This window comes from Juglans microcarpa x Juglans regia, chromosome 2D, assembly GCF_004785595.1.
Source record: "Juglans microcarpa x Juglans regia isolate MS1-56 chromosome 2D, Jm3101_v1.0, whole genome shotgun sequence".
NCBI classification, from domain to species: Eukaryota; Viridiplantae; Streptophyta; class Magnoliopsida; order Fagales; family Juglandaceae; genus Juglans; species Juglans microcarpa x Juglans regia.
In genome coordinates this window covers 32,078,903-32,150,991 of record NC_054596.1, presented here as the reverse complement: position 1 = coordinate 32,150,991, position 72,089 = coordinate 32,078,903, and the positions used below count along the sequence as shown (strand labels likewise).

General features: G+C 36.0%; 2 protein-coding genes across 2 annotated transcripts; one reads left to right on the top strand and one right to left on the bottom strand.

Annotated features, from left to right (window-relative positions):
• Positions 1–28,607: 28,607 nt before the first annotated feature.
• On the top strand, positions 28,608–46,251 carry LOC121248860 (oligouridylate-binding protein 1-like). Its single transcript, XM_041147460.1, has 12 exons — positions 28,608–28,948; positions 30,359–30,420; positions 30,765–30,867; positions 31,094–31,170; positions 31,242–31,303; positions 31,407–31,494; positions 32,514–32,589; positions 32,694–32,724; positions 33,451–33,570; positions 33,739–33,824; positions 44,959–45,132; positions 45,707–46,251. Exons 1-12 carry the CDS (start codon positions 28,862–28,864, stop codon positions 45,989–45,991), a joined length of 1,251 nt encoding a protein of 416 aa, XP_041003394.1. The 5' UTR covers positions 28,608–28,861; the 3' UTR covers positions 45,992–46,251.
• A 6,662-nt stretch (positions 46,252–52,913) lies between these two features.
• Positions 52,914–54,150, bottom strand: LOC121248861 (FCS-Like Zinc finger 13-like). The gene is made up of 2 exons (XM_041147462.1): positions 53,432–54,150; positions 52,914–53,326 (listed from the first exon to the last, which is right to left on the bottom strand). Exons 1-2 carry the CDS (start codon positions 54,004–54,006, stop codon positions 53,167–53,169), a joined length of 735 nt encoding a protein of 244 aa, XP_041003396.1. The 5' UTR covers positions 54,007–54,150; the 3' UTR covers positions 52,914–53,166.
• Between the last annotated feature and the right edge of the window lie 17,939 nt (positions 54,151–72,089).

Below are 72,089 nucleotides of genomic sequence, written 5' to 3'. Positions count from 1 at the left end.
TCCTAGTGCGACGACTTTAAAAACATGTATATATGGAGGATGTGATAATGAATATTATAAAAGGTTAGATGCCACATATAATGTCTTTATTAGCTTATTCATGATCAATAGTATACTATTCATTTATGAACCAACCGTGTTCAAAGATAGACATTTTTGTCCATCGATTTGTCTTGAGTATGGACAACCACTCTGGACTTAAAATTAGTACCATGCAAACTTCTAATCACTTCTCTATTATTATATATAAAAGTGGAGTCATATAATTTCGACGTGGTATTCTTCCCATAAAAGTAGACATTCTACCCATTAAATTTGAAGTATTATGTTTATAAAGCGGTAAACTTTTAAAAAATAATGTTTCATTATGAACCATTGTAACTTTTAAGTTTCATTTATTTTCTTACATAGAAAGATTTAAACTGATTCAAAATTCCACCCAAAAGCAGTAATTCAACATTTATATTATTTTGTATTTTAAGTGGAGTCATATGACTCTGATGTAACATTCTTCACATAAAAGTAGGTATTCTACTCATTAAACTTGAAGTGTTATATTTATAAAGCGGTAATCCTTTTAAAAGTAATGTTTTATTATGAATTGTTGTAATTTTTAAGTTTTTTTTTCCTTACATATAAAGATATAAACTGATTCAAGTCTCCACCCAAATACACTATTTCAACCTTTATATTGTTTCGTCAAATAAACCGTCCTATAAATCGTTTCGAATTTCTCCACTATAAAATCTGGTCTCTCTCTAAATCTCTTTTCCTCACACACAACATACACAACAGTTCATGCATTGTGCGGATTATAGTGGAAAATAATTATGTAGTTATTCCTAATGCAATATATTAATTTTGTATTTTGAAGTACAAAATATAAAATCTCAATAATCTGAGGGTGCAAAATGTATCTATCATTTTTTCCAACCAACCATCACCATACATTGGAGTTTTGAAAATAATGCTAAGTTTGAGTGTCGGGCTTGAGCCCAACAAGTGTGTTAAATGGCTTCTTATATTAAATGTATGCATTTGATCATTTTCTTAAAAATTCTATTGGAAGGTTTCCTATTAAATACCCACAAGCATGCCATTTAAATATTTTTCATATGTACTTTTGTTATTTGCAATTTTTGTTGTGTCAACGTACTAATGTTATAGGATTCCGATAAATAATCCTACTTTCTCTTTATTTACCATTAACTCATTATCCCATGATTGGATGATGTGAAGATTATAAGCATAAAGATGATTTATACAACTTTTTTTTTTACCCGAATTACTTATAAAATATAAAAAAATTACTTATAAAATATAAAAATAAAACTATATGTTAATGTGTTTTTTTATGTGTTATGTCTCTATATCCCCACGTTTATGATATAGAGTAATGCTAGGTATAAATTTAAAATAAACAAATTCCCGTGCAAGTCTTTTATAAAATTGTGGATCTTACTAATAAAGGAAAGTTTTTTTTTTAACATTTTTATGGTGAGATCCACTTTTCTAAAAATAGACTGTGCAAAATTTGTCTATTTGAGGCTTATTAAAATCATTTTTATATGATATATCTTAATACAATTTGAGTTTGCAAATAGAGGTTTTTTTTTACTGTTTACTGTATACCATTAACTTGTAAATGACCGTCCTTAAAAAAAAAAACTTGTAAATAACCGTAATATTTGCAGAAAAATGAAATTTGCTATAAAAAAGAATGGATCCAAAATTTCAAAAAAGGGCTAAGACTTCCAACGGTCCAAAAACTCCATACTTTTCAAAGGGCTATTTAAGTACTCTGCATTTCCTCGACACCTCTCATATGTGTTTCATCTTCTTCACCCACACATGGAGAGAGAGAGAGAGAGAGAGAGAGAGAGAGAGAGAGATTGGTTCGTGTACGTATTTCCTTCTTCTTGGTAATTGATTTCAAGCACCCATCTAGTACTCCTCTGCTCTTTGTCGTTTTCTTCTGATTCTTTTCCCGGATCTCTATCTTTCTTCCTGTTCGTACGTTTGTTTTCTTGCTTTCTTTGGTAGTGGAGAAAAAGGGGGAATGGCTGCTTTAGTTGTATTCAATGGTACATCTTTTTCTTTTGCACACCAATGCAATGCAGCAGTGCCATTTCTAATTTTCCTTTCTTCTCTCTCTCTCTCTGCGTTTAGGATCTTTACTTCTCTGTCATTGGCTTTCAGAAAAGTTATTTAGTGTGACATATAGTTCATGATTCACATTGCTGCATCTATCCTAACTATGCTAGACATCGTCTCCAAAAAGGTCAAATTCTATCTTTGCCATGTTTTATTCGAATTGGCCTGATTTGAGTAAAAATCTGTCAAATTCCATGTTTATTTCTGGTACATCCGGTTTTTGTTTCTAATAATAATTAAAAGTTCAAAGTACTTATCGAAGGAAAAAAAATTGAGTAGACATGTGATGGCATTCTAGGTGTCACTCCAAGCTGTTCGCCATTAAGGGTCTTTTGCATTTCATGTGAAGAACACGTTATATGAACGTACAGTCAGTTTTGGCATTTACAAAATTATCCTATAATATCATTCTTTCAGATTAGAGCATAATTGAACCATCAAAGAGATCCACACCTTTCTTACTGATTCAAAAACTCCATGTTTCTCGGTACAACACTTGAATGAAAGGCAGGTTCTTTTGATTTAGAGACCTTGAACGAAGCAATATTCGTGTTGGTATAGGAATCTTATTTGTTTGTCACAACGTTGGATTCTGGGTTTCATCTTCTTCTAGTTATAACTAACCCCTTTTGATTTAGAACATGAATCTGATGCTAAGCCTGTAAGACGAACTGGTCGGGAACATGTGCCGATAACCTCAAATTCTAATGCCAACCCTTTTGATGAGAAGGACGATGATGATGGAAGAGGAGGGTCTTCTTCATCGTCATCCTTGTATTGTAGTTCTGCAGTGGCAAGAGATACATAGAAATAATTTCCGTGGTTCGGGAGGATTGCAGAAACAGAGTGTCAAGAACAGGAGAATTATGCTATTAACAACTGCCTGAAGATTGCAGAGGACAACAGGGAAGATGCTAGAAGGAACCTTGAGAAGTTGCATCATCAGGGTGAGCAAATCACTTGGACCCACATGATGAATGTCGATACTGAAAAGGATTTGAGTGAGGTAAGCTTATTTATATTCTTGCTCAAGAGAACTTCATTCTTAAGTGTGAGACCCAGGAATGGTTTGTGATGTGGTGGTTAATGTAATTGAACCTTTTTGATGTCCTGCTCGTCTTTGACTTTAAATATCTAGGGTTGATTCTGCATTCTTGAAAATGGTAGAAATTTATAATTTGAGTACAACACTTGATAACCTTTTGCAATTCATTTCTTGGGAAAAGAACATATGAAGCTGGTTTGCATATCAAATGAACTAAATTTAGGGTAGCTAATGATTTCAAAGAACGTGGGTGTGAGAGGTTGTGCATGCGTGGATGGGTGTTGGTTGTGTGCGTTTGCGGGGGAGGGGCGTGTGTGCATTTGGTTGTGGGTGTGTGTGGGTGTGTGTGCGCGTGCGTTTGGTTGTGTATGTGAGGGTGGGTGTCTGGTTGTGTGCGTGTGTGGGCGAGCGGGCGGGCATGTGTGTTTGCTTGTGAGTGCGTATGGGTATGGGTGCATGTGTGTAATGGTATGAGTATGAGTGTGCATGCAAGTGCAGGAGTGCGTGTTCGTGGGTGGGTAAGTGTGCATATTTATTTGCATGTGCATGTAATTTTGTGCGTATTTGTAGTATTCGATGGAAATTGTATGTAGGAGGAATTCAACTTGGACATCTACAAGTTCTACAAGCATGCAAAGGTATGCATTATATTTCAGCATTGGTTTCCTCATTTTCTTTCTCTATTTTTCTTTATGAGTATTATTTATTTGCATTACAATAACTATGACAAGGAATATATTTTTTGCCTTTGTTCCATCATAAAAGAAGGTGCATGAATTTTATAGTAACAGTTGCGTCCAACATTATAATAGCTTCAATAAGGTATACTTTATTTATTAATGTTTATTTTTGAAATTATGTTTATTTTTAGTATAACGTACTCTCTACTTCAGTAACTTTTCATTTATTAGGAAATATTTATATTTATATTATTAACCTAAAAGTTATAAATTTTTCCTTAATTTTTCTCATCTTTTCATATTATCCGCCGTTGTCATCATCGTCATCTTCTTCCTTCTACTTCTTCTCCTTCTCCTTTAGCTTCTGCTCCTCCTCCTCCTTCCTCTTTCCCCCTGCTCCTCCCTCCTCCTACTCCTATTCCTACTCTTACTCCCTCCGACTCTTCTACGCATTTTCTTCATTTTTTTTTCTCATCCTTCCACCACCACATTCTCCTCCTCCTGCTACTCCAACTCCTTGATCGCCTTTCTTTGCATTCTCATCATCCTCTTCATTTTGCTTTGATTTTGGGTGGGTGAGTATGCGTGCCTTTTCACGTGTGTGCTTGGTTGTGTGCTTGTGTGTGATATTCGATTGAAATTGTATATAGGAGGAACTAAGCTTGGACATCAACAAGTTCTACAAGCATGCAAAGGTATTATGTCTTACTTTTTAGCAGTACTTCCTCATTTTCTATCTTTATTTATCTTTATGTGTTATTTATTCGGTTGAGGCTTTATCTTGGAGGAACTCCAATTTGTTGTAGTCAGGCTCTTGATATGCTTTTTTTAATACAAGTAATGCTCTACAAGGCAATTGGTTTTTTTTTTTTTTTTCTCCATTACAGACAATAATGACAAGGAATATATTTTGGCATTTGCTCCATCATATAAGAAGGTGCATAAATTTTGCTAGAGTAGTCGCATCCAATATTCTGATGGCTTTAATAAGGTATAATTTATTTTATCAATGTTATTTTTGAAATTATGTTCTTTTTTGGTATAACGTAGTCTACTTCAATAACTTTTCATTTACTAGGGAATATTTATATTTATGTTATTAATCTAAAAATTCTAATTTTCCTTCATTTTTCTCATCTTCTCCCATTCATTCTCCACCTTCATTGTCATCTTCTTCTTATTCTCCTCCTCATTCTCCAAGTCGGCCTACTCTTACTCTTACTCCTACACTTACTCCGACTCTCTTATCTCTTTTATTCGCCTTCTCCTACTCTTCATCTTCTTCTTGTCCTTCCTTTACTTCTTCTCCTACTACTTATGGCTCCTCTCCTCATCTTCCTTCAACTCTTAATCGTACTTCAACTCCTGCTCATACTCCTACTCTTACTCCAACTCTCTACGAATTATCTTCATCTTCTACGCATTCTCCAACTCCAAGGCAATTTCTTTTTTTTTTTTTTTCCTTTTGGTTTTTTCCATTACAGACAATAATGACAAGGAACATATTTTTTAGCCTTTGTTCCATTATATAAGAAGGTGTATGAATTTTGCTAGAGTAGTCGCGTCCAACATTCTAATGGTATAACGTAGCCTGCTTCAATAATTTTTCATTTACTATGAAATATTTATATTTATGTTATTAATGTAAAAGTTCTAATTTTCCTTCATTTTTCTTATCTTCTCCCATTCTCCACTGTCTTCAGTGTCATCTTCTTCTTCTCCTCCTCCTTCCTCTACTTCTTCAACTTCAGCTTCTCCTCATCATCCTCCTTTGACAGCGATGCCTACTCTTCTCCTACTACTTCTGGCTCGACCACCTCCTCTTCCTTCTCCTCCGTATCTTACTCCTACTTCTACTCCTGCTCATACTCATACTTCAATTCCCTACTCCGTTTCTATACTCTCTCCTTTTCTACGCCTTCTTCTCTCATCTTCGTCTAATTCATCATATTTTTCCTTATGCCTTCTTTACCTTTTTGTCTACTGGTATTCTTCACGTCTCTTTTAATTTATTTTCTCTTGATACTCGTAAGCTTTATTGTTCTTCTTCTCAACTTATTCTTGGATTTTTTTTTAGATGGATAGATTCAAAAATCTTGCTTTGGCTTTGGGTGCGTGTGGGTGTGGATGTGGTTGTGTGCGTGCACGTGCAAGGGTGTGTGTGCGTGCTTGTTTGCATGTACGTGTGGTTGTGTATGTGTGTATGTTATTCGAGTGAAATGTAGGAGGAACTCAGCTTGAACATCTACAAGTTTTACAAGCATGCAAAGGTAAATGTCTATTACTATTTAGCAGTGCTTCATCATTTTCTCTTTCAATTTATATTTATGTGTATTATTTACTCAGTTGTGACTATATCTTGGAGGAACTCCAATTAGTGCTCACCATCCTTTGTAGGGGTGTTTTTTCTTAACACATATATTGCAATGCAATTGCTTTTTTTTTTTTTTTTTTTTTGGTTTTTGCATTACAGATAGTATTTATGACAAGGAACATATTTTTTTACCTTTGTTCCATCATACAAGAAGTTTCGTGCATTAATTTTACTGTAGCTGTCGCGTTTAACATTTTGATTGCTTCAAAAAGGTATAATTTATTTACCAATGTTTACTTTTAAAATTATTTTCTTTTTTAGTATAACATACTCATTGCTTCAGTAATTTTTCCTTTACTAGGGACTATTTAAATTTATATTATTAACCTAAAAATTATAAATTTTCTCTTTTTATTTTTCTCATCTTCTCCAATTCACTGTCGTCGTCAACATCTTCATTTTCATCATCTCCTTCCTCCTCCTCCTCCTTCCTCATTCTCCTCCTACTTCGACTCTGACTCCGACTCCGACTCCAACTCCAACTCCGACTCCTACTATGACTCTGATTGCTAAGCTTACTCGAACTCCATTCTCCCTCCTCTAGGCTCTTCATATTCATCTCATCATTCCTCTACTGCTCCTCCTTCTCCTCCTCCTCCATCTACTCCTACTCCAACTCTTACTCAAACCCCTTTCTAACTCTTCTACGCATTGTCTACATCTTCTTCTCATCTTTCCACCACCTCCTTCCTCTTTCCTCTTTCCTCCTTCTCCCCTCCCTCATCTTCCTCCTACTCCTACTCCTACTACAACTCCGACTCCTACTCCTACTCCAACTTCGACTCCTGAGCCTACTCCAACTCCCTTCTCACTCTTCTACGTAGTCTCTTCATCTTCTTCACATTCTTCCACTAGCTCCTCCTCCTCCTCATTCTACTCTTGCTCCAACTCCATACTCTCAAGGGGTGAGAGTGCGTGTGGTTGTGTATGTGTGTGTGGTATTCGATAGAAACTATATGTAGGAGGAACTCTACTTGGACATCTACAAGCATACAAGCATGCAAATGTAATGTCTATTACTATTTAGCAATGCTTCATCATTTTTTCTCTCTATTTATCTTTATGTGTATTATTTACTCGCTTGAAACTGTATTTTGGAGGAACTACAATTAGTGGTCACAGGCTCTATAGGTGTTTTTTTAATACATGTACACTATTTTGCAAAGCAATTACTCCTTTTGTTTTTTAATTTTTATTTTTGCATTACAGACAATATCTATGACAATGAACATATTTTTTTACCTTTCTTTTATCATAAAAGAAACTTCATGCATGGATTTTACTGTAGCAATCGCATCCGACATTCTGATGTCTTCAATAAGGTATAATTTATTTATCAATGTTTATTTTTAAAATTATGTTCTTTTTTAGTATAACGTACTCATTGCTTCAGTAATTTTTCATTTACTTGGGACTATTTAAATTTGTTTTATTAACCTAAAACTTAGAAATCTTCTCCTATATCTTTCACATCCTTTTTGTTGTTGATGCCTTCATTTTCATCATCTTTTGCTTCTACTCATTTCTTTACTTCTTCTCCTTCCACTTTTGCTTCACTGCTTCACTGCCTCCTCCTCCCCTCCAACTCCACTCCGACTCTGGCTCCGACTACGACTTTGATTGTTACTCTTACTCTAATTCCCTTCTCCCTCCTCCTACTCCAATTGCATCTTCTCACTCTTCTACACATTCTCTCCATCTTCTTCCCATCCTTCCACCACCTCCTCCTTCTTCCTCCTTCCTCCTCCTCCCTCCCATTCCTTATACTCCAACTCCCTTCTCACTCTTCTATGCATTCTTTTCATATTCTTCTTATTCTTCTACCACCACCTCCACCTCCTCTAACTCCTCTTCCAACTCCTACTCCTGCTCCAACTCCCTACTCTCATTTTTTCACATTCTCCTCCTCATTTTGCTTTGGTTTTGGGTGTGGGTGTGGGTGTGTGAGTGGATGTGCATGTGCAGGGGGTAGGTGTTCGTGTTCGTGTAGATGGGTGAATGTGCGTCCTTGTTCGCATGTGCGCGTGGTTGTGAGTTTGTGTGTGGTATTTGATCGAAATTGTATGTAGGAGGAGCACAACTTGGACATCGACAAGTTCTACAAGCATGTAAAGGTAATGTCTATTACTATTTAGCAATGCTTCATCATTCTCTCTCTCTATTTATCTTGTGTATTATTTACTTAGTTGAAACTATATCTTAGAGGAACTCCAATTAGTGGTCATGAGGCTCTATAAGTGTTTTTTTAATACATGTATACTATTTAGCATTTTTTTTTGTTTGTTTTTAAATTGCAGACCATATTTATGGCAAGTAACATGAATTTGACTGTAGCAGTCGCGTCCAACATTCTGATGACTTCAATAAGGTATAATTTATTTATCAATTTTTACTTTTAAAATTATGTTCTTTTTTAGTATAACGTACTCAGTTTTAGTAATTTTTCATTTACTTGGAAGTATTTAAATTTATTTATTAACCTAAAAATTATAAATTTTCTCCATCATTTTTCTCATCTTCTCTCATTCTCCATCGTCGTCGACGTCTTCATTTTCATCATCTTCTTCTTCTACTCCGTCCTTTACTTCATCTCCTTCTGTTTTTGCTTCTGCTTCTCCGCCTCCTTTATTCTGACTCCAACTCCGACTCCGACTTTGACTACGACTTTGACTGCTACACTTACTCCAATTCCCTTCTCCCTCCTCTACGCTCTTCGTCTTAATCTCATCTTTCCTCTACCCCTCATCCTCCTCCTACACCAACTCCCTTCTCACTCTTCAACGCATTCTCTTCCTCTTTCCTCCTTCCTCATCCTCCTCCCTCCTCTTCCTCCTACTCCGACTCCTACACCTACTCAAACTCGCTTCTCACTATTCTATGCATTCTCTTCATATTCTTCTCATTCTTCCACAACCACCTCCTCCTACTCCTCCTCAAACTCCTATTCCTGCTCCTACTCCTTACTCTCATTTACTCTCTTCATTTTGCTTTGATTTTGGGTGCATGTGGGTGTAAGTGAGAGTGCATGTGCAGGGGTAGGTGTTTCGTGTTCGTGTTCATGTGCGTGTGGGTGGGTGGGTGAGTGTGCGTCCTTGTTTGCGTGTGCTTGTGGTTGTGTGCTTGTGTGTGGTATTTGATTGAAATTGTATGTAGGAGAAGCTCAGTTTGGACATCGACAAGTTCTACAAGTATGCAAATGTATTATTTAGCAATGCTTCATCATTTTGAAATTTTCTTTCTCTATTTATCTTTATGTATATTATTTACTCGATTGACACTATATCTTGGAGGAACTCCAATTAGTGGGGTCACCAGGCTAGGTGCTTTTTCCATACATGTACACTATTTTCCCAAGTAATTGTTTTTTTTTGTTTTTTTGTTTTTTTTGCATTACAGGCAATATCTATGACAATGAACATATTTTTTTGCCTCTGTTCAATCATATAAAAAGCTTGATGCATGAATTTTACTGTAGTAGCCACGTTCAAAATTCTGATAGCTTCAATAAGGTATAATTTATTTATTAATATTTACTTTTAAAATTATGTTCTTTTGTAATATAACATACTCAATGCTTCAGTAATTTTTCATTTATTAGGGACTATTTAAATTTATTTTATTAACCTAAAAATTATAAATTTTCTCTTTCATTTTTTTCATCTTCTCACATTCTTCGTCGTCGTCGTCGTTTTCATTTTCGTTATCTTCTTCTTCTACTCCTTCCTTTACTTCTTCTCCTTTCGCTTCTGCTTCTGCTTCTCTGCCTCCTCCTCCTTCATCCTCCACCTATTTCGACTGCAACTCCAACTTCAGCTCCAACTTTGGCTCTGACTCTCATCATTCATCTTCTCCTCCTCATCCTCTTCCTACTCCTATGCCTCCTCCGACTCCAACTCCTACTCCAACCCCTTCTAGCTCTTTTATGCATTCTCTCCATTTTCTTCTAATCCTTCCACCACTTCTTCCTCATTCCTCCTTCCTCATTCCTCCTTCCTCCTCCTCCTTACTCCTACTCCTTCTCCTACTATAACTTCGACTCCTACGTGTACTCCAACTCTCTTCTCACTCTTCTTCACATTCTCTTCATCTTTTTCTCACTCTTCCACTGGCTCCTCCTCCTCCTACTCCAACTGCTTACTCTCATTTCTTCGCATTCCTTTCCTCCTCTTCATTTTGCTTTGCTTTGGGTGCGCATGGTTTTAAGTGTGGTTGTGCGTGTATGTGCAAGGAGTGAGTGTGTGTGGGTCGGTGGGTCAATGGGTGAGTGTGCGCGCGTGTGGTTGTGTGTATGTGTGTACTGTATGTAGGAGGAACTCAGCTTGGACATATACAAGTTCTACAAGCATGCAGAGGTAATGTCTATTACTATTTAACTCTTCATCATTTTTTCTCTCCATTTATCTTTATGTGTATTATTTATTCGGTTGAAAGTGTATCTAAGAGGAACTCCAATTAGTGGTCACAAGGCTCTATAAGTGTTTTTTTAATACATGTACACTATTTTACAAAGTAGTTGCAATTTTTGTTTGTTTTTTGCTTTACAGACAATCTCTATGACAAGGAGCATGAATTTTACTGTAGTAGTCCTGTCTAACATTCTGATGGCTTCCATAAGGTATAATTTATCTATCAATGTTTACTTTTAACATTATGTTCTTTTTTAGGATAACGTACTTATTGCTTCAATAATTTTTCATTTACTTGAGACTATTTAAATTTATTTATTAACCAAAAAATTATAAATTTTCTCCGTCATTTTTCTCATCTTCTCTCATTCTCCACCGTCATAGACTTCTTCATTTTCAGCATCTTCTTCTTCTACTTATTCCTTTACTTCTTCTTCTTCCTTATCCTCCTCATATTCTAACTCCAACTCCGAGTCCGAGTCTGACTATGACTTTGACTGCTACGCATACTCCAATTCCTTTATGCCTCCTTTACGCTCTTCATCTTCATCTCATCCTTCCTTTAATCCTCATCCTACTCCTACTCCAACTCCCTTCTCACTCTTAAATGCATTCTCTTCATCTTCTTGTCATCATTCCATCAGCTTCTCCTCCTTCCTCTCTCCTCTCTCCTCCTCCTACTTAGACTCATACGCTTACTCTAACTCCCTTCTCACTCTTCTACGCATTCTCTTTATATTCTTCTCATTCTTCCACCATAGCTACCTCTACTCCTCCTCCTCTAACTCTTCCAACGCCTCCTATTCCTACTCCAACTCCTTACTCTTATTTTGCTTTATTTTTGGGTGCGTATGGGTGTGGGTGTAAGTACATGTGTAGGGGTAGGTGTTCGTGTTCGTGTGGGTGTGTGAGTGTGCGTCTTTGTTCACTTGTGCACGTGGTTGTGTGCTTGTGTGCGGTATTCAATTCAAATTGTATGTAGGAGGAGCTCAACTTAGACATGACAAGTTCTACAAGCATGCAAAGGTACTATTTAGCAATGCTCTATCATTTTCTCTCTCTATTTATCTTTATGTGTATTATTTACTCGATTGAAATTGTATCTTGGAGGAACTCCAATTAGTGGTCACTAGGCTCTATAGGTGTTTTTATAATACATCTACTCTATCTTGCAAAGCAATTCCTTTTTTTGTTTGTTTTTACATTACAGACAATATCTATAACAAGGAACATATTTTTTGACCTTTCTTCCATTATATAAGAATATTCGTGCTGGGATTTTACTGTAGTAGTCGCGTCCAACATTCTGATGGCTTCAATAAGGTATAATTTATTTATCAATGTTTATTTTTAAAATTATGTTCTTTTTTAATATAACGCACTCATTGCTTCAGTAATTTTTCATTTAGATGGGACTATTTAAATTTATTTTATTAACCTAAAAATTATAAATCTTCTCCTTCATTTTTCTCATATTCTCTCATTCCTCTTCGTCATCTTTTCTCATTCCTTCATTTTCATCATCTTCCGCTTGTACTCCTTTCTTTATTTCTTTTCCTTCCGCTTCTGCTTCTCTGCCTCCTCCTCTTACTCCTACTCCAACTCCAACTCCAACTCCGACTCCAACTATGACTTTGATTGCTATGCTTACTCTAATTCATTTCTCCCTCTTTTACACTCTTCATCTTCATCTCATCCTTCCTCTACTCCTAATCCTCCCTCCTTCTACTCCTACTCCAACTCCCTTCTTACTCTTCTACAAATTTTCTTCATCTTCTTTTCATCCTTCCACCACCTCCCTCCTCTTTCCTCATTCCTCTTTCCTCATTCCTCCTCCTCCTCCTACTCTGACTCTGACTCTTATGTGTAGTCAAACTCCCTTCTCAATCTTTTATGCATTCTCTTCATATTCTTCTCATTCTTCCACCATCACCTCCTCTTCCCCTAACTCCTACTCCTATTCTAACTCCCTTCTCTCATTTCTTTGCATTCTCCTCATTCTCTTCATTTTACTTTAGTTTTGGGTGCGTGTGGGTGTGGGTGTGTGATTGCATGTGCAGGGGTAGGTGTTTGTGTTCGTGTGCATGCGTGTGGCTGGGTGAATGTGCGTCCTTGTTCATGTGGTTGTGAGCTTGTGTGTGATATTCGATTGAAATTATATGTAGGAGGAGCTCAGCTTGGACATCGACAAGTTCTACAAGCATGCAAAGGTAATGTCTATTACTATTTAGCAATGCTTCATCATTTTCTCTTTCTATTTATCTTGTGTATTATTTACTCAGTTGAAACTATATCTTGGAGGAACTCCAATTAGTGGTCACCAGGCTCTATATGTGTTTTTTTAAATATATGTACACTATTTTGCAAAGTAGTTGTTGTTTTGTTTGTTTTTTGTATTACAGATAATATGACAAGTAACATGATTTTGACTATAGCAGTTGCGTCCAACATTCTGATAACTTCAATATGGTATAATTTATTTATCAATTTTTACTTTTAAAATTATCTTATGTTTTAGTATGACGTACTCATTGCTTTAGTAATTTTTCATTTACTTGAGACTATTTAAATTGATTTATTAACCAAAATTATAAATTTTTCCCTTCATTTTTCTCATATTTTCTCATTCTTCGTCACTATCGATGTCTTCATTTTAATCATCTTCTTCTTTCTACTCCTTCACTTCGTCGACATCTTCGTTTTCATCATCTTCCTTTACTTCTTCTCCTTCCGCTTCTGCTTCTCCGCCTCCTCCCACCTTCCTCATCCTCTTCCTATTTTGACTTCAACTCCAACTCCAACTCTGACTTCGACTCTGACTACGACTATACGACTTTGACTGCTATGCTTACTCCAACTTCCTTCTCCCTCTTCTACGCTTTTCATTTTCATCTCATCCTTCCTCCATTCCTCGTCCTCCTCGTACTCCTACTTTTACTCCATTCTCACCCTTCAACGCATTCTCTTCATCTATTTTTCATCCTTCCACCACCTCCTCCTCCTTCTTCCTCCACCCTTCTCTTCCTCTACTCCGACTTCGACTCCTATACCTACTTTAACTCCATTCTCACTCTTCAACACAATTCTCTTCATATTCTTCCACAACCCCGTCCTCTTACTCCTTCTCAATCTCCTCCTCCGTCTCCTATTCCTGCTCCTGCGCCCTACTCTCATTTCTTTGCACTCTCCTCCTCCTCTTCATTTTGCTTTGGTTTTGGGTGCGTGTGCGTGTGAGCGTGAGTACATGTGCAGGGGAAGGTGTTCATGTTCATGTGCGTGTGGGTTGGTGGGTGAGTGTGTGTCCTTGTTCGTGCGTGTGCGTGGTTGTGTGCTTTGTGTGTGGTATTTGATTAAAATTGTATATAAGAGGAGCTCAACTTGGACATTAATAAGTTCTACAAGCATGCAAAGGTTATGTCTATTACTATTTAGCAATGCTTCATCATTTTCTCTCTCTATTTATCTTTATGTGTGTATTATTTATTCGGTTGAAACTGTATCTTGGAGGAACTCCAATTAATGGTCATAGACTCTATAGGTGTTTTTTTAATGCATGTGCACTATTTTCCAAAGCAATTTCTTTTTTTTTGTTTGTTTTTTTGCATTACAGGCAATATCTATGACAATGAATATATTTTTTGACCTCTGTTCAATCACATAAAAAGCTTTGTGCATGAATTTTACTGTAGCAATCACGCTCAACATTCTGATGGCTTCAATAAGGTATAATTTATTTATCAATTTTTACTTTTAAAATTATGTTCTCTTTTAGTATAGTGTTCTCAATGCTTCAATAAATTTTCATTTACAAGGGACTATTTAAATTTATTTTATTAACCTAAAAATGATAATTTTTCTCTTTCATTTTTCTCATCTTCTCACATTCTCTGTCATCGTCGACATCCTCATTCTCGTCATTTTCTTCTTTTTATACTTCTTCCTTTACTTCTCCTCCTTTTGCTTCTGCTTCTCCGCCTCCTGCTTTCTCATCCTCTACCTACTCCGACTTCAACTCCAACTTCAACTCCGACATCGGCTCTAACTGCTACGCTTACTCCAACTCCCTTCTCCCTCCTCTACGCTCTTCATCTTCTTCTCATCCTTCTTTTCTCTTCCGCCTCTTTCTCCTACTCCTACTCCTACGCCTACTCCGACTCCGACTCCAACCCTTTCATACTTTTTTATGCATTATCTCCATCTTCTTCTCATCCTTCCACCACCTCCTCCTCATTCTTCCTTCCTCTTCCCTCCTTTCTCCTCCTCCCTCCCCTTCCTCCTACTCCGACTCCTACTCCTACTCCTACTCCGACTCCAATGCGTACTCCAAGTCCCTTCTCACTCTTCTATGCATTCTCTTCATCTTTTTCTAATTCTTCCACCAGCTCCTCCTCCTTCTGCTCCAACTCCTTACTCTAATTTCTTTGCATTCCCCTCATCCTCTTCATTTTGCTTAGTTTTGGGTGCATGTGATTTTTTGGGTGTGGTTGTGTATGCATATGCAAGGGGTGTGAGTGTGCGTGTGGGTCGATGGGTCAATATGGGTGAGTGTGTGCGCTTGTTTGCGTGTGCGTGTGGTTGTATGTGTGTGTGTGGTATTCGATTGAAACTATATATGTAGGAGGAAGTCGACTTGGACATCTACAAGTTCTACCAGCATGCAAAGGTGTATTTACTATTTAGCAATGCTTCATCATTTTCTCTCTCTATATATATTTATGTGTAAAATTTACTCTCTTGAAACTGTATCTTGGAGGAACTCCAATTAATGGTCACATGCTCTATAGGTGTTTGTTTTAATACATGTACACTATTTTGCAAAGCAGTTGCATTTTTTGTTTGTTTTTTGCATTACAGGCAATATTTATGACAATGAACATATTTTTTGACCTTTGTTCAATTGCATAAAATGCTTCGTGCATGAATTTTACTGTAGTAGTCACACTCAACATTCTGATGGCTTCAATAAGGTATAATTTATTTATCAATTTTTACTTTTAAAATTATGTTCTCTTTTAGTATAGTGTACTCAATGCTTCAATAAATTTTCATTTACAAGAGACTATTTAAATTTATTTTATTAACCTAAAAATGATAAATTTTCTCTTTCATTTTTCTCATCTTCTCACATTCTTCATCATTGTCGACATCCTCATTCTAGTCATTTTCTTCTTCTTATACTTCTTCCTTTACTTCTTCTCCTCTACTTCTATTTCTCCGCCTCCTGCTTCCTCATCCTCCACCTACTTCAACTTCAACTCCAACTTCAACTCCGACATCGGCTCTGACTGCTACGCTTACTCCAACTCCCTTCTCCCTCTCCCTCATCTACGCTCTTCATCTTCTTCTCATCCTTCATTTTCTCCTCCGCTACCTACTCCTACTCCTACTCCTACTCTTACGCCTACGCCTACTCTGACTCCGACTCCGACTCCAACTTCTACTCCTACTCTTACTCCAACCTTCTTGCACTTTTTTATGCATTCTCTCCATCTTCTTCTCATCCTTCCACCATCCTCTTCATTCTTCCTTTATCTTTCCTCCTTTCTCCTCCTCCCTCCCCTTCCTCCTACTCCTACTCCTACTCCTACTACAACCCCACTCCAATGCGTACTCCAACTCCCTTCTCACTCTTCTATGCATTCTCTTCATCTTTTTCTAATTCTTCCACCAGCTCCTCCTCTTTCTACTCCAACTCCTTACTCTAATTTCTTCGCATTCCCCTCATCCTCTTCATTTTGCTTTGCTTTGGGTGCACGTGATTTTTTGGGTGTGGTTGTGTATGCATATGCAAGGGGTGTGAGTGTGCGTGTGGGTCGACGGGTCAATGGGTGAGTGTGTGTGCTTGTTTGCGTGTGTGTGTGGTATTCGATTGAAACTATATATGTAGGAGGAAGTCGACTTGGACATCTACAAGTTCTACCAGCATGCAAAGGTAATCTCTATTACTATTTAGCAGTGCTTCATCATTTTCTCTCTCTATATATCTTTATGTGTATTATTTACTCTCTTGAAACTGTATCTTGGAGGAGCTCCAATTAGTGGTCACAGGCTCTATAGGTGTTTTTTTTAATACATGTACACTATTTTGAAAACCAACTGCATTTTTTGTTTATTTTTTGCATTGCAGATAATATCTATGACAATGAACATGAATTTTATTGTGATAGTCGTGTCCAATATTCGTTGGCTTCAATAAATTATAATTTATTTATCAATATTTACTTTTAAAATTATGTTCTTTTGTAGTATAATGTACTCGTTGCTTCAATAATTTTTCATTTACTTTGGACTATTTAAATATATTTATTAACCTAAAAACTATTAATTTTCTCCTTCATTTTTCTCATCTTCTCTCATTCGCCGCTGTCAATGACGTTGACGTTTTCATTTTCATCATCTTCTTCTTCTACTCCTTCCTTTACTTCTTCTCCTTTCGCTTCTGCTTCTGCTTCTCCACCCCCTCCTCCTTCCTTATCCTCCTCCTATTCCGACTCCAACTCCGATTCCGACTCCAACTTCGACTTTGACTGCTATGCTTACTGCAATTCCCTTTTCCTCTCTTTACACTCTTCATTTTCATCTCATCTTTCCTCTATTCCTCATCCTCCTCCTACTCCTACTTTTACTCCCTTCGCACTCTTCAACGCATTCTTTTCATCTTCTTCTCATCCTTCCACCACCTCCTCCTCCTTCCTCATTCTTCCTCCTCCACCCTCTTCCTCCAACTCTCTTCTCACTCTTCTATGCATTCTTTTCATATTCTTCTCATTCTTCCACCACCACCTCCTCCTACTCCTACTTTTACTCCATTCTCACTCTTCAACGCATTCTCTTCATCTTCTTCTCATCCTTCCACCACCTTCTCCTCCTTTCCTCATTCTTCCTCTTCCACCCTTTTCCTCTAACTCTCTTCTCACTCTTCTACGCATTATTTTCATATTCTTCTCATTCTTCCACCACCACCACCTCCTACTCCTCCTCCTATTTTTGCTCCAACTCCATACTGTCATTTCTTCGCATTCTCCTTCTCCTCTTCATTTTGCTTTAGTTTTGGGTGCGTGTTGGTGTGGGTGTGAGTGCATGTGCAGGGGTAGGTGTTTGTATTCGTGTGAGTGTGGGTGGGGGCGTAAGTGTGCGTCCTTCTTCACGTGTGCTCGTGGTTGTGTGCTTGTGTGTGGTATTCGATTGAAATTGTATGTAGGAGGAGCTCAGCTTAGACATCGACAAGTTTTACAAGCATGCAAAGGTAATGTTTATTACTATTTAGCAATGCTTCATTATTTTCTCTCTCTATTAATCTTTTTGTGTATTATTTACTCGGTTGAAACTGTATCTTTGAAGAACTCCAATTGGTGGTCACCAGGCTCTATAGGTGTTTTTTTTTAATAAATCTACACTATTTTGCAAAGCAATTACTTTTTTTGTTTAGTTTTTGCATCATAGGCAATATCTATGACTATGAACATATTTTTTTACCTTTGTTTAATCATAAAAGAAGCTTCGTGCATGAATTTTACTGTAGCAGTTGCGTCTTACGTTCTGATGGCTTCAATAAGGTATAATTTATTTATCCATGTTTACTTTTAAAATTATGGTCTTTTTTAGTATAATGTACTCATTGCTTCAATAATTTTTCATTTAATTGGGACTATTTAAATTTATTTTATTAACCTAAAAATTATAAATTTTCTTCATCATTTTTCTCATCTTCTCCCATTCTCCCTCGTCGTCGTCGTCTTCATTTTCATCATCTTCTTCTTCTACTCCATTTACTTTTTCTCCTTCTGCTTCTGCTCCTTTTTTCTCATCCCCTCCTCCTCCTCCAACTTTAAGTTCAACTCTAACTTCAGCTCTGAATGCTACGCTTACTGCAACTCCCTTCTCCCTCATCCTCCTCTACACTCTTCATCTTCTTGTCATCCTTCCTTTTCTCCTCCTCCTACTCCTACTCCAACTCCAACTCCCTTCTCCCTCATCCTCCTCTACACTCTTCATCTTCTTGTCATCCTTCCTCTTCTCCTCCTCCTTTTCCTACTCCAACCCCCTTCCCACTCTTCTACGCATTATCTTCATCTTCTTCCCATCCTTCCACCACTTCTTCCTCCTACTTTCTTCCTCTTTCCTCCTTTAGGCAGTTTACAACTGGACCTGCTCCTGCTTGTTGTCACTTACGAGAAAGGTAAGTCTTTGTCTTCGAACAGTTGAGGATTGGCCCGCACTTTGCCACTTGAGGGATAAAGCAGGCTTAGGCATTACACTCATACCTTTGGTACCCCATAGGGAAGGTAGGTTTGGAAAACGACTGGTCCACTCTTCGCCATGATAAGGGTCGGGGTAAGGTTTTCGGGCTGCCGAGGGGGCATGACCCGCTCTCCATCACGGGAGGGGTTGAGCGACCTTTGGCCTAGCTCTCTCCCCTTGACCCCACAGGAGGTACGTGCGCTGCTCTGGTAGTTTGAGACTAAACTCGCTCCCGCTCGTTGATATCGCAAGGAAGGCAAGTATTGGGTCACATTGGCGCTGAGCCCACTCTTCATTGCGGTCGAGGTTGAGGTAAGTTTTTCAGGCCACCGGGGGGCAAGACCTGCTCTCCATCGCTCTCCTTTTAGCCGAGCCCGAAAGGTACGCTGTTCGGACAGTTTGTAATTAGATCCACTCCTGCATATTGACACTTGCAAGGAAGGTAAGTCTTTGTCTTCGAACTGCTAAGGGCTAGCCCGCACTCTGCCGCGGGAAGGATGAAGCAGCCTTTGGCGTACTAATCCCTTTGGTACCCCACGGGGGATGTAACTTTTTTGTACAACGATGTGGTTGGTCTGCTTTTTGCTGCGATGGGAGTCGGGGTAAATTGTTCGGGCTGCCGTGGGGTAAGACCCACTCTCCATCTTGGGAAGGGTAGAGCGGCCTTCGGCCTGGCTCTCCCCTTGATCCTGCGGGAGGTACGTTGTTCGGGCAGTTTGAAACTGAACCCGCTCCCGCCCTTTGACGATCTAGGGAAGGTAGATATTGAATTGGCGATGCTTTTTGTCATTGCAAATTATGTTAATTGGAGATCGTCTTGTCGGTATTTTGTTGATAACGCGAAAGTTCGAAGTTGGTGTGTTGCACTGTGCTAAAAAATCATGCCTTATATTAAATAACAAGAATTTACAGTTTTGAAATAATGCATTACAAAATAAGGGGAAATAGAGTCTTCAGCCAGGGAGCTTTCACCCGTTCTGCCTATACCTCTAAGACCATGCACCTTCCTGCTCTCCCTCGAGCACGACAAAGCGAGTCATAGACTAAGGTCTACCAGGGCTTTCCAAGCAATGCATGACATACTCTCTCCTAGAGGTGTCGTCCGGGGTAACCCCATCATCCTTCTGCTTCAATTTTTAGACGTAGCATTCCCTTGCCAGGACTTGTTCGCCTCAGATTTCTCTTACTCCACGGGAGTCGAAAACTTTATCTTAAGGTGGTAGGTCAATGTGACCGGCTGTAAGCTTTTAAGGGTGGGTCTTTCGATGATGGTGTTGTAAGACGACGAGGTTCTCACCACTAGGAAGTCGACTATGATTGAGGTAGTGCATGGGGTGCTGCCCATGAGGATCGACAGCGCGATGGTTCCCACAAGATGAACCATATTCCTGGAGAAGCCTTTCAGTGGCATGGGGGCCGGATGTAGCCGGGCAACATCTATTCCCATCCTAGTGAAGGCTTCCCATAATAGGATGTCCGCAGAACTCTCGTTGTCAATGAGGATTCTCAAGGTGGTAAAGTTGGCAACCAACATGGTCACCACTTGCTCATCATCGTGGGGGTACAAGACCCCTTCTTCATCAGCCCAAAGAAGATGATCGAAGTTGATTCGACCCTTTGGTACTTAGATTGAATACACCTCATGGTACCTAGCCTGCCTAGCATATGCCTTTCTACTTGAGGAGGAAGTGCCACAGCCTGTGAATCCTCCTGCTATGGTTCGGATTCCCTTGAGTGGAGGTGCCCTAGTGGTGGTGAGCAGGAGCGATCTTGCTGCTACCCTCGTGCTAGTGGTTGTTGCCGAGGGCTTTCTTCCCTTCTTCGTTGGTCGACTCGGTCTGTGCTCCTTTCCCTCGATCATCCCCTCCTTTCCTGCTCTAGTCTTCGAGCAGAGGGATAACATTGCCTTGTCTGTTCCACATGCTCCCTCCTCCCTTGTTGGGAGAAGCAATATTATGTGTTGTGTGAGGTGGACCTGTGGTATGTGCAGTAGCGGTGGACAATGCCTCGGTTATCGTCTTCACGGGCAGCGGAGGTGTTGGCCACATGGATGGTAAACGCGGGCCAATCGAAGCGAGGTCCTCTGGTCCCCTCTTTAACTCCTTCCCTTCTCTTGTCGTGGGAGCACTTTTCCGGTTTCTCTTGGGCCATAACCTTGGCTAGGGCCTTTGCCTTCCTCTCTGCTCGCTCCAACTCATTTTTCCTTAGCTCCGTTAAGGCTCAAAGAGTGTCTTCGGTGTTAATGAAGTTGTCAGCTTGGTCCATAAACTCTCGCAGCGTCAAGAGAGACCTTTTCGCTAGCTTGACCAAGAACTGGGATCGTGGCTAGTCCCTCCCAGAAGTGCCGCCAGGGTTATCTTCTCGTCCTGGTCATCGGCGATCATGCACTCCCTATTGAACCGAGATAAGTATGTCTTCAGGCTTTCCTCCTCTCCTACTTGATGGTGAGGAGGTACGCTGCTAGGCGTCGTCTTCTTCGACTTGACATGAATGGGTTAAAAATAGTCGAGCCAGCTTGCCAAAACTGTCTACAGAACTGGGCGCCAAAGACTTGAACCATACTCTTGCTGGCCTCTTTAGGGTCAGTGGGAAAGCCCTACATGCCACCTCCCCTGGGAAACCATGCTCAAGGTAGTCCTCCTTCCATCGTATATCTCTCTAGTAGGGACCCTGAACTTTGGTGGTAAGGGCACTGCTGATGATGTGCCCACTTCCCTTTGAGATTGAGATTGCGGCGCTCGTCTTGCATGTTCTTCCTCTCATCTTCCATGTTTGCTCCAGCTCCTGTGTTTTGGGACCCCACGTGCTCGCTATCTCTAGGCTTCGTCTCCTCGTTCTGCCTTAGTTGAGGTTTTCTGAGCTCCTCATTCTCTTTGTGAAGATTTTGCACTTCGTCGGTCAACTTCGTCACCCAATCTTTTATAGCTTTCATTCTTACTTCCATGGCTTCCTCTGTTTCTTTTCTGAGTTTTCCGAAATGGGTTGTCGTAGACATATGAAGTACACGTAAGTCTACAAGGATCCCACAGACGACACCACTGTTAACGTAGTGTTTCGTATGATTTTGTGGTAGGTTCCAGCAACTAAAGTCTTCAAAACTGGGTTTTAGAAAACGAAGTAGAAGGCAGCTAGGCGAGGGCGGCCTTGGGGCCGGGGAGTCTCTGATGCCAAAGTTAGTAGAGTATTTCTGAAGTTTGTAAATAATGAGAGTATAGGGATCAGAGAAAGTTTCTCTTATTTGGAAGTTGTTATTTATACCGAGAGTCTAGGGGGGACAAATCATGTCTGCCTCCATGGAGTTCGTGTCCTTGTACTATTCCTTCTATTAAAATCCTTTAATGCGACGTGTCTGCAACAACGTCATTGATGTGACGTGTAGTTCGAGTAGTGGTGCCATTAATGAAGTGTGGTTCCCTGATTAGCCTTACCCTGCTGGTGTCCTTGGAGGTCTGTCGAGGGTACCCCTTACTTCCACCCATTACGCAGATAGGTACTTAAGGGCTGGACGCTGTTTGATTGGTTTCCAGGACAACGAGTCCCATCCCCCTACAGTACGCTCCCTTATGAAGGTTGCGTCCAAGGGGGCCTTGTCAAGATCCCATCAAAAACCGCCCTAAGACATGATCCTAGGCATGCATGGGCTAGCCAAGGCCACCAAGGGCCAATGTCGTGGGCCCCATAGGTTTCACACCACTATCATTTGTTTATTGATTGATTGATTGATTTTATTTATTTTTATTTATCCAGGGACCTATTAGGATTTTCACTTTGTATTCTCTATAAATAGGACTTTTAGGTATTTAGTTTACATCTTTTGAACTTTTGGCAAATTCCCTAAGTGGGTAGACTTGTTCTTGAGATCACCATTTCGATATTAGGCACTTGGGCTACTTGGGTACAATTCGTGAATAGGTGTGATTCAACTTATCTTGTTCTTGCAACTTGGTGCAATTCGTGAATCCAAGTTGTGTTATCTTTGTTATTTTCAAGTTTATCAATCTATGGGATTTATTTAAACTATTGTGCAATCCGTGAATTAATAGTTGAAGTGTTATCTTGTTCATCCATTGTTTATCCATTATATTCATTGTTCTTATTTTTCATCTTGTTCATCTACACTTTCTTGTATATCTAAATATTCATATAAACCAAAAGGAGTCTTCATATTCTTTTGTTGAGTCCATTCATCTTTGTGCAATCTTAACTTGGTGGTGAAGTTGGCCATCATTGTGTTCTTGAATGTTCATACGTGTTCATCCATATATTTCCTTGCATTCATTTGATCCACCCAAACACTAAGTCTTGCCCATTACAGTGTTTGCCTTAATCCACTTACCATAGATTACCTTGCCGCTCCTCCATAAAACTCTAGCCAAATTTCCCACATACACTACTCGACCAACCCTAGTGTTGCCCTACCTTCCATAATTACCCTTCATCCATCATATTTATTGACCTAGCCAAAATTGCCACTTCTCATCATCCAACTTGCCCTAGCCGTGAGTCATACTTACCATAAGTGGCTTGCCCATAAATCTTTCTATATCCATAGAACCCTAGTCTATATACTCCACTTACATATTCGGCTACATCAAAGTCTTCCATCCATAAAACCCTAGCCGTCCATCTCAAATCTCTAGAAGGTAATGCATTTCTTTTAGTAGTCTTGCCTCCATCCACTCACACAAATACTAGCGGTCCATCAAGAGACCTCTTTGGCAACTTCCTTAATTCAATGAAAGTTAACTCATCCCATGTCAATCTCTTGATTCTAGGAACTTCTCTAGAATCACTCAATCCCTCCAATTCCTTAAATATCTCAACTCATTCCATAGACATAGTCAACTAAAGACTCAATCCTCTTGTCATATTCAAATCAAAATCATATCTTCCTTATATTATTCTAGCCAATCCCTAAAGTCAAAGAGCAACCATTGACTCATTCAAACTCCATCTCATCTACTATATCCAATCCCTCAAATCTCTCATTCACAACAATCACTCAAGTCAACCAAAGATCCCAATCCTATCTTGCCATATTCAAATTCTATCTTCCATCTCCTAATCCCTAAAGTCAAGGAGCAACCCTAGACTCATTCAAACACTTTTCAAATCCTAGCATCTCATCCAAGACTCTAACCCTAGTCCATCTCTTCCCAATCTCAAAATCACCCTTAGCCACCACACAAAACCCTAGGTACACTTCACCATACCAACCCTAATCATCATCCAAGAGGTCCCAACATCAAGGGCAACCCTCAAGCCATCCACATTGCATCAAACACCCATAATCCTAAGCCAATATTCAAAGACCATGACAACCCTAGTTCATTCCCATGGTTCACGGCAACCCTAGTTGCCTCCAACCTGTAATCCTAACTCCATCATCTTGGCGTCTCACTCAAGAACAAGTCTCTAGCTACCCACATTGATTTGTCTTCCCTAAATACTTAGCTTACCCAAGTTCATCATCATCTCCATCATTTCATCACTCAAATACTATCTTATTGTTAAAAGCCAAACAAGTTGGCAAGGTCACTCGGTCATCATCCTCACTAAGGCAAGCTCGTGGTTCTTAGTATTAGGGACAAGACCGGGGTCCCTAACAGGCCTACCGTGAGTCAGGTCAAAGAGTCTATTCGTCCTGGGCTGGGCCTTCGTTTCTTATTCTCTTAGTTGTCATTCTCAGGCCTACTAAGACAGGGAAAACACCTTACAATTATAATTTGATTAAGTGCATTGACCTCTTCTATTGGGTTCTTTCTTAGAATTATGCTCATCCTTTTTTTTTTCTTCATGATCTTCCCTTAAACTTTTCACATTTTTGTGTATTCATTGAGTCGTTATTACTTGATATATGAGTAGTGTTTAATATTTGGTCCTTCCAAGTTGTATGAGATTTGTGCCTTTTTTCCACTTCTCAAAAAATGTGTTAGAAGATTTTCTTGTATTCTAATTTGGCTTACTTTCAGCCCATAAATCCCCTCATGATAAGTCATTTGCCATTGTTCTCTGTTAGCGTACTCAAATCACTAATTACTACTACATTGCACTTGTAGATGTCTATTTTTTTAGAACTATGATGCTGGTTTTTGGAATGGGTCTTTATGAGCTATTTGTCAGCAATCTTGACACTACCAAATCACCATTGAAGGAAAAACTTCTATACATATCAAATCTTTTTGGCTTAGTCACTTTAAAGGTGAGTTCAAAATTTTTCTGCAATTAAGAAACTGCAATGTCTGTTAGCCCAAGTGAGTGGGCCATAAGCCAACCTTGACTGATTGATGCTTTAGAACAATTATTTATTAGTCTAGAAAACTTGACTAGTTTAGGTGGTAAAAGCATTGGTAAAATTGATATTAATGGTTCCTATATTTGGTCATTAAAATTGATTTTATTATGAAAAAAATCTATATTATGTTGTCTTTTCTACTTTTCATGTCAGACTTACTAGTGTTGGTCTTTTCTGCTTTAGGAATGTTATTTCCTAAATAATATGCAAGAGAAAAATAGTTACCTATTTAGTAGTCAAGGTCTCTATAACTAGTTTTTACTTTATAACTCGTTCTGGCCTGCTGACCCATCCCCACCCCCATCTATATATGGGATGTCTAAAACACTTTATGGACTGGTCATTATTTGACTATTGCGTCTATTTCGTAATCCTATACATGTTTTCTCACCTCTTTGGTTTTCACTTTTAACAAATGGTGAGTATAAAACATCAGAAACATTTGAGGTGTCTAATATATCTGCAAATAGTCAACCTATATTAGGGAGCTTTTTGAACTTCTGTTGGCTGCCAACCAGTCTCTTTCTTGCATATACTATAGTACTTGAGCTTTCTAGAGCTTTAAAACATATTAGTTTACTTTTTTCCTTTGGTCAACAAGTTACAAAGTGGTTTTTTTTTTACCTAATTCCAATATTGTAACTTTCTTTTTCTGGTGTAGGGTTTATGTCCTACTGATTTTATCACTTCTAGCTACGGTCCTTTCATTGACCAAGAAAGACCAACTAAAGGTATGCCATTTTATTGAAATTTCTTACAAATTTTAGCACATGATAATTGCTTTTCAGTTTGAGTACAAGATTTTCAATTATTTGGTAGATTCTTAGGTGACTTCTTCCCCTTCACTCCCCATTTTTCTTAATTTTCTTATCTTGTAATATCATTGTCAATATTAATCAGGTCTTCAAAACTTTTCTATTGACTTTATTCTTGGTTTTGTCCCTCTTTCGATTTGCCTACAAGCATTTCTCAAGTTGAGACATGAGATCACCAGGGTTAAACACATCTTTGTGGTGGGGAACTATGGAAATAGACAACTTTGTGGTGGGAACTATGGCAAATGTCTATTTCCCACAATACATATCGATGGTAGTAATATTTTTCCACACAAATAAAGCACTGCAAATACTATTTCCCACAATAAAACTATTTCCCGCGAGTTTTCTCGCGGGAAATAGTATTCCTGGCGGTGTTAACTATGGTTTGACACATTTTTTCGGCTTTATTCAACACATATTCCGGCGACAAATATCGCCGTAAATAAGCAATTATTTTTCAACAATTTTTAAAAATCTATGTAACAATGTTTTTTGAGAACTTTAACAGCGGCCATCCCGTTACGCATAAAATTTTTTGGAAATACTTATTTGCGATGATCTTTAATCTTTTTTCGACAAGTTTATGTCGCGGCAAAAACTCATTTTTCTTGTAATGACATGTGTTACTTTTATTTTAATAGAATCATTTGCAGTTCCATAGACGTATGAATATCGAATATGAAAATTGTTTGTATGATGTTATTGTGCATTATATTTAGCCTGTTATTTTTATTTAGGGGTGGTAATATGTGACACGACTTGTTAACCCATCACGAGCATGGCATGATAATAACATATTTCAATTTAGTCTTAATGAGTTCGGGTCAAAATGGGTTGACTCGTTAAGACACGATTGCTTAACGGGTTGATAACAGGTCAATCTGTTTTGACCCGTTATAACCAGTTATGACCCGTTTATGATCCGTTAAGAAAGTTAAAGTTATAATTATACCCTTATACCTAAAAATAAAATTGTTGAGATCTTAATTTCGATATTTTTATTGTTTGGATTGTAATTTTGGACTTTTAGTTAATTATATATTTTTTTTATAGATATTGTGATTTTAACATTTATATAAAATTATGCTAAACTTAATCAGATCAACCATGTTAATTTCGGGTCTGTTCAACCCATTTACATAAATGTCTTGAAATGGGTTGGGTTATGTCGTGCTAACATATTTCGTAGTATTCACTAATGGATCAAAATGGGTTGACATGACACGACTCATTAGATTGATGAGTTATGTTAATGTTTGAGATTTTCACACGATAAGTTTAATGGGTTGTGTTCGGGTTAACCCATATAGTATAATATAAATGCCTTGACACTACACGAATACGATCTTTTAACAAGATTTGACACTCTTACTTTTATTAGTGTATTTATTTTGAGGGCTACTAGAGACACAAAGAAATCCCACACACTGATGTGGCATACTATCAATGTGCCACGTGTCCATTTTTTCCTCTTTTTTTTTCTCCCTTCTCCCCAACATCTTTTTTTTTCCTCTCCCTTTCTCCCCGTACCTTTCCCCTCCTCCCCATTTCCCTTCTCCCTGTGCCGTCGCTGCCTCACCCCTCACCTTCCTCGCCATTCGCTGACGTCGCCCTTCACGACCCTAGTGGACGGGGGCTGTGGTTGCAATGCTAGAAACTGCCGGCAGTCCAAATGGCAATCGCTGGTGAGTTAACTGGTCTGGGTGCACCTTGCCGTGCATGGCATAATTTTCTTACGCACGACATGATGTGCACAGGGCCACTGTTCACGACCCTAGTAGACGGGGCTGTGATTGCGAAGCCATAAATCACTACGGCGTGGCGCCACAGGCGTCTCTTCTCTCGATCGAGCTAAAGGGGTACGGAGGGGTTGGAAAAGGGAGAGAGAAAGGGGGAGGAGGGGAGAGGCACGAGAGAGAGGGGAGAAAAGAGAGAGAAGAAGAAGAAGAAGAAGAAGAAGAAGAAGAAGGGGATATGTGCTACATCAGTGTGAGAGATTCTTTTATATCTATAATATTTCCATTTACTATTACTGACTTAGGTTTTCGTATTTTTTAAACATGTTGCAGAGAGGAGCTGTCATGGGCTTATACTTGACTTGTGAATATGAGCTCACAAGCCTGAATTTAGACTTAAACTTGTGAGCCCAAAACTTATTAAGCTACTGGGCTTTACATTCTTCTTGTTAAACTCCTTACATTTATCATAATTGGGCTTAAAAGGCCTAGAATTAAATCTTTTTCTAAAAAAATTATTTTTTTATAAGCAACTTTTTAAAGCATATTTATTACAAACTAGGTTTAATAGAACATAATTTTGGGTTTATAAGTTGGCTTGAGGAGTCCATTAATGGTCTTAAGTGCTCAATTATGACTTAATACAGACAAATACTGGCCATCACAGTTTACTTTATTTGTGTTTTTTTTTTTTTATCAAATATTAATTCTATTTTTTTAATCATATTTTAAATATTTCTTATTTAATTAATACTAATAAAAAATGATTTAAAATATGATCAAAATTTAAAATGTAAAACAGTATTTAATATTTAATATTTAATATTTAATATTCATTGCTGAAAAACAGTGAAACCCAACCCGTGTCCGTGGCTCCCCTTTTTACTCAAAACTCTATCGGGACTCTCGAGTCTCTTCCCCCCTATTATCTTCGTCGTTGTTTCATTCTCGCCCTCTCTTTCGGGGGTTTTTCTTTTTTTTCCTTTTTCTTTTTCGTTTTTCTTTCTCTCCTTCTTCCGTTTTTTTTTCCTTTTTAATTTGTTTCCCTTTTTTGTTCGATCGAAACCCAAACCCTAGAATTAACCTTCAATAATCCCGACCACCTGTGAAAGATGCAACCGCAGAGGCTCAAACAGCAGGCGATGATGCAGCAGTCACTGTACCACCACCCTGCACTCTTGGCGGCTACAGCCCCTCAGGTTCCGTTTATCTCCTTTGCTCCCAATTGGGGTTTCTTAGTTTTGATAAATTTCATTTTAATTGACACATAGGAGATTGGGATATAGTATTATTTGAGTTTAGGTGGCATCATTCGTTCATCAAATTTCGTTTGCTTTTTTCTTTTTGCAGGAAAAATTAATTACTGTTTAGGTTTTTTTTTTTTTTTTTACAATATTTTTTCTCCCTGTCCGGAGGGATTTGATAGTACATGACACGTTTTCCCTCAGACGTGGAAGCCAAAGAAGCTTTGTTTTTTCCCCTTAATCAGGAAAACTTCATATATATATTTTTTTTATTGGGACCAAGTATGAACAAAGTTCCGACTAATCCGGGCGTGCACAGGCTGAGAATTTCATATATTAATTGCAGTTTATTAATAAAGGGACTGCATGCTTTTAAGACTCTTGTTCTATGTTGCTGTCCGCCGTTTTTTGTTTATTTATCGCTAGATGTATGTAAGCAGCCTCTCGGAAAATGGTAACAATTCAAAGGATATTTAACAAGAGCTGGAAAATAATCGAAAAAGACTCATTCACTGTCAAGCTTGGGATTGATTCGAGGCAATCCAACCCCCAGAAGGGTTTTACAAGATAGACGATAATCTCTCTCTTTCAGCTCCCACACTTCTAACCGAAAATTTCCCATAACAGAATTGAAAAAGAAAAAGAAAAAAGAAATGGAAATCACTACGAATTTTCTGGAATCTTGCCAAACAGATTGCTACTTCTAGAATTCCTCCTAAATGGCAGCGTCCCGTGATACCAACGCACCCGATTCCCCTTTGTACCCTTGCTTCTTAATGAAACGCTGATTTGCTTATTGGTTGAGATTGAGAGGAACTGCTTCACCAAATGACCCCGTTTCAAGTCAGTCACATAACAATGTAGTTCTATGCTGGTGCGTATCATGAGCCCAAAGATTCAAAGAAGACTGAAGAACGTTAAGAATTCACCTGTATTCTTCGTTTAGTGCTAACCTTTTTTTCCCTTTAACGTTAGTGATTTTATGTGTTTACTTAAGCAATTAGGAAGGTTGCATGAGTGGTGTTTACCTAACAAAGTGGGAAAGATTAAAAAAAAAGTAGTGGTGATTTGAGGGTACAATATGTCCAAATGGTAATTTGGGTACCACACTGCTAAAGGGATGACAGTTTGAGGATGCAAAGGGTATTTATTGTTTTTTTAAATATTTTTTTGGTTTTGATGCGCATTTCAAGTTAGAGTTTTACATGTTTTTTCATCAGTTGTTTGCGTGTTTCATTCTTTAGTTCTTTATATATTTTTCATATATTCAAGAAAATTCCTGAGAGGAGTGGAGATATTTTTCTTTAGGGTTTCTTCTTCTTCTTCTTTTTTGGTTTCCTGCTTTTTTACATTTTTATTTTGCAGATAGAGCCTATCTTGAGTGGAAATCTGCCTCCTGGGTTTGATTCAAGTACATGCCGCAGTGTGTGAGTGTTGTATAGACGTTTTCTTCTCTCTCTTTTTTTTTTTTTTTTAAATTTTTTGCCCCTTTATAAAAAAAAAAAAAAAAATTCATAGGATGCCTTTTGGAAGTGGGTGCAACTTGTGGCTTGCTTGCCAAGTTAGCTTCTCTCTGGGTCTCTTAAATGCTATAATTAATTTGTCAGTAATGTATTTCTGGCACATAGACTCTCATAGCACTTTATCTGTTGGAGTAGTTATTTTTCTGTAATTTGATGAGTATCTAACGTGTAATCCATTTCCCAAGTAGGTACACTATTTTTTCATATGTGTTTAATAGGCTTATACTTTTGTCTATGAGCGAGTGCAGGTATGTAGGAAACATTCACCCGCAGGTTACCGACCTCCTCCTTCAAGAAGTTTTTGCAACCGCTGGTCCACTTGAAGGATGCAAGCTCATCAGGAAAGAGAAGGTGGGCATTACACCTATTTTCAATATTCTCTTTAACCTTTTTTTTGGGTTTTATGGCTAACAACAGAAAAATACCATCTTCTGAATATGACCAATTCTATGAGAACTTGGAAAATAATTATGCTGCTTGAGTTTTGCGCTATTGTTTTACCAACCTCACCTCTTTTCAATTTGCATCTTATAGGTTTCTTAGCTGCTTTCTCAGCTTAACTTATCTTTTTATGCAGTCATCATATGGTTTTGTCGACTACTACGACCGTAGATCAGCTGCGCTTGCTATTGTGACTCTTAATGGGAGGCATCTGTAAGTGTCAACCTTAACTAGATTTGGTTCCTGCTTCTCTCTTGTATATCACATTAAGATTGTTTGTACAGGTTAGGGCAGCCTATCAAAGTTAATTGGGCATATGCAAGTAGTCAAAGAGAGGATACATCAGGTTTGTATACACATTAGCATCTTTACTTTTTTTTTCTAATTTTGTAGTGATGGTGTCATGTATATTAATTTTCGACAGCTCATGATGTATTTTTGTCATTCAGGTCATTTCAATATTTTCGTAGGTGATCTTAGCCCCGAAGTTACTGATGCCACATTATATGCTTGTTTTTCTGTATACCCCAGTTGTTCGTAAGCTTCATTTTCCTTTTATTTATTTATTTTACAATGTTATTCTCATATCATATCAGCACAAAGTGCCAAGGTTGATGCGCTTTGCATACTAAAAAACCGTAGTGCAATCTTTTTGGCACTTTTTTTTGTAAGCTTAAAGTGCAGAAAATCACGCTTTTGTAATTTTATTTTTTTTTGGGAAAAAAATAAACAATATCAATTCAAGACTCAAAAAACAAATATTCTTCAGTATTTAGTTGATATTGAAGATCATTTACGTATCATGGCTCCACATGTTGTCATATGTGATATGTATGCGTTAAGCCCAATATAGTAGTCCAAGTTAGCTTTCTAGATGAATTGATATTTGATTGCATATGTTAGCATGTAAGTCAATACCTACAATTCTTGTGTTTTTTAGGTCATGGACTTTTTGGTATATTTTGGTTCAACCATGTACTTAAATTTGATTATGGCTATCAAGCATTATAAATGTGTATATTTAGTAAGAGAAATTCTACTCATCATCCTCACACCATACACCACACATAATTTTTTAATTTTTTCTCTTACCAAATATGTGATGTATGGATAATTAATAGAAAAATTCAATTAGTTTAAGAAAAATAAATTTAAAAATAAAAAATAAAAAATAGAAATAAGTGTGGTGTGTGGGGATAATAAGTAGCAAAGCTCTTTACTAAGAGGATTGTGTAAATTGCCATGTTTAAATTTTTTATAATTAGTTTACTTATCAATTTTTTAATATAATTATTTGATTACTTGATTATCATGTTGCATCACACAATGTTAATAGGCTAAATGTATTATCAATATGATAATACATCTTGGCACCCACTCGTGCTTTGTGCTTTTAACCTATACTTTTTGCACTTTAGTGCTCCTATTAATTTCTCCCACACCGATCATATTCAATCAGAGCCAATGTGTTTCTGGTGGTAGTTTATTTTTCTTGCGTGCTTGATAAAAAGGCATCATATATCTTGAGACTAATTTGACCAACATACTGGTTACAGAGATGCAAGGGTCATGTGGGATCAGAAAACTGGGCGTTCAAGAGGTTTTGGATTTGTTTCTTTTAAGAATCAGCAGGTAGTAAAATCATTCTATTGGACTTCTTTTAAAAAGTATCATGTATCTGTTGTTTTTTTTTTCCTTTTCATGTCATGATTGTATTTTGATCATATTTTGATCAGGAAGCCCAGAGTGCAATAAATGACTTAAATGGTATGAATATTTATTCCAACTCTTGTTTCTGTTTTATTTATTTATTTTTTTTTGGGGGAGATAACAGCCTGTCATGTAATACAACGTTAAATTTAAAGCTGTAATTACATCTTTCTGAAGAGCTATTATCGGGATTACCGGTTCTTAAGACATGAATTCCTATACTTGTTATTATTCAATATGCTATCATCTGTGGTATGAATCATGGTAACTGGACTAGGAACTGAAGAAATGACATGGGAAATGCAAACAACTAACTTTTCAATAATGTGAGAGATAAAAGTTCAAATTTTGTGAATTAGTTGAAAATCTTTGTGAAAATCTTATGAGATATTTGTCAGAAGAAAATAAGTCAGTGTCTTATTAAGATTTTTTTTTTTTTTTTTAATGAAACCTTTTCCCAGGTCTCTTGGATTATTAAATGCAATTACTTATATAAAAAAATATGAGATTTATTGCGTAGGATAGGAAAGCAGTGGAAAGGAAGGTAGGTGGGAAGGGTGGAAAATATTTTGCTAGCATTTTCTGATGTGATTTCTTTGTCAATTATTGAAAAGTATGCCCTTAGAAATATCAAGCTGTTGTTCTAATCTGTGATGGTGTACATGTGGGAAGCCCTGATTTCTCTTGGCATTGCCCTAGTCCTTACAAATATAAATGGAAGACCTTGCATTGATTTTATGTTATGTTATTTTATAAGTGGAAGACCTTGCTTATATATTCCAGGAAAGTGGCTTGGAAGTCGACAGATACGATGCAACTGGGCTGCCAAAGGTGCTAATGCCGGTGATGACAAGCAGAGTTCAGACTTAAAAAGTGTTGTGGAGCTAACAAGTGGAACATCAGGTGCCATATATTTAAAATGAACCTGTAGTTTTTTCTGGCTTAAAACCTAGTTGTGAAAGTAAAGTGGCATTGTCTTTGCTTACATTCTTTTCCACCCTTTTCTCTTTGTATTGGAACCGGTAAACAAATGCTTGATTTTACATGTATGTCTCTCTGTTGCATGTGCAGACGATGGTCAGGAGAAGTCTAATGATGATGCTCCGGAGAACAATCCTCAGTATACAACTGTTTACGTGGGCAATCTTGCTCCAGAGGCAAGGAAACTTTTTTTGACTTGTTGTCTCTGGCATATAATTATTTCTTCCATCTATATTCTTGGGGTGGTTATTTATATAATCTGAGGTGGACAGCTTTTTTTGCCCTTCTTGTAAGGCTAGGAAGGCTACATTTAACATAGCACCAGGTGATAAGATATACATAAATATTAATAACTCAAACTAATGATAGTGGAATATAACAAAGTTTAAGCAGCTGAAAATAAACTATATTTCGATGTCAATACGTCATTATAACTTAATATCAAAAACCTTGTGATCAACGCTAATTAGGGCTTGACTTAGCAATGAAACTGAGCATGTTATAAACTGTCTAGGCCTCTGCCTCGCCTCCCTGGTCCAAGTCTTTTCCTGCACTTCATCCTCATAAAGATTATCACCTGGGGAAGTTAAAACATAAAAACATACAAAAATGAGTTTAATATTTTAATAAACAAGACATCATACAGCAAACATAATATTAACATAGGGTTCCTTTGAAAACATGCATACTCATAGTTACATACGTAGATAACATGAAAATGAAGATGAACCTGATCTATGCATGAAATGCCTTAACTTGTCTTTCACTTGTCATAGAGTGGTACCTATTGTTGACCCTCATGAGTTAGAGTTAGTGAATCTTAGTAGACTCCGATTCCGCTTGTGCTACGGGTTTTGAAATCCATACATAAAGAAGAACACTGGGTGCACTACCAGCATGTACATCCTGGTGATGCAATATGCCCATAAACATATGGTACCGTCTTCATATCATAACATAGGCTCTTACATATCTTAACCGTCATACTTCAACATAATCCATACATGCATGCTTTCTTGTTATATCTTGTCTTATTATATCATCGTCATAGATTTCAAATGAAATCGTGTCTTATCATATCATAGATTTCATATGAAATCTAATTTTTCATAAAATGTCGTGATACATGTTTTCTCACATAACAAAATCATGCTCTTTCATAAATATTTTCATGCATAGTTCTTCTTCACATAAAATCATGACTTGTCAGAAATATTTGATGCATAACTCACATAAAATTATGGCTTTTCATAAAATATCTTGATGTATGTGAACCCCTAGCTCAAGTGGTAAAGGCTTGGGGGTATGCTCCCCCTAGGTCTAAGATTCAAATCCCCTTGGGTGCAACAAATCTCTAGGGGCCATCGGACTGGGGGATTTTTTCCTTGAACTTGAGGTGCACTTGTGAGAAACTCCTTACCGAGGGCTTGTGTATACCTGGGATTAGTCGGGACGTTCTCAGACATCAGGTGCCAAATCAAAATCATTTATTTCATGACATGTTTAGTGTACATAGGTATGACTTGGGTACGTAAAAAGGGGCTTCCAATGGAGAGCATACATTTTTTTGATAAGTAAGAAGTTATATTAATCCACGTAAAAAGGCAATGGCCAAGTACATGGGAAGTGTACAAGAAAAAACCTAATTACAAACTACGCGCTACGGAAAGTAGCGTAAAAGTCATTAAATTCCTCCCATTCAATACAATAGAAGAAGCCCAAAGCAACAAAGTGTGATAGAAAAAGGCCCTAAAACTATCTGGAGAGCGTTCCCTATTTTCAAAACATCGGCCATTTCTTTCATTCTATGTGCACCACTGTAACACCCCATTCCCTTAGGATAGAGATATTACCAACATTTAAAACATAATGCCCGGTAGAGAGATTCATATCCTGAATTACCTCATTTATTGAAATTCATCAAAACATTAAAACTAAACTGAACATGATTGTTTTGGAAACTGAACGAAATATAACGAAACATAACTAATCCTATGCATGACATAAAAGAAATCTAATTCTGGTGATAAAATCACTTATTCAGTCCTAAGTCTTGGTACTAGATCTACTCCCGGCCATTCCGCTCTTCATCATCATAGACATCATCTGCGAGAATCAGACATGGAAGAAACAAGAAACACACAAAAATAATGAGTTGAATACTCAGTAAGTAGTACGTCGTATCGTAAAATATAGTCCTTGCCTAACATACAATTCATCTCTAGGATACCCTTACGAACGTGCACACAACTTCATGGATTTCAATCAAATACGTAACATGATTTTCTGGAAGACTTTACATACATATATCGTCACAGATTTACATGGCACACATTTTCATTATTAACATAAGCGGGAGCATATATAATCAAAACATGTCATTGTGAATGCATAACGTCCAAGTTATCTTGTATTAACATGGAGTGAAACACGCTTGAGTCCGTGTTTCACTTAACTTGCATAACATGGAGTGAAACACGCTTGAGTCCGTGTTTCACTTAACTTGCATAACATGGAGTGAAACACGCTTGAGTCCGTGTTTCACTAAACTTGCATAACATGGAGTGAAACACGCTTGAGTCCGTGTTTCACTAAACTTGCATATCGTGAAGTGAAACACGCTTGAGTCCGTGTTTCACTAAACTTGTGGTTAACCACGCTTGAGTCCGTGGTACCGTTACATTTCTTATCTTTCTTAATGCATGGGATTTGCTTCATGAACATCTCTAACATGGCATAATCTTGTACATGGTATAGCGTAACATGACATGGCATGGCATATTCTTGTACATGGCATATTCTTGTACATGACATATTCTTGTATGATTTAGCATGGCATATCTTTGTACATGGCATATTCTCGTATGATTTAGCATGGCATACTCTTGTATGATTTAGCATGGCATAGTATAACGTGATATTACATAACATGCTATGAAGGTTCTAAGACGATCCAAGGCATACATGATCCAGGTATTACTTGAACATGGCATACATGGTTTAAGTATTACACAAACATGGCATATGTACAATCTAAGCATTTCATGGACATGGCTTGCATAATCTGACTATTACATGGCATACTTGACTTTGAACTACAACTTCAACATTTCATGTCTTTCATGTGAATTTAGTAACATTAAATCAATCAACAATAAATTCATTCACTCAAGTATAATCTCATATTTCATCAAGATTGAAAAGTAAACTAACCTTGACTTGCCTCTTAGTGTAGCGTAGTTAGCAATCATAAGCACATCACAAAATTTTTTTTTTTTTTATACATAATAATAATATTCACAATACGCATTTATTAATATGATCATACTATTTACCTCTTAGCGCTGCTTCCTGATTTCCAACTTGTAGCGCGTTACCTAAACGAGGTTCTAGACGTTAATAACTTCCTAGCAAAACGTGTCGTAATACTCTACGTAATTAAATACGTATAAGGAATTTAACTACTAATAGACTCCAACAAATGCTTTGAAATCTTTTAAAAATCTTTTATAAAACTTGTGTCTAAATGCTGAATTTGTTCAATTAGATAAAGCCCATGTAAAGGTAATGTATTTCTGAAAAATATACTATCTGACTGACTTAAGGCCCCAAGAAGTCGAGGCTCAGGGAATTACATCCTCACGGTCACAAGGCATGCATGGAATTACCGAAATAAAAAGGCTTTTTGGGAATCTGAAGCACACGGGATAAAACAAGAAGAAGGAAAAGAAAGAAAAGAAAGAAAAAGAAAAAGAAACGAGAAAGAAAAGAAAATAAAACAAAAGGAGCAGACGTGAAACCGAGGCTTACGGGAGAGAGAGGGCTGCGCGATGCTCACGAGGGAGAGCAGAGTGCGTCGGCAGCTCTAGGTGGCTAGAAGCGACCGGTGACGAGACTGGGGGGTCCCTAGGGTGGTGCGACACCGAGAGAGGGAGAGAGAGAGAAACAGCGAGAGTTTAGAGAGATATGGGTTTGAAACTCAAACAACCGAAAGGGAGGGAGGTGGCGTGCGGCGGCAGGGGCTTACCTGAGGGGGTGGGTTCGACGGGGTTGAGTTGGCCGGCGTTTTCTGGCGCGTGGTTAGGGCTCCGACGTCCCGGGGTGGACGACGATGGTTGGGCAGAGGTAAGGTTTAAGCGGGAATGTTATTTCTCTTGATTTAACATTGTGTGAATCACAGAGGCTTGAGGGTCTTTTTATAGGCGATGGGAGGAAGCGACGTGGAGAGATTGGTTGAATTTTGAAATTGCCTAAACTTTAGGAACCTACTCTCACGTGGATACCGTTTCTGAGAGAGTTTGAAAGGTTTGACTTGGAGTTGCTCAAACTCTGGAAACCGAAACTAGCATGGGGACTAAGTGGATAGAATATTCGAAGTTTTAAAAAGGAAAGGAAACACTAAATCGATCTATCTGTTATCACAAAAAAAAAAAAATCTAAAATAAATAAATAAATATAAAGAAATTAAAATACCAATAATTGAATAAGTAAAATACTAGTTTTAAACCCTAAATTTAGACCCGTATGTTACAACATTAAACATAGAGGTACTATCTTCCAAACAGCTGCAATGTGACAATTGCCCCTAATCCCTCTCCAACATGACAATAAATCCAAGACCCTCCTGGGCATCACCCATACAATACCAAGCCTAGTGAAAATGTCGTCCCATATAGCCTTGACTACTTCGCAGTGGAAAAGTAGATGGTCTGCTGATTTGCTGCTGTGTTTGCACATAAAGCACCAATTGGTTAAGTAAAGGCCTCGCTTTTTCAGTTTATCTACAGTCAATATCTTCCCATGGGATGCCAACCAGCCAAAAAAGGCAACTTTAAGGGGTGCATTGCTCCTCCAAATGCTCTTCCAAGGAAATGCATTGGTGGGATGAACCGTCAAAAACTTGTAATAAGAGCGGACTGAAAATTTCTTGTTCCCGGTGAGTGTCCATATTAGTCCGCCTTCCCTATCTGCTTGTACCTTCAACGCATATAAAACATTGTAGAAATCAACAATGTCGTTCACCTCCTAGTCCTGTACAGCTCTAGAAAAACTCACTGACCAATGAATAGAATTTGCGGAGATGCTCATATTATCAGCCACAGAAGCATCCTTGTCTGACGCAATCCTATAAAGCGAGGGGAAAGCATTTTCCAAGGCCACATCGCCACACCAGATATCATGCCAAAATCTGGTGCGCGTGCCCCTTCCCACCTCAAATCTGAAATTACCGAGTCGGTCTTCCCATCCGTTTCGAATGAATTTCCAAACACCCACCCCATAGGCCCCTTTTACTGCATTAGAGCACCAATATCCCCAAATACTCCCCAATCTCCCCCTTTTATAATACTTTTTATAAAAGACATGTTTAGTGTACATACGTGTAAGGGTATGTTCATGCTACTTATCTTGTAGTATTAATCCAATATTTCTGGGGCAAAGCTGGTTACCTATAAAATAGGTTTGTAACATACGTCAATTTCCAATTAAACACATGCGTTGTAATTAAAAACTTGGAATGCTTACATAACCTATATTTCCATAAACCTAAAATCCTTGTAACCCTAAAATCAGTCTAACCTTTTGTGGGCCCGAACTCTCATAAATCGATATTCCCCATTAAATTCATAAAGCATAAGTCCGAGCCCATGTCCATTTGAAATTTCATAGCCCATAACAAAATATATCTTACCAGCCCGTAACCGACAAGGCTCTAACTCACCAAGTGATACATCTCCTTCTCGGACCTGTGTTACATAATAAGACCCATGGTTCTAGCATCTCTAGGAGGGAGGCAGGAAGAGAGAGAGAGAGAGAGAGAGAGAGAGAGAGTTTTATGTGGGTAGAGAGTTATGTGGAGAAAGAGGGAGGAATTGAGAGAGAGAGATTATCGAGAGACGGACAACGACGGTGGCTTACGGGGAAGTCTTCATGGTGGTTCCCAAAGCTCGAAGGGGACCTGCCGTGGAGGGAGGTTGGGCTGCAATGTCACTTGGATGGGAGAAACAGTTGCAGGTTTGCAGTGGGCTGTGGGGAAGCAACCAAGAAGACTGAGTGGGTGGTGGCTATGCGGAGATGCTCTGTAGAGGGACGTAGGGGTTGGTTGGCATTGTGCGAGATAGTGATGTTTAGTGGCTTGCGACAGTGTAGTTTTCGAAACTTGGAGGCTGCTGTTCCGTGCAACAGGCATTGAGGAGAGGCCGTGAGGGTGCTGGTGGACTGGAGGAGACGGTAGCAACGTGAGCTTGGCAGAAGGTGGGGTGGGTTGACAACCCTAGCAGCGATTGGAATTTCTCTCAAGTGTATGTGAGGATCAGATTGTGCGTGAATGTATATATACTTTGTCGTCAAGCATGAACCTAGTGTGTTTGAAATTGAATACGTTCATGGGCTTAGAGTTTATAAATAAACCTTAGTTCTCATGGGTTTGAGCAAGGTTTTGAATACAGTGCTGTACCGGTACGACCAGTATATAGAGTGCCTAAATAGTAGCTGGCATGGGCAAGATAGGTGTTTTGTACCGAGTCAAATACCAGTCATTTCGGTGCGTTGCGGTTAATACCAACTAGTTTTCGATGTATCGGCCGAAATTTTGTATTTTCGTATTTTCAGTGTATTTTCGTAATTTCACTCCAATTCTCACATCTGAAGACTATTTTTTTTAACTTTTTTTAATCCCCTTTTCTGGAGGACTGAAAATCAAATCCTGACTGTTATTTTCGTTATGAAGATGAGTGATTATTTTTTTTTAATTGTTGGATTGAGAACTTAGAAGTATTATTGAGTTTTATAAATGTGTTTTAGCTTTTTAAGACTAGCATTGATGCTATTTTGAAATATAATTTATACATATATAATTAATTTATCTGTATATTGAAATAGTACCTGAAACGGTACTGGTACTTAAATATTTCGTTCTAGTACCTTAACTGAAATGGTATTCAAAGCTTTGGGTTTGAGTCCAAAATAAGTCCTACTCATTTGGGCTTTTAAAATAACAATTGAGCCTATCACCAATTAAATAGGGCCCACTTGGTCCATAAAAATTTATTGAATTTTAACCTAACAATTGAACCCAATTAAAATCCCATAAATTACCATAATAATTTCTGGGACCGTAACCAATTCAAAATTATCTAATAAATCTCAATTGTGCTTCTCAAATTTTGTCCCATTATAAGAAACTTTTGGGCTCTTGGGCCTAATTAAAAATCCCTATTCAACCAAAAAAATATATAGCTCGTGCTTATCCAATATGACCCGTTTAACTTAATTTAGGTCTAATAAAATTTCATCCTGAATAATACTGGATTGAGTTGTTACATATATGCATCTCATTAAATAATTTTCAACTTGCTTGCCAAAAAAAAAATTTCAAACTAGATTTTCATGGTATCCTATAGAAGGTGCATAAAACAGGGCTTATATGAATGGTCAATATCATGGCATATAACTTAAAAAACAGTTAGCAAACAGAACATTTTACAGCACTCAAGGCGCAATCATACTACTGACCTTGTTTTGTAATTTACATATTAGCACAATTTTCTTTGCAACCTTCGGGAAACACCCATAATCATTGCTATTAAATCCTTTTTACTCGTGCCAATGTTTGAATCCCATTCTGTATGTGGTTCTCCAAATGAAAACAGGTCTGGTTTCAGTTGTTTGTATAATACCCTAAATTAGATTGAGTATAGGAAGGTGGCAAATGAGATCCTGCATTACTTGGGAGGGAGAAGTTCTTGTCCATAATGGTTTCAAAGATCTTCAATTGTAATCTTGACTAGTCTTTTTGGAGCATGGGCCCAAATATGGCTTGGGCCTTCCTTGGTTCTTTATAAATTGAATTAGAGCCAATCAAAGAAAAAGTCCAAATCACATATGGGCTTATACTCCAAAAGAATTAGTCAAGGTTACAATTGGGGCCTCCTGAAATCATTTTAAAGAGTAAGAACTTTTCTATTCCGGAATCCTATCCACCACCTTCCTATACTTGGTATGAGGTTTCACACACTTGCCCGCTTAAGTCTCTAGCATCCTCTTCAAGCCATTTCATCATTGTTGGCACAGCTCAAGTCTCATACTTTTGGTTGGGATTGCCTATGATATTATTTGTGACAATCTGCTAAAAAGCACAAGCTACAATTGTGTCCATGCTCTAAAAGGCTAGTAAAGTTATGATTAAGTTCGTTTGAATCATTATAAAGAGCAATAACTTCTCCATTTCAAGCAATATGAGATTTTATTCACCACATCCTTATACTTGCTCAGAATGGGGTACCACATCACTTGTTGTAACTCTTAGGTATTTTCATACTCATGAATGATGGGTCATTTAAGGATTACTCATCGGGTGTTAAAGTCGTGGGATTTAAATCCAAAAGTAGCCCCTTAGGATTGTCCAAGCAGCAACCCTTAGAAGCTGTCATAGTGCTGCAGTGGTCCAAATCTCACGATTAACTAATATGGATGATGGATTACACCACATAATTATGCATCAAACTTGAATTCGATATTTTATTTTTTGATTGATTTTGGGTGTCTAAGAACAAAGTCCTGACTAACCCCGGTGGTGCACTAGCCCTCAGTATGAGTTTCCCGCAAGTGCATCTTGTGTAGTTTGATGGCTGCTAGAAATTGTTTGCACCAAGAGGATTCAAACCTTAGATGTGGAGGGAGCATACCACTAAGACCAAGGCCCTTACCTATCTGTATGATTTGATCACGCCAACATGTAGATTTTAAGACTGAGAACACAAGAAAACCATTTTGTTTCATTCTTCGACATGTATAAATCTAGCGCTCACTAAAAATCTTCCTTTAATTACCAATCTATCATAGGATTATGCTAATAAGTCATAACCAAGCTTGAACAAGTTTTTACAGCCGTGTACTAAAGGAACATTGAAGAACAGAATCTGTCCACTTAGTTTCCTTTGCTTAAAAGCTGCATTCTTGTACTCTTCTAGCTCTAGAATTCTTTCCCTTCAAGGTCCAAGGTTCAATACCTCATTGGTGCAAACAATCATTTGGGGCCACTCCCCCTTGGTGAAAAACTAGTGATTTAACCGGTTTTGTGTAGGAAAACTTTTGAGGGTGCAGTGCATGGGACCGGGTTTTACTTTGCAGAGGTGGGTTCAAAAGGCCATGCCTTGGAGAGGAGAGGCTCCCCGACATAATAAAAAAAAAAAAAAAATCTTTGTTTTGACATGAAAAATAAGAAATATGTTAGATTCACAAAAGAGGGGGAATCTTTAATTTAGGGATAAGATTCGATGCAACTTACCTTGGATTTAGGATGCTGTGGAGTGTAAAGTAGAAATCTTAGGTTATCACTGATTTAGTTGCTAGAAGGTAGGCGGTGACTTTCACTCAGAAATTGAAGGAGAAAAACTCACTTAAATCACTAGAGGCCAACATATATAAATTCTACCAAGGGAGGAGGTAGGGTTATAGGAGTCGGATTTTTTTTTTCTTATAAATTTTCAGTCGGAGGCCGAGTCGGAGTTGGAGGTGTTGCTGGACTGACTCCGACTCCGACTTTATGTTCTGATTCTGACTCTGACTTTGCCCTCCAACTCCAACTTCGACTCTGAATCAGACTCCGATATTGTACATATGTTATAAAAATATATATTTATCATCTATACTAGTATGGTTATATATTTATATAACTAGAACTTATATAGTTAAATTCAATAATATATTAGTATGAACTAATTATTATAAAATAATGTATTTATACCATAATATAAATAATATATTTATACCATAATATTATTTTATACCATAATATAAAATAATATAGTTTAGTACATGTAAACATCATAGTATTACTACCAAACATAATCAAGTATAGAAATAAATTAGACATTAGTCTTTAAAGAAGTCTAGTATAATAAATTAATTACACATGCTAATTTACTAAAGTATAATAACACGTAATTTGACACTATAAAGTATAGTATATAATTAAGGTAGAAATAAGTTAGAAATTAGTATTATAACATGTAATACTAATGTATAATAACATGTAATTAGGTACTAAAAATAATATGTAATACTATAGTATGATAACATGTAATTAGACACTATAGTATAAGACTAGTATAAAAATAAGTTAGATATTAGTATAGAAGTAAATTAGCAGTAAATCAGGAAGGTTTGGATAGTGAGTTGAGATGAGATGAGTTGAGATGAAAATTTTATAAAATATTGTTAGAATATTATTTTTTAATATTATTATTGTTTTGGAATTTGAAAAAGTTGAATTGGTTTTTGTATTTTGTGTGGAAATTTGAGAAAGTTGTAATGATTAGATGAGATGAGTTAAAAGATTATTTGTATCCAAACCTCCCCAACGAGTTTTAAAGTTTTTGGAAAAATTGAAATTTGAAAGGGCACAAAAATTTCTTTTTTAAAATGGGCTAATGTGAAGCTAAAAAAAGCTAAAATTGAAAGCCCAAATCCGACTCCGCTCCGACTGTCGGAGTCAGAGTCGGATTTAGGGGAATCTGACTCCGACTAAGTCAGTGCTCACCCCTAGGAGGAGGGCGGGATTTTTTTGAAATTCTTTGCGATTTAGGGTCTGAAGTGGGTAGCATCAAGGGTGAAATATGGTTGAGTTGAAATCATGAGATTTATTAGGGTCATTTTTAACGAGGACATGTTTGAATTTTCTTGTGCTGCATTCAGGCCGATGGTAATAGGTTTTTTAGGACTTCAGGAAGCTTGCTTTGTCTTTTTTGACGTAGGCAACTTCCTGGGTTAGTTTCAAATCATGGCAGAGCCTTGATTTAGGACTGGAGTCCTGAAATTTCTGGGTTAGGTTAGTGCCTGCCCCAGTTCTGTTTTGTTTTCTTTTCCTATACTAGACCCAATTAGGCAAGTTTCATCTGTCTGCCGTCTGCAACAAATCAGCACCTAAATACAACCAATTACATCTTTTAAACAGTAAAACAATTGTTGAATAATTATGAAAATTAAGACAAAATTCGATGTTTTTAAAACCAGAAAATAGGAACCTAAATTTCGAAACCACTGGTATGTGTGTATGACAGCTTTTTGATGGAATGTTTGGCCTTGGACATGAGAGGATATGGTCAAGGTTTTCTTGTACCATTTGATTAATTTTTCTCGGATGATACACCCTGTAAATGAATCAAGAAACATTCATATGTACTATCTTCTTCTTGAAATTCTAATGATTTACTAGAGCACCAAAACTCTATTAAGACAATTTCTTGGGTTAGAAAGTATTTGAAATGTTTTAAAATAATTTCTTAGTTGGCATTTCTAATTTCCCTACAGGTTACTTCAGTTGATCTCCACCGTCATTTCCATGCCCTTGGTGCTGGAATCATCGAAGACGTTCGCGTGCAAAGAGACAAAGGTTTTGGTTTTGTGAGATTTAGTACGCATGCTGAAGCAGCTCTGGCTATTCAGATGGGGAATGCTCGGATCCTCTATGGCAAACCAATAAAGGTACATTCATTATTGGAAGGTTATATTTTCCATCACAAAAATTGGCACTCTTTTGTCATATATTTGGTTATTGGTTGGATGAGGTCCCAATATGATTAAAAAACAAGAATTGTTGGCCTCCATTTTTTTTTTTTTTTTAATTTGAAGATCAAGATAGCTAATGTTATGCAATGATGTATTTTAAAGAAGTATAATCTGGTAAAGCATATAATTTAAACCAATAACCTAACTTTGATAAAGAACTTGGATTTTATTATTCTGTGCATTTTGCATGCGTGCCTTCTTTTGCATTTTTGAAATGGTTTTCTTACTCATAATATGAGTTTGGGTTTTTCTTGCAAGAAAGTATTATATCTTTCATTAGTACTTTTGCGCCCTCTTTGAAGATCTTTAAAAATTAAAACAATTGTAACTTATCAAAATGAAGTTCTGGTCTAGGAGGTTGCCTATTTTTGGTTGTGGCTAGTGAACCATAGATTCAGCCTTTAACCAGCAAACACATTTATTTGAGGATCATGACGCCCTCATATGAACAGCTATAGCTTGAATGTTATTAATATCTTCTATTTTGCAGTGCTCATGGGGTAGCAAGCCTACACCACCAGGGACAAGTTCTACTCCTCTTCCCCCACCAGTGGCAGCACATATGCCAGGTCTTTCAGCCGCTGACATTGCAGCCTATGAACGACAAATAGCATTAAGCAAAATGGGGGCAGCGCAGGCGCTAATGCATCCGCAGGGCCACTACACCCTTAAGCAGGCAGCCATGGGAATGGGTTCCGCTGCAGCCAGTCAGGCTATCTATGATGGTGGTTTCCAGGGTGTAGGAGCGGCCCAGCAGCTCATGTATTACCAGTGACTATAAGTGAAGTACTCCCATAATGCACCTCCGCCGTGGAGGAGTACCTTATCTTAAAAGACACATATGTTTTGCTTTTTTCTTTTTACTTATTAATTGCTTTTTAATCTTTTTCTCTACCTTTTATTACTGGTTTTGTTGTTGTACTTACGTTACTTTTGCTTTGTGTGCGATGATAGCGTCACCAGTTTTATGTGTGGTTGTGATTATGTAATTTGGCTATTAGGGATATTATTCCAGGGACAGATTTTCTTTGGTTATGTTTTGCCTCAAGCAAAAGTCAAAAGATTCTGTATGATACCCGCTGGCAGTCTTGGTTATCAGATTAGGGGCATTGATTATGTTTGAGTGGTATGTATGCCTCGTAATTAATCCAATCCATCCTAATCTAAGGGATGAAAGTGCTGAACCCTCGACCTTTTACCATTACTTTCTTTTGATCATTATCTTAATTCGGTTTGTACATGAGCAAATTGCTTGACAAGTAGTTCGTCGATTCAGTTATTAAATGATTCATTCGTGAATTACGATCGATCTTTAAATGATACAAATCAAATAAGAATTTACTCAACTCCTATGGATTTTTATTATTATTATTATTATTATTTGAAGTATATTCATCTCATTATCAATCTGTACACGGTTTGTCAAACAAAAACTTCCAACACACTTCCTCTGGGCATTCCTCAACCCAAACTAATTCCTCTCTAAATGACAAAGACAGCTTTGCCAACTTATGAGCAACCTTATTACCTTCCCTATGAGCATGTATAATATCTCACCCATCCCTACAAACAAAGCTAGCTCTAATATCATCTATAAGATGTCCGCACCAGAAACACATATCATCTCTACCATTGACAGCTTTCACCACTACCTGTGCATCCCCCTCAAGTCAGTCAAGTTTAGCTCAACGCAACTCCACTGCCCTCCATAGAGCTAGGATCTCACCCACCATTGGTTTAGTCTTTAGACACACCATCTTTATTCATACATAGAGAAATCAATACTTCCCCCCTTGAGTCTCAGATGATGATACCTGCACCCATTCTTCCCCATTTCAAATCCAAAGCAACATCCCAATTCAGCTTGATTTTATTATCCTCTGGTGCCTTCCACCTGATTTGATCTCTCTCCACCCTTTGGGAATCAACTTCTGATCTAGGCCCCTTTTCGGCCTTTTGAAACTCCTCTAAGCTTCTCTTTACACCTTGTGCCAAAACACTTGGACTTGTGAAAGTTTGTTAAAAAACAAACTTATCCTTGCATATCCATATACATCTCATAGTAACAGCCACCCATTCTAATACTTCTTCTAATAAGCTCTTACTTAGAGATCCCCACAGCACCATAAAATCCTCATTTGAACAATGCCATTTCTGAATTGGGCCAGGGAATTCCAACCACACATTTGAAGCAGCACTGCACTCCCAAAGCACATGTGCCTCAATCTCCACCTCCCTTATGCAGATAGGACAAAGCTGAGACTCACATATCTTCCTTATAAACAGGTTCTTCATAGTTAGAAAGCATTCATTCAAGGCCTTCCACAAGAAGGTCTTCACAATACCAAGAACATTTAGCCTCCACAACCTCCTCCACTCATCTTTCAAATCATCAACACGAGAACTCTCCTCTCTCCCTCTGCTTTCTTTCCATCTCTAGGTGATATGCACTTCTTACAGAAAAAATCCCATTTTTTGAGTGAAACCAAATCCTCCTATCAGAAGACCAGTTAAGCTAACAGGGATACTACACACTAGCTCAACTTCCTCTTTACAAAGAATGGCTCTAACCATACCCTCATTCCAACCTCAACCCCCCTCAATAAACAATTCATTAACCCGAGAGTCTTCGTTAAGAATTTTAACTGGAGATTGAATACAAAAAGTAGCAAGTTTTGGAACCCATCTGTCCCCCCAAATCCTCACACTCTGATCATTTCCCACCCTCCAAACAAACAAGCCCCTCCTTTAACAGATCAAATGCCCCCCACAAACTTCTTTAAATTAAAGAGGGTCTATTCCCTAACCTTGCCTCCATAAAATCAGAATTCTTAAAATATTTCTCTTTAAGAACCCTGGCAGCTAAAGAAAATGGATTTGAGAAATCTCTCCAGCACTGCGTAGCTAACATAGCCTGGTTAAACACTCCAGGTTTCTAAATCCCAAGCCACCTTTATCCTTTGCCAACCCAATCTTGTCCCAACTTCTCTCTAGTGATTTTTTTTTTTTTTTAATAATTTTGCATATGGCCCCACCAGAAGCAAGCTATCATCCCTGCCAGCTCCTTACGTAGTCTTACAAGAAGCTTAAATACACTCATATGATAAGTAGAAATGGCCTGCACCATTGCTTTTAAAAGAACTTATTTCCCAGGAAAGGATAAGAAATGGTTTTTCCAGTCATTCAACTTCTGCCATACCTTATCTTTAATGCCTTTGAAAGTATTGTATTTGGACCTCCCTACCATAGTTGACTGCTACTGTTGGCTCCCACTTCCTTTAACAACTACTATTTCACCTCCACACTCACATTAGAACTAAAGAACATAGCAGTTTTATTTCTATTAATACATTGGCCTAAGGCAGCTTCATAAATCTCCAATAGATTATTGAGCCTTCTCCATTCAGCTAAGCTGGCCCTCCCAAAGATAACACAGTCATCAACAAAGAGGAGATGAGAAATCCTCACTCTAGCCACTTTTACCCCTCTAATATCACCTGCACTTTCAGCTTGCTCCAACAACGAACTAAATCCTTCTACACATAGCAAAAATAGGTAAGGGGATAGTGGATCCCCTTACCTAAGTCCTCTAGATGTTAGGAATTTCTCCCTAGGTTCACCATTCACCAAAATGGCATAAGAAACAGACTTAACACACCCCATAATCAAGGCAATCCACCTCTCCTCAAAGCCCATCTTCAACATTATAGACTCCAAAAAAACCCACCCTATTGTATGCCTTGGACATATCTAGCTTAATAGCCATATGACCAATCTTCCTCTACCCCTTGCCTTCATCGAGTGTAAAAGCTCATATGCCACCATGATATTGTCAGTTATGATCCTTCTAGGGATAAAAGTACTTTGACTACTCGAGATTATCTCATCCAACACTAATTTAAGCCTATTAGCCAAAGTCTTAGCAATGATTTTATACAAGATATTGCATAGACTAATAGGCTTAAAGTCAGTTAGTGCCTTGGGTTTTTGTTTTTTTTTTCTTAGGGATAAGAGCTATAAATATGGTACTAAAGGTATCCTACAAACTGCCCTGCTCAGCACTTTTGGCACTGCTGCACTCACCTCCTCAACCACTATACTCCAGTAAGTGTGATTGAAACACGCTCCAAATCCATCAGGACCTGGGGCCTTCAAAGACCCAATCTGGTGCAAAGTAGTCTCAACTTCCTTCATAGTAAAATCTTTAAAAAGCTTACCATTCATCTCACAGGTTACTCTAGGCTGCACAGCTTGTAAACAGTCCCCCATCTCTGCATTGGAAGGATTTGTTGAGTTAAAAACATGCTTAGAATGCTTCTGAAAGGCCTCGACAATGCTAGCAGGGTCCACCCATTCCATTTGCTCAGAATCCACCACAAACTCAATACAATTCTTCTTCTTCTCTATGAGGCACAAGCATGGATGAACTTTGTGCTATTGTCCCCTAGCTTATACCAATTGCACTTTGCCTTTTGCTTCCACTTCAAATCCTCCATCTCCAACAAAACCCCCACCTCCTTCTATAACTGCTTGATTCTCTCAGAGTTGTGAGGACTCTCATCATTCTACAACTGCTTGATCTCACTTGACATTTCATTGATCTCCTTGAACTTGTTTCTTTTTCTATATCTGGCCCACAAAGATTTTGCCATAACTCTTGCCTTCCCCCATTCATCAGCAATGAGACTCTCACACCCCTCCTCCTTCACCCAGCTAGCCTCAAACCTAAATAGGAACTATTTCCTCCTATTTGGATATGAAGGAACTTTCCAACATAACTGCAAAGCCCTGTGATTAGAGCATCTACCAATTAAAACCTCAACCTCAGCCCCTTTGAAACACAAGAACCACTTTGGATTGACCACAACCCTATCCAACATTTCCTTAGTAAAGGTATCATCAGAATGCTTCCTGTCTCTTAGCAGTTTCATGATGACCATAAAATCCAATAATCAAGCACCTACTACTCGCCCCATCCCCCTGAAACCAGGCACTAATGTGTCTTTGAGAAAAATTAAAGATCTCAACCATCTCCTCCTACTTCCATAACAAAGCCAACCCCCATTTTCTTCCAACATCATCAACAACAAAGTAACTCTCAAAACACAACTTCCTTCTAACAGCCTCCATTTCACTTGATCTAAGTTTGGTTTCATTAAGGAAAACCAAGTTGGGCTTCTTTTCTTCCACCATCAGATGGAGATCTCGAACTGTCTGAAGTTTTCCAAGCTCTCGACAGTCCAACTAATCAAATTCATTGGACTTGGTGGGGCTGGCTAGCAGCCTCCACCAAATCAGATTTAGCTACAAGAATACCCTCTCCCTCCCTTCACTTCTCAACTTGCACTTCCTCTCCTCCACCACAGTCTCTTCTACTAACACATTACTCAATCTTTTCCTCCCAGTTTAATGGAATTAGACAGGCCTGAAACCATCTTTTCTCGATCCCTCCTCTTCCACTGGCCACATTTCTGAGGGCCCACAAACATTCAAGAAAACGTCTCCCTCGCCACATTGACACTGCACAAGTTAGCTTCCCCTTCAAGATGTAAGCTCTCCTCCTTTTTAGAACTTTTACTCTCACTCTTATCCCATTCCTCAACCCCCTCAATAGCTTTTGAAAGTTGTAGAGTCTTCACTACTACTGCTCCACCTGAGGACCACTCAGCCTGTTCCTCCACCCTCTGAGATTCCACTTCCATTGACTTCCCCCTATCCTCCTCTACAACCCCTCCAACCACCTCCCTCGATGAATTAGAGTTCTCCTGATTACCCCTCACATCCTCCTCCTTGTCTCCTCGCTTCCTCATCCCTCATATCTAATGTTTTTACTTAGACTTGCTCTCAACCAAGGCCCAAATTGGCCCCCCACCTCCCCTGAAACACCCAAACACCCCTCCTCTAAGTGAAGAATTCTACCACACTTGAAGCACATTCTCGGAAGCTTCTCATATGATAGAGGCACCCACATATTCCTCTCCCGCAAGTTAACTGTGCGACCTCTAGCCACTACCTTCTTTAGATCACACAACACACGAACCCTCAGGTAACTTCCTCATCCCATACCATCCTCCATCACATCTACATCCACAACCTTCCCCACAGAATTCCCAATCAGCTCCCCAACTGTCTTATTCATAAAAGCTAGAGGTAGATTGTGCAACTGCACACAAAATTTCTCCTCCTCAAAGCTGATTTTATTAGGTTGAGTGATTCCATCGAACATTCTTAGAACAAATAAATGGTTATCGAAGAGCCAAGGCTTATCTCGCAGCACTCGATTCCAATCACCAGGGTTTATGAAGGTGATAATGAAGCAATTGGCTTTGAACTCATGAAACACCAGAGGTTTCCTGACTCTCCAAATCTTCTCCATTGTCTGACGTACCACCTCCTTCTCGATTGTTCTATCGGCAATGATCTTCCCCCACCAAGCTACGTTTAGCCTTCGACAATAACTCCTCCCCCAAGTTAATCGCGATCGACACATTCTCCTCCTCATTCAACTTCAAATGATCCCAAACCTCCTCCAATTCTTCCATTCCACCTCCTCGATCTCACCGTGAAGCAAGAATAAGAAACTCTCAACCGCCTACTCCTGAACCAAAATCCAAAAAATGAATGGACTAACTAACTCCTCCTCCAACAATCGCTAGAGCGCGTAGTAGAGAACAGACTCTCGACATAGGTTAATTTGTATGAATTAGAATGATTTCATGTTTAACTTTTTTTTTATAATATTGTTTTTTAACTTTGTAATGAGAATATCATTGTGGTCATAATATTATTATTTGTTACAGCTTGAATTTTTCTTTATAAAAATAATCATCAATGTATGTATCTAAATTAAATATATAAAGATATTTATAAACTCAAAATTTATTTGTTAAAATTTGAAATTAAAGTTACAAGCTATAATATAAATAATTTATTTTATTTAAATAATGGAACTGGTGAACAAATTTGAACTCGATGAAAGGCTCGCGTACAACTAGACTTGATCACCCATTACTCGTTTGAATCTGACTTGCTTATCGCCCTAATCATCCTCATGTTGCAAGGTTTTGTAGATATAAAAAAAAGGTTAGATCTACAACTATTTTACTATTCTTTTATGCCACCTCATAAAAAAATCTTAAAATTTAAATATTTTAATTTGACAATTTCTCTCAAATCTGTAAAATAGTTGATGGATAATTTGTGTAGAACGTTGTCAATTCATGAGTCATTTCAATTTCTCCTATTTTTATTGATTTTTCCTTTCCCAATTACTGCCCTTTATTATTATTATTATTATTATTATTATTATTATTATTACTTTCTTAACATTATTATGTTTATTATCATCTAGTATTTTATGGTACAAGCTAGCTTAAACAAAAATAAAAAATTAAGAGGTTATATAAAGCATTAATAGTTGAACCAATTGCGGGGTTCATGTAAAGATGCACTTCCTAAGCCGAACGGCTATTGTAACCTACATTGTACTTTAATGGTGTCCCAAGACAAGTGTTCAAACCAATGTTTGTGCATTCCTCGTGAATTGTCGCTTTTTGCTCCTGAATCTATTAAAGGACGACAACCTCAGTGGGTTTTCTAATGAAAGAACACCAAAACCAAGATTAGAAAGGAAAAACAAGAAAAAATCCATTGAAATTGTTTATACGTAAAAAGCTGCAAACCCAAAAGTTCAAGACTCATTTTGAATCTCGCAGTTGTGCTTTTCTCTGTTCATATAGAATCTCATCGAAGCAGCATATACACAAGCTCTCTTCTCTACTCTCTAACCGGATAATACAATTAAAAATCTTTCTTTTTCATTTTCTACATTTTTGCTTCTGTTGGTTGTTGAGAATAGTAATTAAGCTGCTGATTAAATCTCGTATATTATGTATGGATCAATAGCCGTTTCATGACAACCCTTTTCTGGTAGTCATCTTCTAATGTTGCTTAAATTGCGAGAATCCCAGTTGAAAAGATCTGTCCTCTTGTGTACGGTGAGCTTGAAACATCCGCAGACCTCGGTGCTTCCGATCTGCACTGTTCTTTCTTCTCATCCATCACTATCTGCCTTGTTCGACATTCCGTGCTGCAAAACGCTTTCTCTCCTCTGTTCAATCAAAATGAATCCTTTCAAAATCTAACCCACAAACTTCTAGTTGTATGTTTTTCATCGACAAATGATATCATGAGAGAGAGAGAGAGAGAGTTTTACCTGTACATGTATATGTCTTTGCCATGGAGGTTTTTCCTGCACAAATGACACGAACTGAGAAAATCTGAAGTTGGATACGCTGAAACAATTTTCCCATATGTTGGCAAGGAGTTCCCAGCAATTCCCAAGTTGTTACATCTATCAAGACCATTTATTTCTTGTGGATTTTGTCGATATTCAACTCCATGATCATAGTACACCTTTGTGAAGGATATGTTAGGACCCTGACAAGTCACGCCTTCTCCAAATTCCTCATATGCTCCTTTTAATCTCTCACATATTTTGTTAGAATTAACTGTTTTGGGATTTGATCGATTTAGATTGCAACTCCAAACAGCATATTTAGCCAAGATTTCGTGTCCAAATGATCCATTGTTACTAGATTTCTCAAGGGCAGCAACAATACCCAATCCAACCTCACCAAGATCATAATTCTTTAAACCTCTTGGTGATTGCATGTTGATGTCTAATGGACTCCTTGGACTTGTGCCGGCTTCTCGAAATCCCGACTGGTTGCCGGAAACCAATAATTCTGATAGTTTCCCGATCATCGGACGAGATCTCTTGCCTATCATGCTTAGAAATATGAAAGAAAGAAAGAAAAAAAAGAGAGGAAAGAAGGGGAAAGCACTTTGGAGTGAAGATGTTAAAATGGAGATATGGGGGTCTGTATAAATGTCCACAAAGCTAGCTTAGGGTCTCCAATATATGATGGAGTGGTTGGACTAAACCTATGGTTTGATTTTTGGAGTTATTTGGGTGATAATTGCTTGAATAATAAAAAAAGAGCCAACACATCTCTCAGTTATTTTATTTATTCTACTAATAACATATTATTAAAAAAAAAAAAAAAAGGATCCCATTGGCCGCTTAGTTATTTGGGTGATAATTGCTTAAAGAATTAAAAAAGCCAACATATCTCTCAGTTATTTTATTTATTTTACTAATAATATATTATAAAAGAAATGGATCCTATTGGCCGATTATCTTAGGGCTCGTTTGAACATTGTGTTTGGATAGTAAGTTAAGATGAGATGAAACACTTCTTATATTCAAATCGGGCCTTAGAATATCTTAGAATTTTGTGAATATTGAAATGATTTAAATTAAGATGTTTTATTGGAATTTGAAAATAGAGATAAAAAGTTAAATAAAAATATTATAAACTTAAAAAAGTTTTTGAATATTATTTTTGTTTAGAAGTTTGTAAAAATTGTATTCTTTTTCGTGTTTTTTAAATTTGTAAAAGTTGTATTAGTTTTTGTATATGGATAATGATTAGATGAAAAAATTAAAGATTTGAAATTGAAAAACGTTTTCTATTTGAGTGATATTTTGAGAATTAACTTATGAGAAATTTGAGAATTTTAGAAATTATGTTTCTCATCTCCGTATCCAAATGAGTTCTTAAGTCTCGTTTATTTTTACAGATGTGATGAGATAATATAAGTTGAGATAAAAGTTAAAAGTTAAAAAAAATATTGTTAGAATATATATTTTTAATATTATTTTTGTTTTGTAATTTGAAAAAATTGAATTATTTATTTTATTTTGTATTAGAATTTGTGAAAATTATAATAATTAGATGAGATGAAATGAGAATGATTATGAAAACAAGGGAGCCTTAATCTTAAGAAAATGGTAACGGTTGGCTGATTTTATAAAATTAAATTGATAGAATGATATGATTTTATGTAATATGTTAAATCTATTTTATAATAAAAATAATTTTATAATTTAATATTTTTAAATCAAGTCAACTGATTTTTTATAAAATATTTTTAACTAAAACATTTAAAAAAGGGTAATGATACTTTTACATTTCATTTATTTTTACTGATCTTTGAATTTGATTAAAAATTTCATAATATTACCTTCTTTAATAATTTAAAAATAAATAAATTCAGCCAACTAACTAACGTAATAATGTTGTCATTTTATAAAATTAAATTAATTTTTTAATTAAATTATATGATTATATTAATTAATTAAATTTATTTTATTCTAAATTATATGAGAAAAGTCATATTCTAAATTTTTTAATCCAAATTCAGAAAAAGAATAGCTGAATATTAAAACTACAGTAAAGGAATTTTAAAACTATCATTACTCTTAAAAAAGAAAATGCTCGTGACCCAATATTTGAAGGTCTGGCCCACAAAAGTTGTCTATGATTTTGGACAATGGAAAAAAAAAGATTCCAGGAGCAATGGCACCGTGGATCGTGGGCACGTGTCAAGCGTAATCATTACTACAACGACCACAGCAAACTGTAGGCCCCATCTTTTGTCGACGGAAAGGTATGTGACCGAGCCTAATGACTAATATATCCAACCGTCCGTTTATTATTTCCTTTATTTTTTTATTATTTTTTACTTAATAGTTAAGTAAATAATTATTAATAAAGTTATATACATTTTTTTATTTTTTTTCTTAATGATTAAAAATGTTAAAAAAATACTTAAAAAGATAAGAGCAAAAAAAAAAAAAAAAGTTTCAAATACATTATAGAATAGTAAATGAGTGGTAGGAAATAGTAAACTTATCATTATTTAAGAAAAATTCTATTTATCATCCTTACACATCATACACCATATTTTTTTTTAATTTATTCTCTTATAAAATGTGTGGTATATAAATGATGAGTAGAAGAATTCAAATAGTTTAAGAAGAATAAAATTATTTTTAAAAAAAAAAAGATAAAATAGTATGGTATTTGGTGTGTGGAGATGATGAGTAACAAAATTCAATTTTAAAATGATTACAAGTTCTAAATAGATAACTTTTCTACAAGTCTTTTATAAAAAATTAAAATTCACTAAAAAATTTGGTTTGGGCAAAGAAATCTAACCAGACCGGATCGGTCTATATATATCTTAGAATTTCAATTTTTGATCCTGTCCATGGGTCTGGATATATATATTTTTTTTTTTGGGACTGTATTGGACCAACCGAAGTATATGTATAATTTTTTAAATTTTTATATATATATTATTTTATATAATAGTTATATAAGTTAATTATATAATTTTCATCTAATTCATTGATTATATGTATTTGGAGTTTGGATAATATTGTATTTTTTAATTTATTTTCTTTATTTTTTATTTTTAACTTTATTATGATGATTACTAATTCTCACGGATGGATATGGATTATTTTGATAAGTTTCTCACCTTTTTTTAGGTTATTTTTAAGTACAAAATGTACAAATAAAAATAAATAACTGATATTCAAAAGTGTAAATATTGAGATTATTTTTTAATTTTTATTGATTAACCCATTTTACATTAGTTTAAATCGAATTGGATCGAATGGTTTGATTGGACTGATAGTTAATAATTCGGTCTGATCTATAGGGATAATCGGTTTAGAAAAAGGGTGGACCTAAATTTTTGGTCTGTGATCGATTATACCTCTAGGTGAGATTTACTTTTTACAAAAAAATTACACTAGACCTGTCAATTTGACGATCCTATAAATAATCTCTCTTTTAAAATTGCTCATTCTGTCACATATTCTATCTATCCTATTTAACGGCCACACCTGAAAGTCGTACATATTATCACATAAATTAAAATAAAAAATATTTTAAACTTAAAATCAAGTGTTTTTATGTAAAAATAAAGTCTTTTTTAACGTAAAAAGATCAATTAGAAATTAAGTATTTTGATAAAAAAAAATCATGTTGTTTTCATAAATTTAGTTTTTGATATAAAATTAAAAATGTAAGTAATATTTAATTATTTTTTCCAAAATTTTTATGTGAAAAAATAATTTATTTTTAATTTAGGTACTTTTAATAAAATAATTCAGTTTCCACAGTCTAAAAATTTTGTTATCTTCGTTTCAAAAGAACCATTGCATATAAATCTGATTTTCTACCTTAATACGATTTAATTTAGTATAAAAAATGAAAAAGACCGAGTATAATGAATTTATTCTCTGAGATCGAGAGCAATAAGTCAGAGAAAAATATTAATTATCATCATTTCAATTATTATAATTTATTAATTTTTAATGTAACATTAAGAAATATTCTTTAATCATTTCAAATTTTATCATAAGATGATAAAAATATAACAATTAAAAAATTAAAAAATAGATCAAAATCATAAACATACGCATCAAAAGATTAATGTTGTGTTTGGTTGTTAAAATCAACTCAATCTATCTCAAATAAATTATTGATGGGACTCACAATTTTTTCAACTTAATGTAAAAAAAGTTAAATTCATCTTAACATATTTCATACATTCAAATACATATCTTAATTTATTTACATTTAAACACTTTTTAATGAGATCTATAAAATATTATCATTCACATATCAATTCAGATCATTTAAAATCATTTCATCATTTAAATGCAGTTAACAACTCCCCCTGGGGAAAGAAAGCCAATGGGAATTGTAGTATTGTTGCCTGTTGGATCTGTTTGACCCATTTTCTTAATAAGTACAAAATTGAGGTAATTATAATTATAATTATTATTATTATTATTTATAATTGAGGTTATTTTAATATAATTTATTTTTAATAAAGCTTTAACACATATCTCCCTACGGCTTCATTCATAACTATCAATTGGCAGGATATTGCATAAAAAAGAAACAAAATAAAAGGATATTGACAACATGCATGGGCATTAGAGTCATTTCAGGTAGAAGCCCACGGAATGGTTGCTTTTACAAGAAGGGCTTTAAAAAAACTAGGCAAATGCGGGACCCACCCACACGGGGTGTCTCATGTCTGTATATGTGGTATACGCTTATTGGTTAACTTGGTTAAGGCCACGGGTATTGAGTTAACCCGATAGAGTGAGTTAATGACAAAACTGACAATGACCTCCGATGCATTTTATGCAAGATGTTGACACCTTCAATTATTAGTGTATTTTTTAATAAACCATTTTTTTCGGACTCTGGTGCACTGAAAGATTCTTACAGACAATCAGCACGGAAAAATATATATATTTTTTTACTTTTTTTTTTCAATATTTTTTAAACACTTTAAATATTTAAAAAAATATAAAAAAATTAAGAATTCATTTAAAAACATTTTCTTAATCATTAAATAAAAAAAATTTAAAAAATAAAATACAATTCGGCAGAAATTTTCTTCTGGGGATTAATATTTTCCCTTTTTTTTTTTTTACCTCTTGCAATGCCTCTTGGATATAGAGAGAGCGTGAGAGAGAGCGTCAAGATTGAAGGATGGTTTCTGGAGATTGAGAAAGAAATTCTCTAATATGCACCATAGTAAATTAAGTGAGTCTTCTACGTGCCTCTTGTTTATTGACTGGTGTAATTTTAAAGTTTACACAAGTTCTAGCTTGAAGTTTTTCTCTGAAAGATTTATCAAAATTACTGTGTAGTATTATTCATTTTTAGTTACTTATTTTAGTATAATGCTTTCTAAAATTATTTATTTATTTATTATATATAATTTATGAAGAGTTAAGTGTAATTTAGATAGTGAATTGAGATAAAATGAATTAATATAAAAATTAAAAGTTGAATAAAATATTATTAAAATATTATTTTTTAATAATAATAATATTTTAAAATTTAATTAAATTATTTATTATATTTTTTTATAAAAATTTTACAAAAATTATAATAAAATAATAAGATAAAATAAAATATTTTTCCCGTCTAAACGTGGATTAATGAAAGTAAATTTTGAAGCGTCAAAATACAATCATGTACCTAATTTAAAATGGCTGAAAGCGATGTCACCTCTCTCGTTGAAGGAACTTTTTACTCCATTTCGTTGGTGATGGGCAGTGTTTGGGTATTATTTCATATTTTATAATTAATGTTTTTCTACTTTTTTTTTTATTATGATTTACAAATAATTTGATATCACCTCATTATTCAAAAGTATTGATATGAACTCGTAGAAAATAGAATCATTTAAATCTATAATCAATTTGAAAACTCTTCAAGAAAGTCAAAATCAAGTCAATGGATAGAGAATCTAGACCCGATGAGAACTCGTTTTAAAAACTTAGATTATATTAAAATCTAGATCTGTTGAAGAACTCGTATCAAGAACGCAGATTACAAAAGAAGAACGTCACAAAAGTTGTGATTTACCTTTGATAAGTTCAAGAGTTCAATCAAGAATAAGAAGAGTAAACTCAACTCACAAATAAAATTCAATATTGTCTAAAGCTTCAAATAAGGCCACAAAGAGTATTTAAACCAAACTTAATTAAAATCCTAACCAAAATAAAGCCCCATGTTTCAAAAATGCCCCTGGATGAACAATGTCGCAGCTACAGTAATGCTATAGTAACCTCTTGAAACCCTAGTTCCTAAAAAATAACTTTCCAAATAAACCCTTTGCCAAAATACAAGGTCTTCCAGAAAACCCTAGTTCATTAAAAATAAGACGTGTGGGCCAAGTATTTTCAAGCTCACTTATTCTAAACTAATAAAATAAATCATTTAACAATAGGCCCGATCTCGAATAACAATAGGCCCGATCTCTTTCTTTCAAGCCCATCTTGAGTATCGGGCTCTTGCTAGCTTCATCCCAAGTGGATTGTATCAATCTGTGCATTGTTTTCTTGATCTTCTTGGCTCTTGATCTTGTAATTGGACCATCTGAAACTTGCAAAAAATCTTTAAGAGTAGGGTAAACCTTGATTCCCATCAGGTATCCTTAATCAAATTCACAATCTAATCGCTACCCACCATACAATAGCCGTCCTTCACAACGGATAAGAGTATTTTCATTGGTTTCTCTATATGCATAATCAAAATTACCTCTTTTAGAAATTGACTTTACCATTCAAGTAATACTCTCACATTGGATTATACATTTTTGAGCTAAAATAATAATATTATTTTATTATTATTAATTTTTTACCTAATTTTTATTTTTAGATTTTACAATTAGCACCCATTACAAATTTTATTATTTAACTTGTGCTCAAAAACACCAATTTCTTGTATCTAACTTTACCAATTTCATATATCAAAATGACCAAATTTATATAAACCAAAAATGAATCTTGTGTGCTAAAAACCAGTTTGTATTAACATCTGCTCAATATTACCGACAAATATTAACATGTGCTAAAAAACAGTTTGTACCATCAACTTAATACAAATTCCATGTATCAAAATCAACTTAATACAAGTTTCAAAAGTTGATTTTGATACAAATTCATACACTTAATACAAACTCCCCCAAGTTGTCTAGATGCAAATTTCCAATACCAAAACCAATACCAAGCAACTAAAACAGCAGCAGCTCCACCAAAATGGAATACAAGCAGTCTAGAATACAAGCAGCAGCAACCAATACCAAGCAGTCAAAACAAGCAGCAGCTCCACCAGCAACCACCAACAACAAAATTGACCTAATCAAAACCACCCACCAGCAACCAACCACCACCAAAATACAGTTCTATTTCAAGGTCTAAAAAATGATTTCCATTTGATAGTAATCAGCAGTACAACAATACCTAAAACATGTCAACCACACAGTCAAAAGACACAAAACAATTACAAGATCAAACAAAACCAAACATACAACTATGTATGAGATATGACCTTATTCCTTTGTTCCTCAATGATTTCCATTTGAAGATTATAGGTAGAGTAGTAATCATAAATTCTACTCCATTGCGTGTAGGATTAGTCAGTTCCTCATATGAAGTCTATACTAATGTTAAGTCAAGCTGAAACGAAGACACTATCTTCCTCTGCAGTAAATGACACACCCCCCTAGGATTTTTGTTTAGGTGCCATTTTTTCCCGTTGGGGTTGTATCACTTGGACATCAATATTTGCACTATTCATAGGGAGTTATTAATACCACACTCACCACTTTCCAATAGTGTGGTGAAGAAAGATCCTCATCAATTAAACAGCTCATCCTTCAACAAAATGTTGAAGGATAAAATGTTACTAAAACAACACATTAAAACAGCTCAAATAGTTTCCAAACAACAAATGACAAGAGGCATTACAAGAGTGGGTGAGGGCATATTATTAGCATTACTAGAGGCATTACAAGAGGCCAATGACCCAAACAGTCAAACAGTTATCCAATCAAATCCTGTACCCAATCAAACAACGACAACAACACAAACAATGATAACAAGCACTACAAATTAGACTCAGTGTATATAGACAAACAAAATGTTGCATTCACCAGCCTGTAACCTAAGACGTCGCATGCGCACCTTGCCTCCCTCCACCAACTGCCAGAAAAACAAGATGTTGATTTCTTCTTGGTGGAGTTCCTTAATGTTGTTGTGAGTACTCAATACACCACAAAATTTACATTTACCAGCCTGTAATATAAGTCATCACATGCTTGCCATCAACTGCAAGAAAATTAAGAGATTGCTTGCTTGAATTCCTAAAGGTGGTTATGACCACTTTTGTTTGTCTGTATACACTGGTCGTGCTGTTTAATTTACAATGCCATCTTTTTAGGGTCATGCTCTAGGCAAATGACCCAAACAGTTTTAACATTCATCCAATCAAATGCTGCAACCAATCAAACAACGACATCAACGAAAAAAAAAAGAAGACAACAAGCACTGTAATTGGTTTTTCTTGTTCATCAATATTTTGTTTGAACTGGTTTTGCTTTACAAAACAAAACAGGACTAGTCACCCACTAATCTGATCACAACAATACAACGATAAAAAGGATAATAAAAGTCCTAGTGATAATAAACAGAACTAATCACCCACTAAAGATTCCTCCACCCACTAGTGATGCCAATAAAAAGCATCCAACGGTACAAACATGCCTCACAAAAAATCTGATCACAACGATTGCTTTTTAATCTATTCCAACATTGATCACAATGATTGCTTTTAAATCTATACTAAATCTGATCACAACAAAAAATCTATATTAGATCTGAATTCCTAAACTTAATTCAAACAAATTTTGTACAAAACCCCAAAATGAACCCATTTTAAAAACAGTAAAGAAAAACCCTAAAATCATCTATTAAAAACAACCACCAATCGAAAAATGTTGTTTACCCTATGCTGTTTACCCTAAAATATCGAGATTGAAGAGATCGAATTTACCCTATATTCGAGATTGAAGAGACTCAACGGTGACGAAGTGCTGCGTCGATGGAGGATGCTGCAGTCACGGTGAGGATGGCGAAATCGACGAAGAGAGAGAAGTTTCGTGAGAAGTTTGTTTCTGTTGGGAGGGAGAGAGAGGGGGAGAGGAGAGAGAAATAATTATTAAAATAAGATTTGGGGAGTGATTTGTGTATCTCTAAATTTGAAAAATTACTGTTTATAATTATGTAAATATTTGGAGATGTATAATTTAATGTTGTCCAATTTAGGATCATATTATGTAAATATATAAATACATAATTTACTACTAGTGCTCTTATAATTTTTTGATAATTTTGATATATTTATATTTTAAATTGAAGATATTTTTATAAAATAATATTATTTTTTATTTAAAATAAAATTATATAAAAAATCATAAAAATAATTAGACTGCATCATTTTTACAATACCAAACTCTTCAAAACAACCAACGGTCGAAAAGGTAAAGAAAAAAAAGATTTTTTTGACTTTTGAGCGAAGCTTTTTTGAGCTCGAATATAGATAAAATCGAGCAAGGTTGTCAAATCTACCTGATAATCGTTTTTCTAAAGAGCATAGTTGGATCCGTAGTATTTATGCCGCTTGCCTCACATTTCTAGCTATGGGGCACGCGACAGAAATACCCTGGGTGGTTGGAATTGGACTCAAGTGGGTCCTTCTCTAAAACACTAGTACCCTTACATTCTATAACAAAGAGTATTGCTGCTCATATTTATTTTAATTTTATTTATTTTAAATTAATTAAATTCTTCTACTTATTATCTATACACCATATATTTAATAAAGAAAAAAAATTAAAAAATCATGTAGTATGTAGTGTGAGAATTATGAGTAGAATTGTTCAAAAAGTGAGAATGAGAGTTTAGGATCTAACTCAGGGTGGCATAATTCAAACCTCGACACAACGTATTTAATCCTTACTTCAATAAAGGTTAAAAATTAAAATTTAGAGAAGTACTATCGCTATGAAAAATTTTTACAAAAATAAATTTATAAATTGACGTTTATGTGACATATAATATATATATAGATATATACATACACTAGATCTATTTTACAATAAAAATAATTTAGTTATTTTATAATTTGACGTATCACATTAAATTATATCAATTTATAAATTTACTTTAATGACGTTACTTCGTGATCACTAAAGCATTTCTCTCAAAAGTCATAGAGCATTACGTGACCACTTCTAGCGACCATTTGTAGGCTACGAAAACATTACAACTGGCCTGCCAATGATGTTCTCATAAAATGGAGGTAACTTCCAACTCTCACATAGTCAATATTCCCCACCTCTCTTTAAGCAACTCATTATTCCTGATCTTGCTAGTAGACTCCGATCATCTTTACTTGGCTTGCAGGTGCCTGTTGATGATCAGGATCGTGGAATCAATTGCAAGTACCCCAAGTGATACAGTTTTAAACAAAAGTCACTTTCATAGTGATTGATCATTGTGTTGCATGCCCACCTCAAAAGTTTGTTTTCAAAATACATCTCGTCATTTTATCTAATTATTATAATTTTTTTAAATTTTCACACAAAATAAAATAAATAATTTAATTTTTTCAAATCTCATAATCTAACAATATTTTATTCAATTTTTAACTTTTATTTCAATTCATCTTATTTCATTTTTGAAAACAAACGAATTTTTTTTTTTTTTTTAATCATGGAACTGCCGAAATTGAGAGGATGGAAAAACAACTCACTTTTGATAAATAGGTTACTCGCTCTGTTGAGAGTCAATATTTTGATCTCCTTTTTATATAGTTCAATTATGCATACGTATCATGAAATTTGGTTCCCCACATTTTTTTAAGGGAATACGTAAAGATCATTGGGCGTCTTGACGAAGTTATCCAATTTGAGCATTAATTCACTAATGAAGTTATGAAATTCAGTCAAAACATTAATTAAGATCTTGTAGATTTCCTAGATATGCTACAAGTTAGGCGCAAGACCTACTATGATAGACTTTGGGTTCATCATTAAGGAAGAGAATGACTATAAGAGGACAACGCGTTGCTGGCAAAAAGTGTCAAGAATATATATGTTCAAACACTTGTATATATGTAGGTGAGTACCTACCTTGACAGGAATAATTTATTCAAATACAAACCATGAAGATTTCTTATTAGTGATCTAGGCCCATCAACTTGGTCTCGGAGCCATGGGTGTTCTAAAAAAGATGAATCTAAAAGCTTGAGGTTGATTCACAAGAACTTAAAGTTTTGAATTCAACAGTTGATAGCCAACTCACAACGCAATGACCCAAGAATGCGTAGTTTGGAGTATACAGTTAGGAGCTAGCAGATACCCACTCCAGGACGCAGCAGAGTTCTAGATATAAGGAGAAAATCCCTCGAGATCACAAATATTCTTCAAATCAGAGGTAGAATGAAGATGATAGCCCCCAACCAACTCTTTCCTTCACGACAAGAAAATTTATGCCAATGTCCTTAGACTTTGACGAACTCCTATCGTTCTTGGAATAATTCAGTGGCTTTATCATCATAATAAACTTTTAGTGGATTCTCAATGCTATCCACGACTTGAAGTCCAGTGATAAAATCTCACAACCATATTGCTTGATTTGATGCCTTATAACAAGTAATAAACTCTGCTTCCATGATAGAGGAAGCTATAAGCGTCTATTTGACGCTTTTCCATGACACAACTCCCTCAACTAACATGAAAACATAACCTGAAGTAGATCTCCTACTATCAAAGCAACCAACAAAGTCGAAGTCTGAAAACACCCAGTAATCTCCAATGTGTGAGCATGTAGTTTTTTGTTCTTTACAAGTACTGCATTACCATTTTAGCAGCTTTCTAGTGATCCATGTTTGAATTATTTAAATATCTGTCAAACATTTCAACTGCATACCCAATATTTGGGTGTGTGCAAACCTGACATACATGAGGCTCCCTACAACTGATGCATAGGGGATGCACTTCATTTATTTCTTTTCAACATTGTTATTTGGGATATGGAGCAAACTTAATCTATCACAATTTGCATGCCAATCCTACTGAGTATTCTCTTGACATATGCCTTTTGTGATAAGCTAACAATGCCTTGTGACCTATCATGATAAATTTGTGTGCCTATCACAAAAGATGTCACACCAAGATCTTTCATTTCAAAGTGTTTTGAAAGAAATTTCCTAGTTTCATGTATTAGGACTCGCAAGTAGGACGTCAATGATATATAGTACAAAAAATATAAATTTGCTCCCACTAATCTTATAAAGACATTGATCCACAACATTTTTCTTAAAACGAAAAGAGGAAATTACTCAATCAAATTTCCGATACCATTGGTGGAATGCTTGCTTTAAATGATAGATGAATTTCGTTAGTTTGGAGACCAAATGACTTCATTCATCAGTCTCAAAAGCCCATTTGTTGCACCATATATATTGTTTCCTCAATGTTTCCATTGAGAAAAGCGGTCTTTAAATTCATATGATGAAACCCTAAATCATAAGGAGCTACAAATGTCATAATGATTCTAAAAGAAGGGTCTTTCGATTAAACGGGTGAGAAAATCTCTTTATAGTCAATGTCTTTCTTTCAAGTAAAGCCTTTTGCAAATAGACATGCTTTATACCTTTCAACATGCCTTTAGAGTTTCACTAGGTTTAAAAAATCCATTTACAAAAAATTGTTTTAATACCCTTAGGCAACTCGATAAGGTCCCAAACTTCATTGTCCTTCATAGACTTTAACTCATCTAGTATTGCACCCGTCCACTTTTGGGAGTTAGTACTTTGTTTGGCTTGATTGAAAGAGATTGATTGATCTTCCAACCATATATCAAACTCATGTTATTGGGAATAAATAATGTAATCATCTAGAATTGCTTATCTCCTCTCCCTATTTGATCTTCTTATTGGCATTTCCTGTTGAGATTGTTCAAGTTCTTTCATCTTAGTAAGAGGCAACTTAGGAATGGTTTGGCGATCTGCATCCGTATCCTATACTATGACAATTGTGACCACCTCTCCACTCTCAATATTTTTTAGCGGAATTTCAATTTTTTTCTCTTCAAATACAACATCCATGAGTTGTGTACTCCTATCATCCTGAATATCTTCAATGAGTTTGGCAATATCCATCTCAATTATGGTATTACTTGAGGGGCAATAAAACTTGAAACCCCTCGATCTCTCATAGTATCCAACAAAGTAGCAGGCAATTGTTCTTGAGTCTAGTGCTTGTGATTTTTCATATATCAAATATAGATATCTATAACGAGAATATTCATATATAATAGTGATAAAATATTGTTGACCATTCCAAGATGCAGTAGGGAATGAATCATAAATGTCAGTATGTATCACTTCTAAGACACTTGAACTCCTATTGACACCTATTTTTCTATTATTTGTTTGATTGCTTTTTATACATTTGGTATAGATTTTAAAATTTAAAAAATCAAGAGAACCAAGAATTCCAATTGACAACCCTTTCAACTCTCTCTTTTGAGATATGTCCCTGTAACACCCTGCTTCCTATGGTTAAAAATAAAGTCACTTTTAAAAACTCTCGGAAGCGGGAGTCCTACTACTGAACTTGACTTAAAAATATATTTGTTTTTTTATTCTAAAGGAAGCACCAAGTAAAAAAATTCCTTATAATAAATAGAGTCGTTTTGTATTAAAATACTGAAATCATAAATGAGAGTGCGCGGAAGTATTTATTAAAATTTCTCAAAGTCCATGCCATAAAAATCATAACTTAAAACCTCTATACATGATCTAGCTAGGTCACTGTCACGCCTTTGTGGACTAAGTCCTATCTTGTAGTTTTATCTTCATAAATATTCTGATCTGGGGTGGTTTAAAAACATAAATCAACTAAAATGAGTTGATGACTCAGTAAGACACCCATCATAACATAAACGTACTTAACATAAGTTTTTTCATTAAATATTTTATGTTGAGACTTAAAATCATGATTGTTCATACGTATGTTATGACATGCATGATTTACCTTGGCTTATCTGACTTATCTTACTTAACATATTGGCCCACACACTTAACCTCGTGTGCAAGGTTATGCACTGGTCCCACATCCCGCAGCTGCAAGAGGAGATGCTAATATTATTTTAGCAAACTATGGTAGACCACGCGTAGGTTCGTGGCTTGTACGTTCACCCATAAATTCTTATTGGTACCATGCATCTGAATGACAATATGATTAACTATTCTAAGCTTATCTTGACCTTATGAAAGCTTATATGTCTTATGCAACGTGAGATACATAAAATGCATAATACCATACATAACTATAATATGCGGAATGAAACATGATATATGACGTGCTTACAAATATCATGACATGCGTGGTATATAAACACTAACTTCTAAAGAGCTGGCTTTAATAATAATATATATAACTAGATAACATATGCTAATGCTAGTTTATGATCAAACTACTTACCTCGTAGTGTTAATCCAATATTTTCGGCATGAAACTGGTAATGTGAACTAGAAGGAGAGAGAATATGTGAGAGATGTTGTGAGAGGAATGATATAGTTGGCTATTGACGTGGTGAAGTGGGACACACATGGTGCTAGACTGGGTATCTTGGGTTCAATCGCTGCACTTATAGAGATTTATGATTTTTTTCAAATAACACACAGAAGGGATATATTATAGAGAGAATTGGCAGAGGGTGCTGACAAGTTCGAGTTTGAGTTGGGCTCAATCACGATCATTCAAGAAGAGAGTTTGAGTTTAAAAACATGATCTAGTAGTTTATTTAATGTAGGATTGACAGACTGAGATTAGGTATAAGAATTCAATCATTGATAATTTTAAATTGAAATAAATTTTTGATGGCCGTTCTTTTAATTCTAAAAGGAGTCTAACTTGTTTAATAAATAATAAATGGGGTTTAATATAGTTATTAAGCCTAATTAAAACTTCTAATCAACCTATATAATTTATCGCTCATGGCTTACTCAATATGACCTATTAAGTATAATTTAGATCCAATAAAAATTATCAATATTCCAATCTTAGAATTATTGGGCTGAGTTGTTACAGTCCCAAACACTTATGCCATAATAAAGAGGAATTCTCATTAATTAGTTTTCTCTTTGTAGCATAACTATTTACATGTAAGGTTTCATTTATTTTGAACTTAGAGGCATGCAAGCCTAACAAATAAAGATTATCAAATAAAGAGCCAGTACCAATAACATTTGAATTTCTCATTTCTAAATGAACAAGAATAACCAGATTTGTCCAAATAAAAAAAGAAAAATCAAATTCTAATTAAATGACGGTATATTAAAAGCCTTATCTAAATTCAAATAAAAACTAGACTTTAATCCTAATCTATAACTCCAATTGCCTCCATACCAACTTTGTTGCTATCTCCAAAGTAAATGCATTATATCAGCATCACTGGGTGTTTGGCATTTTAGGGAATACTGTATGGTAACAATTATGTGAATACTAGCTCTTGAATCTAGTTGCCAAGACTTAGGTGGTATAATGACCAAATTAATTTCAGTGCAAACAAAAATAGAAAAATCACATTTCTCTGCAAGTCACTTTTCATACTGGAGATAATCCTTCCTCACATGACCAACTTTCATGCAAAAATAACATGTAGAAATCTTATCCTATCTCTATTGCATAATTACTTGTTAAGTCCCAGTATTCTCAGCTGATTTAACTTTATTATTCTTCTTTCTTTTCTTGGTGCCTGGATTTCTATGAGGAAAAGTTGACAAGTGAGCACTTTTTATTCTTTCTTGTATCAACTTCTTCCTCTTGCACATATTAAGTAATGAGTTCATTAAGAGTCAATTTACCAATTTGATGTTATAATTAATCTTAAAGGAATCAAATTGTGTAGGAAGAGAAATAAAAATGAGACGCACAAGGATTTCATCAGAAAACTCTAACCTTAGTGCCCTCAATCTAGTAACAAAATTTGACATTTTCCTAATGTACTCCTTTATGTTCCCTTTGCTATTATAGCACATTGAGACAAGTTTTCTAAGAAGTGTACATGTCTCTACCTTTTTCGATACAACAAATCAGTCTGCTATTTGACTAAAGTACTTCTCCTCTTCTAGGCATTGCAACTCGAATAGAATCAGAAATGGTTCATTATCATAAGATTCATGCGATTAGAGTACTCTCATTTCTCTTAAGCTGCTATTTGATCAATAGAACTTTGATAAGCAAGCTTGAGAGGCTTATCAACCCAAAGTGCCTACTCTAAATCCATAAACCCAAGAACAATAGTAACATGCTATTTCCATTTTGCAAATTGGGTCCATTAAAAACTAGAGTTTTATTCAAATTGGCAGATATTGAAGATGCATTCACTATAAGCAAAATAAAAGAAACTTACAATAAATAAATAGCCCGTCAGTTTTCATATATTGACAATGATAAAAAAAAAAAAACCATAATTATCATATGCAAGTTTTAGTTTAATCGAATAACAAAATCAATCTAACAAGATGACATAAAATTAAAAGAAAAATATATGGTTTTATGAAACTGGGCCATTATGAGACACCCAATGCGTCATTGCAATCAAGTCTTTGGATAGTAATTACAACATGTAAGTGACCTTCTCCCAATAGAGCTAGTTAGTGTAAATAACAAAAAATAGGTTGTAGCCAAACAATAACCTTCCTTTGGGCCGATTTTTATTCACATGGATATAGATGTAATTAGATTTAATTCATCTAATTGTTATCTTTTTAGGAAAGAAAAATTTTTTCATGATAGAGGCCACTTAGGCTATGTATCATTTTAATTTCTCAAAGCCTTAGGTATGAATTGCTAATATATCTCAAATAAAATAGTTATGTATATAAATAAGACAATATTAAATAGCATGTCTATAAGAGAGATATTCAGAGAAAGAAATATATATTTTTTAAAAAACATTATTATTTTAATAGGTCGGACCGGGTCAGAATCCAGATCTGAAACCAATCAACCTGGCGATTAAACCCAGTTAGTCAACTGATCTGGGTTCGAACTGGATCTAGGTCAAACTTGGCGACTCGATCAACTGAGAGATCAAACCTAGTTCTTGATTGACCTGACTCCCAAATGGGACTGAACCCATGTATTTAGGTATGGATATGAGCCTAGATCTGGCCCAATTAAACCCAAAGAGGTTAAAGGTTGGGCCTAAAAAAATAAAGAAACCCTACCTGAATCAAAGACCCGTGACTTGGTTTCCATTATGTTACGACCCAAATTCCTGTAACACAAAACAAGCCGGCGCTGTCATTGTTCTGGCCAACCAAGCACCATTTCTAGTGCATTTAGATGAGGGGACACCGGTGAGGAAATCTCCTACCTCCTATTGGTGCCTCTGGTGGCCTTGTTCTTATTTATTTATTTAGTTAAATACCGAACAACAAGTTTGGCTACCATAAGCAACGGTTATGGAGAATACTGGAAACCACAACAATAGACTGAGAAACAACATTTCAGTCACTCCAATCACTCAAAAACTAAATAAAAAATCATTTGAATGGTGAAAAATGAAATAAATTCGAAATCGTATTTTACAAATAATAGAAATTTTATTTTACAAATACAAAACTGTATTTTCATAACGATCTGACAAGGAGGCTCTGATACCACTTGTTGGATTTAGAGAGTCTAAAAATGTCAAGATCTCATGTCAAATCGTTGTAAAACTTTGATAAAGAGAGCGTACCTATAGCCATTGGAGAGAAGAGTGCAATAGTTAAGTCTTCGTGTCCAATATTCACTCTATATAAAAACGTATAGTATTGGGATGCATTGCATTAAGAATGAATTTGAATGGAGACTATAACCTACACACACACATCTATAAAACTCGAATTTCAATTATGCCATCATAAAATAATGGAATTACATAAGTCCTTAATGAGTCTCTACACATAAATTGGGCTAGCACCACTTTAACACTCATGATCTGATAAAAATTTTGAATTTCTAGAGATGTGTCAATAATTCAGTTAAGTCACTATATTAATCACATTTAACGAGACTTACAAATATTATCCAAGCCTTATAGTTGTCAATTATAATATGTATGATTTATGCTCTATGTAGGTCCAATAATTAAAATATTTCTAGCAGAGGATTGATAGAACAAGAGTTGCAAAGCCACTCTTTCTGAGCCGAACAAGAAAATGATGAAATCCGGCCATGAAGGAGGACAACTCGGCCTAGTTTCTAGCAAGCCTCATGTACCATAAACGTAGGGGAAAAAAGCTTCTACTTTACCTACAATGAACGATGTACTCCAGGGATGTTGTTCGATGAGTCAATCTTTTCATGTTGAAATGGAAGAGGTGAAGCAGCAATCCAGAGACAAAGAAACACACAGGTGATGGGGATCTTCAAATATTGCTGCATGCACTCACCATTTATACGACTTCCCGTACTACGTAGGTTTCTAGATCCAGGGGATGAAACATGAAGAACTTTATTAATGACCAATGATACATGCACAACCCTTTATACGATCATATTTTAAAATGAAGGTA

What these genes read in the sequence shown, in the direction of transcription:
- LOC121248860 (XM_041147460.1), top strand. Translation starts at nt 28,862, where the DNA reads ATGCAACCGCAGAGGCTCAAACAGCAGGCGATGATGCAGCAGTCACTG. An exon ending in TCAAAGAGAGGATACATCAG is followed by an intron (nt 31,304 to 31,406) that starts GTTTGTATACAC and finishes TTTGTCATTCAG; the next exon opens with GTCATTTCAATATTTTCGTA. An exon ending in TCTATGGCAAACCAATAAAG is followed by an intron (nt 45,133 to 45,706) that starts GTACATTCATTA and finishes TCTATTTTGCAG; the next exon opens with TGCTCATGGGGTAGCAAGCC.
- LOC121248861 (XM_041147462.1), bottom strand. Translation starts at nt 54,006, where the DNA reads ATGATAGGCAAGAGATCTCGTCCGATGATCGGGAAACTATCAGAATTA. An exon ending in AAAGACATATACATGTACAG is followed by an intron (nt 53,327 to 53,431) that starts GTAAAACTCTCT and finishes TTGATTGAACAG; the next exon opens with AGGAGAGAAAGCGTTTTGCA.